At 41.3% G+C, this 72,089-nt stretch overlaps 2 protein-coding genes across 2 annotated transcripts; both read right to left on the bottom strand.

Moving 5' to 3' along the window:
- Positions 1 to 8,835: 8,835 nt before the first annotated feature.
- Positions 8,836 to 59,235, bottom strand: LOC132406770 (V-type proton ATPase subunit d 1). Its single transcript, XM_059992732.1, has 8 exons — positions 59,018 to 59,235; positions 30,189 to 30,360; positions 18,291 to 18,469; positions 16,102 to 16,181; positions 15,587 to 15,664; positions 12,213 to 12,389; positions 11,731 to 11,808; positions 8,836 to 10,056 (listed from the first exon to the last, which is right to left on the bottom strand). Exons 1-8 carry the CDS (start codon positions 59,145 to 59,147, stop codon positions 9,895 to 9,897), a joined length of 1,056 nt encoding a protein of 351 aa, XP_059848715.1. The 5' UTR covers positions 59,148 to 59,235; the 3' UTR covers positions 8,836 to 9,894.
- Positions 24,452 to 29,130, bottom strand: LOC132406771 (uncharacterized). The gene is made up of 2 exons (XM_059992733.1): positions 25,407 to 29,130; positions 24,452 to 24,774 (listed from the first exon to the last, which is right to left on the bottom strand). The coding sequence occupies exons 1-2, from the start codon at positions 25,999 to 26,001 to the stop codon at positions 24,767 to 24,769; spliced, it is 603 nt and encodes a 200-aa protein (XP_059848716.1). The 5' UTR covers positions 26,002 to 29,130; the 3' UTR covers positions 24,452 to 24,766.
- Positions 59,236 to 72,089: the final 12,854 nt, after the last annotated feature.

Below are 72,089 nucleotides of genomic sequence, written 5' to 3' on the forward strand. Positions count from 1 at the left end.
TTATGGGCTGAGTGAAGGTCAGTGGGACTAGGTGAGAGTAAGCGTTCAGCATGGAGTAGAAGGGCCGAGATGGTCTGTTTCCGTGCTGTCATTGTTATATGGTTATTGTATGGTTATCATGGTTGATCCATTTTCCTCTCAACTCCATTCTCCTGCCTTCTCCCCGTAACCTTTCATGCCTTCACTAATCAAGAACCTATCAACTGCCACCTCAAATGCATCCAATGACCTGCCCTCCAGAGCCACCTGTAGCAATGAATTCCACAGATTCCCCACCTTCTGGCTAAAGAAATTCCTCCTAATCTCTGTTCTAAATTGATGTCCCTCTATTCTGAGGTTGTGCCCTCTGGTCCAATACTCTCCCAACAATAGGAAACATCCTTTCAACATCCATTCTATTGAGGCCTTTCAATGGGTTTCAATGAGATCGTCTCTCATTCTTCTAAATCCAGTCAGTACAGGCCCAGAGCCATCGATTCTCCTCATACAATAACCCTTTTATTCATGCAATTATTCTTGTGGACCTTCTCAGAACACTGTCCAATGTCAGCACATTCTTTCTTAGATAAGGGGTCCAAAACTGCTCTGTGAGGCCTTACCAGTGCCTTATAAAGCCTCAGCATCACATCCCTCCTCTTACATTCTAGTCCTCTCAAAATGAATGCCAACATTGCATTTGCTTTCCTCACCACCAATTCAATCTGCAAGTTAACTTTTAGGGAATCCTGCATGAGGAGTCCCAAGTCCCTTTGCACCTCAGATTTTTAAAAATTTTTCTCCCCGTTTAGAAAACAGTCTATGCTTTAATTCTTTCTACCAAGGTGCATGACCATACACTTCCTGACAGTGCATTCCTTCTGCCACCTCTTTGCCCATTTTCCTAATGTGCCCAATTCCTTCTGTGGCCTCTCTGCTTCCTCAACACCACCTGCCTCTCCACATATCTCCATATCGTCTACAAACTTGGCCACAGAGCCATCAATTCCATCAGGCGACCCATTCACATACAACATAAAAAGAAGTGGTCCCAACACCAACCCCTGCAGAACAACATTCGTCATCAGCAACCAATCAAGTTGCCCCTTTGACATCTCTTGTATCTCCCTTTAGAAGAGAGATGAGGAGGAATTTCTTTAGCCCGAGGATGGTGAATCTGAGGAACTCATAGCCACAGTCAGCTGCGGAGGTGAAATCATTCACTATATTTAAAGCAGAGGTGGCTAAGTTCTTGGCTAGTAAGGTTGTCAAAGCTTATGGGGAAAAGGCAGAGAATAGGGTCGAGAGGGATAAATCAGCCATGGTCAAATGGCAAAGTGGAATCAATGGGCTGAATGGCCTAATTCTGCTCGTATGGTTTTTGGTCATATATAATTCAATGCCACATGGCAAGAGACAATTTAAAAGCTGAATGGAATTAAGAAGGCAAGAAGTTGAAATCTGAAGGAATGAAAGGATGTTAAGGTGAAAATAGTTATTACTTTTTCCATATCAGTCATTTTACAAGCCCAATATAAATGAATTGGAAGATTAGGCTTGTGCTTTACAGAAGTATTATTTTTACAGAAACCCTATAGGCAGCAGGTGATCAAGGGTTTAATAGCAGAAATGCTGAGAAACTTGCCTAACTGGAGAATTTTATCCAGAATTGCAAAACTCCACTGTGGACATCAGACACCAATAGAACGGAATATCTTGGTATATTCTGAAATGCACATATTGGAGGGGTTGCTGAGACACAATCACTATTAGTATTGCGATTACTATTACTAATATCTTCTGGAAGTTAGAAACATAGAAACATAGAAAATAGATGCAGGAGTAGGCCATTTGGCCCTTCGAGCCTACACCGCCATTCAGTATGATCATGGCTGATCATCCAACTCAGAACCCTGTACCTGCTTTCTCTCCATACCCCTTGATCCCTTTAGCCATAAGAGCCATATCTAACTTCTTCTTAAATATAGTCAATGAACTGGCCTCAGCTGTTTCCTGTGGCAGGGAATTCCACAGATTCACCACTCTCTGTTAGGGCAGCAATGAAGATCCTCCATCTCTGGCGGCGTTCAGGGATTCCTTCATCGAGTCAGTAGCTTCCTCTCAGGTTTCACCGCCGTCAGTCGTGCAAGTCCCGAGTGGAGACTCAGGAACACTGTCACACTCAGGTGTAGCAGGATTCTTCATTGCTGTTTCTATAGCAATTTTGTTTTACCAATCAAGGTTGTTTGCCCTGAGCTGAACTTCTGAACCTGGAGGATTGGTGGACCTCTTTTAGTCTGGCCTTTACCCTTTGACCTGTTTGGTATGGGTGACTCTACCAAGATCGAAAGTATAAAGCCCTGACTCCAGCCAACGTAGCTCTGAGTCATTGAGGCACGCAAGCCTCCAAACCTACAGCGAGGTTGTGGTCCTCCAGGAGGAATGTGGATGTGTGGTTGGCTACAATTAGTCCTGATGTAAGATGATCAAAACAAAAATCATATTTAAAAAATCTGAAATTAATACAAAATGCTAGAATTAATCAGCAGCTAATTGTGGAGAAAGAAACAAAGGTTCTGCAGGCAGATGTTTGGATTCCAAGTACGCACTTTGCACACCGCGGTTCCCAAGCGGACATTGGACAGCGGAGAAGAACAGTGAGTGGGAGCAGTCGCCACAGTTCCCAAGAAGACTTTGGATTGCTCAGAGGAAGAGTGATGGACTCGGCCTCACGCAGGCCGGGGAGAGAAAGATTCAGCATCCATGGGATTTTGGCTTTCTTCAGCAGTGCTGTTGCAATTCATTAACCAGGGCAAATAACAATAAGGCAAGGACAAGCAGAGCAGCCGTTTCTGGAGTGGCCATTGTGGGAGCGGATCAGGATTAGAGTGCGGAGGCTTCGCTCATCAGGCTTCACTGAGAACAGGCTTGGGTGAGTTAAGCGTCTGGTGATCTTTATCTTCTTCATTCTTTTTTTTAGTACATAGTGCTGTAAGGATGGCTCCAGGGGCTGTGCAGTGTTCTTTGTGTGAGATGTGGGAATTCTGAAAGACCTCCGGCCTCCTGGATAACCACATCTGCACCAGTTGTGGCTCCTCAGAGAGCACGTGAAGGAACGGGAGCAGCAACTCTGTCCTTCAGCTCATGCAGGAAACTGATAGGAGCTACAGGGAGATAGTCAGCCCTAAGTTGCAGGAGGCAGGTAAATGGGCGGCTGACAGGAGAGGGAAAGGAAGTGGGTAGTCAGTAGTTACCTCTGTGGCCGTTCCCCACAATAATAAGTGTACGTTTTGGACACCGTTGAGGGGGAGTGACCTATTGGGAGGGGCGGGGTCACTGGCACTGAGTCTGCTGCTGTGGCTCAGACGGGAAAAGGGGAGAAGAGGACTGCAGAAGAGAAGATTCTGTGGACGTGATAGAGACACCCAGATGGTATACGCCAGGGTGAGGGATATCTTGGATGGTGTCTACAATATTCTAAGGGGGATGATGAGAGCCAGAAGTCTTTGGTACATATTGGAACCAATGACATAAGTTGGAAAAGCAAAGAGTTCCTGAAGAGAGAATTTAGGGAGCGAGGTAGAAAGCTGAAAAGCAGGACCTCCAGGGTAGTAATCTCTGGATTGCTGCCTGTGCCACACACCAGTGGGGGTAAGAATGGGATTATCTGGCTGAGTAACTGATATAGGGTGCAGGGTTTCATGTTTCTGTATTGAGATCTCTTTTGTGGAAGGTATAATCTGTACAAGGGATGGATTACGTCTAACCCTAAGGGGGTCTTTGGAAGGACAAACTCCAAGTCAGAGTACAAAGTAAATGGCAGGATACTAGGGAGTGTGGAGGAGCAGAGGGATCTGGGGGTACATGTCCACAGATCCCTGAAAGTTGCCTCACAGGGAAATAGGGTAGTTAAGAAAGCTTGTGGGGTGTTAGCTTTCTTAAGTCGAGGGATAGAGTTTAAGAGTCACTAGGTAATGATGCAGGTCTATAAAACTCTGGTTAGCCACACCTGGAGTACTGTGCCCAGTTCTGGTCACCTCACTATAGGAAGGATGTGGAAGCATTGGAAAGGGTACAGAGGTGATTTACCAGGATGCTGCCTGGTTTGGAGAGTATGCATTATAATCAGAGATTAAGGGAGCTAGGGCTTTACTCTTTGGAGAGAAGGATGAGAGGAGACATGATAGAGGTATACAAGATATTAAGAGGAATAGATAGAGTGGACAGCCAGTGCCTCGTCCCCAGGGCACCACTGCTCAATACAAGAGGACGTGGCTTTAAGGTAAGTTCAAGGGGGATATTAGAGGAAGGTTTTTCACTCAGAGAGTGGTTGGTGCGTGGAATGCACTGCCTGAGTCAGTGGTGGAGGCAGATACACTAGTGAAATTTAAGAGACCACTGGACAGGTATATGGAGGAATTTAAAGTGGGGGGATATATGGGAGGCAGGGAAGAAGGGTCAGCACAACATTGTGGGCCAAAGGGCCTGTACTATGCTGTACTATATGTTCTATGTTCAGTTTCAATGGGCTGCTTGGCCTAATTCTGCTCCTATGTCTTATGGTCTAGAATTAAAGTGGGGGGGGGGGGGAAGGGAATTGGCAGTTTGTGTGTTACAGTTCCCAAGGGGACATTGAATTGTGCATAATTAGACATTTGGCAAGACCCAATAAGAAGATAGGTTTAAGATTAAACTGAGAAGGCCATTGTGGGAGTGGGCCTGTGCTAGACTGGAGTTGAGGCTTCGACCCATCAAGGCTTCAGTGAAAAGAGTAGGCCATGGGGTTTTTTTTTTGTTATTTAATTATTTATTACACATTTAGCATAGGTGGGGGAGGGGGGGAATACCAGGCAGGAGAGTGGAATTCTCCTCAAGAGATGTGGGAAGGCAGAGAGACCTCCGGTGTCCCTGATGACTGCACCTGCAAGAACATCCAGCTGCAGTTTCTACAAACCCTGTTGGAGCCAAACTGAATGAACTCTGGATCATTTGGAGGCTGGGGTGAGGGGGGGGGTGGTGGTTGATAGAAAGACATACAGGGTAGTTACACCCAAGGTGCAGGACACGGGTAGCTAGGTGACTGTCAGGAGGAAGAAAGGAGACAGGCAACCAGTGCAGTATACCCTCAACAATAAGAATACCACTTTGGATATTGTTAGGTGGGAATGACATAGCGAAGAAAGCCACAGCAGTGGGGTCTCTGGCAACTAGCATGTCCCTGCAGCTCACAAGAGGGAGAAAAATTAAGCTGAAGTGATAGGGAATTTGTTGGTTGGGGAATAGAAAGGAGGCTCTATGGTCGAGAACGAGATTCCCAGATATATGTTGCCTCCCAGATGCCAGGGTCAGGGACATCTCAGATCTAGTCCTCAGCATTCTTAAATAGGAGGGTGAGGAGCAAGAGGTTGTGGTCCACGTCGGTACCAGTGACATAGGTAGGAGGGGTGACAAGATCCTGCAAAATCGGTTCAGCGAGTTAGGTGCCAAGTTAAAGGACAGGACCTCCAGGGTCATGATCTCAGGATTGCTAACCGTACAAGGCCAGAAAGAAGAAGATCGTACAGTTTAACATCTGGCTATGGAGATGGTGCAGGAAGAAAGGCTTCAAATTTTTGGATTATTGGGCTCTCTTCCAGGGAAAGTAAGACCTGTACAGAAGGGACCAGTTGCACCTGAACTGGAGGGGGAGTAATACCCTAGCAGGAAGATTTGCTATTCCTGGACAGGGGTGGTGGGGGGGGGGGGGGTCTTGATTTAAACTAGAGTTGCAGGGGGATGGAAGCAAGAATGCCAGAACAGATGGTGGAACAGTTGTGGAGAAAGAAAGCCTACAGGCAAAACCAGCAAAAGGGTGAGCACATTTGGACTTGTGTTCTGAGCTGCGTATATCGAGTAATGTAGGAAAGGTAGATGTGCTTAGTGAGAATTGGTTACAGGAGGGGCAGGACTGGTAGCTCAATTTGCTGGGGTTCCATCATCTTAGATGTGATAGAGTGGGATGGGTGACATTACTAGTCAGGTAAAATGTCACAGCAGTGTTCAGGCAAGACAGACTGGAGAGCACAAATAGTGAGGCTTTATGGGTAGAACTGAGGAATAAACAAATGTACAACGACACTAATGAGACTGTATTACAGTTCACCAAACTGCCAGCAGGATTTAGAGGAGCAAATTTGTAAAGAAATAACATACTCTTGCAAAAAACATAACGTTGTGATAGGAGATGATTTTTAACTTTCCACATATTGACGTTAAACTGCTGGATGGGAAAGAATTTGTCAAATGTGTTCAGGAAAGTTTCCTTCATCAGTATATAGAAGTCCCAGCCAAAGTGCAATACTAGATTAGTCTCATTGGGAAAGAAAGAGAGCAGATGACGGAAGTTTGTGCAGGGGAACACTTCGCATCCAGTGATCTTAATACTATCAGTTTCAAAGTAATTATGGAAAAGGGTAGGTCTGATACTTGAGTTGAGATTCTAAGTTGAGGAAGGCCAATTATGATGGTATCAGAAAGAATCTGACAAATGTGGAATTGAGACAGTTTGTTTTCTGGCAAAGGCGTACTTAGTAAGTGGAAAATTTGAGAGCAGAGCTTGTATGTTCCTAACAGAATAAAAGGCAAGGACAGCAAGTTTAGGGAACCTTAATTTTCAAGAGATATTGAGGCTCTGGTTAAGAAAAAGGAGGCGCACAACAGGTACGGGCAGGCAGGAGCAAATGAGGTACTTGAGGAATAAACAAACTGCAAGAGAACACCTAACGAGGAAATCAGGAGGGCTGAAGGAAGTCATGAGGTTGCTGCTCTAGCAGACAAGGTGAAGAAGGATCCCAAGGGCTTCGACAGATATATTAAAAGCAAAAGGATGGCATAGGACAAAATCGATCCTTTGGAAAATCAGAGTGGAAATCTGTGTGGAGCCAAAAGAGATAGGGAGAGATCTTAAATGGATCTTTTTGCATCTGTATTTACTTGGGAGATGAACACAAAGTCTTATAGAAGTGAGGCAATGCAGCAGAGGTCATGGACCCTATACAGATTACAGAGGAGGTGGTGCTTACTGTCTTGAGGCAAATTAGGGTGGATAAATCCCCATACCTAACAAGGCGTTTCCTCAGACCCTGCGAGAGCCTGATGCAGAACTTGCAGGAGCCGTAGCAGAGATATTTAAAATATTATTAGCCACAAGTGATGTGCCAGAGGATTGCAGGATAATGTTGTTCCATTGCTTAAGAAAGGCTAAGAATAAGTCAGGAAATAACAGGCTGGCGAACCTGTCATCAGAAGTGGGAAAGTTATTGGAAGGTATTTTAAAGGACCAGATGTACAAATATTTAGATAGTCACTGGGGATAATTAACATGGCTTTGTGTGGTAGCTCATGTTTAACCAATCTTTAAGAGTTTTTTGATGTTACCAGAAGAGTTGATCAAGGCAAGGCAGTGGATGTTCTCTACATGAAAAGCCTTTGAAAAGATCCCACATGAGATTTTGGTCCAGAAGGTTCAGTCACTTGGTATTCAAGATAAGGCAGTAAATTGGATTAGACATTGGATCATTGAAGCCAGAGAGTGGTAGTAGATGGTTGCCTCACTGACTGGAGGCCTGTGACTAGTGGTGCGCCACAGGGATCGGTGCTGAGTCCACTACTGTTTTCATCTAGATCAATTATCTGGATGTGGTAAACTGGATAAGCAAATTTGCAGATGTCTCCAAGATTGGGGATGTAGTGGACAGTGAGAAAGATTATCAAAGTTTGCAGCAGGATTATCAAAGATTATCAAAGTTTGCAGGACGAGCTGGGAAAATGGGCTGAAAACTGTCAAATGGAATTTAATGCAGAATTTAATGAGGTGTTGCACTTTGGGAGGACCAACCAGGGTAGGTCTTATAAGTTGAGTGGCAGGGCACTGAGCAGTGTGGTAGAAAAGAGGCTTCAGGGTATACCGATCCATAATTCCTTGGTGTCACAGTAGATAGGGTCATAAAGAAAACTTCTGGACATTGGCCTTCATAAATCAATGTACTGAATACAGGAGTTGGGATGTTATGTTGAAATTGTACAAGATGATGGTGATAACTAATTTGGAAATTTGTGTGCAGTTTGGGTCACCTACCTACAGGAAACATGTAAATAAGATTGAAAGATAGAGAAAAATTACAAAGATGTTGCCAGGACTTGAGGATCTGAGTTATAGGGAAAGGTTGAGTAGGTTAGTACTTTATTTTCTAGGAAACTGAGAGAAGATTTGATAGGGGTATACAAAATTGAGTGCTATAGATGGGGGAAATGCAGGCTTTTCCCTTTGAAATTGTGTAAGACTGCAACTAGAGGTCATGGGTTAAGGGTGAAAGAAGAAATGTTGAAGGTGAATATGAGGGGGAGTTTTTTCAGAGAGTGGTGATAGTGTGGAGTAAGCTGCCAGCACTAGCATTGAATGAAGGTTTGATTAACATTTAAAAGAAATGTGGGTAGGTACATGGTAGGGTGAGGCATGCAAGGCTATGGGCTGGGCGTAGGCCAATGGAGGCAAGGTTTGGCATGAACTAGATGGGCTGAAGAGCCTGTTTCTGTGCTGCAGTTTTCTATGACTCTGTGAATAAAGATATAAGCCAACTGGCAGGAAAATAGAGGTCAAGGACCAGCCAGACACAGCAGCCGTGACAATGAGTTTAGCCTACCCCTATTTGTTTTGATATACACATGCAATGAAAATCCTTCACAATATTCTTGCAGTGGTTTACCAAAGGCAAAGAAACAAATTAGAACTTTAATTCCTAAATGAATGTAGTAGATGAACAAATTGTAGACAAACCTAATGTTTAACTGAAGGGCTCAGAAATTCAAATTCAAAACATCTACGGTAATTAGGAAAGATTTATTGACCTGTCTTCAAAGAAGCACATTTAGAATAAACAAAAAGAAATGAAAAACTAAATCTGGAACTGTTCAATGCATTTTTGAACATCTGGACCAAAATCGGTTTCACAATAAAATATTTAACTAAATACATCTGTTGTTAAAGAACCTCATCAGATATACAATATACAGTTGTCAACAAATCACAGGATTAGCTTTTAGTCTCAGGTTAATCAGAATATATCCTAATTATTACACAAAACAGTTAGCATGAATTACCTAACAGCACAGAAATTACAGGTGCATATTCATGAATCTACCATTCTGAAAATTCCCATTTTATACTTCAAGATTTCAAGCAAAACTGCTACAGTGAACATGGGTTAAGCAAGCAATCTTTTTCTCAATGTAAACAGTTTAGCATGAATGCTGGAGTAATGCCAAAATGCCACATGCAGAAATAAATGCTCCAAAATCAATTCTGAAAGAAAAAGATCTGACAATTGGCTTCAACACAAAAGCCAACTTTCACTTCCCCAATGCTATTTGGTGTATTTGCTGGAAATATAGCACATTGAAATATCTGAAAAGGTAACACTGACCTCCTGATCCAGCTATTCACCTTGACTGTGCAGCAATCAGGACACAAACATGACTTCAATAAAGATTTTTTTTATGCACTCAGAGAATAGTAACGTTGCCATAAGCTAGTGTGCCACACAATTGAAACATCAGGTTTAAAAAACAATCACTACAATTAAATAGAGAAAATAGCAATGGTTTTGAACATAGCAAAACCACTTGCAAATCCCACTGAGATTACCATAATTAAAATTCTTCTGAAGTATTCACAAGGATTTGGAGTTTCAATGTCTTAATGTAATTTCAAGAAAGATTACACATTAGATTGTCAATAATGCCTTTTAAATAAAACTGAAATATGTGGAATACATCCAGGAAACTCAATACACGTTTTACACATGAAAACATTCTTAATTAGAAACAGTGCAGGGCGATCAATGCAATTAACATATCATGTATCAGTAGTCAATCAGGACTTCAGAAGATCGGAATGTAATTATCAATCTTGGCCCTGTGCCTCTGTGCGATACATTCTGCAATCCACACAATATTCCTGCATTCCTGTTCTTTAAGTTTCACGTATGCATAGAAGACGCCAAAGTGGAATTGGTTTAGGAATGCCAACTTGTTCAGTTTAACCTGAAACATACATGCCAAAAGTTGATGTCAGAATTGCACAGGGGTTAGATTCCCTAAATTTTGATTCTAAATATTTACAATACTTTTGCAGAACTTAAGGTAGGTAAATTCTTTATCCTTTTCTGACACCCACTTCAATAAGCTCCTTTATAAGTAGTGTGAGCTTAAGGTTTCATAGACCTTGAGACATTTTATAACTGCTCTATACTTAAACAGGAATTTCCTGTTCCTAAACTCACAATCACAAATCACACATTTTAATTGTTGCTAATAATGTCAATGTAAACTTGCTAAAAACAGCAGGTTGCCTCTAAAAGCATCCGAGCAGTCACCTGTAGGTTACTCACACTATCTTGTGGAAAATCCCATTGCAAGGTTACTGGATTTACTGAAGTTGAATAGAAAATTATTTTAAGAGGCTGTACACTAATTCAACAAGATTACACTGAAGTTATTAGCAAGAACAAACTGCAATTTTAATAACACCAACATAGAAAAGCAACAGCATTTTCAAATATTGAAAACAGCAGAAATTACAGCAATAACATTAAGAGCAATACTAGTGGCTACAAATAGTTGTTTTTTTTAAAATATACAGCCATAAACTTGTAAATATCTACATTGTTTTCTCCCTTCCAAATTCCCTTAATGCCTGTAACATTAACAGGAAGCCCTGTCGCAACCTTCAGCTCTGGCTGCAAGAGGCTCCCGTACACAATGTTGATGTCAAATCCAAGGTTACAAACCACATGCAGGAAGATACAGCTGGCATCATTTTTGAGTTTCAGGTAGAGCCATTCAGCATGGAACCATGTCCTTTGATCTCAGTATCCATGCCTGTTTCTATTCTCTTGATGCGCAGTTCAATGTGGATCAAAGGAAGAATTCCCAGAATCACACATCCCAAGAGCACTATAGTGCTGAATATTTTATACAGCTAGAAGCACCCAACAGCATGGATCTGAGGCACAAGGAGGGTGTGAAGGGCGTTGCAGAATTGCCCTCTACACGTAGCTGTGTGCTTTCCCAAACAGGTGAGAGCAGATTCAACAGTCATTCAATTCCCGTCCCCTACATTTCTTTGCCAGTGACACCACACAGTATCTGCCAAATATTCAAAATGCTTCATGCACATCTTGCAAAGTGAAAACAGCAGCTGCTACAACACAAGGAGACGTTGAGCCTGGGCCATTGTACATTCCCCCACCTATATTCATGCTCTGTATACCCAACAACATTTTCTTGATACTAATGAAAATTTTCTTTACAGCCCCTCAAAGACACCAACATACAAGGTATAAACAACCCAACAACCTCCAAGAACTTCTCATTCCTACAGTGACATCTACCATAGCCATTTTTAAAAATCTCATGCAATGAAAACTCTTTAGGACTTTTTATACAAAATTGATGAATTTATCAAATTGTTGCCAATCTACTCACCAATTAAAAATAGATAGTTCATCTCAATGCATCAGCAACATTTTACTTAATAGGCACTAACTAATCTCATTGCTCCAACCTTTGTTTGAGATTATATCAACATTGAAAACAAATGTGCATGAAACTAAATTTTGGGCTCCATGTCAATGTCCACACTCTGGGTGAAGAACACGAGGGCACATTTCATGCAGTCCTCCACTTCTGTCCCTAGCACTTATTAAAATAAAGTACCTCATGTTCAAAAAATCTATCCTCGAGGGTTTTGTCTCCAGGATTGCTGCCAGCTCCTTCAAAAAGTAGTTTGTATTCCTGAGGAAGAGATAGCAGTGCAGTCAGGATCAGATAGTTGTCTCCAAATACAGCCAAATAATTTGTTAACACAATTGTTTTTAAATCGTGCACCAACAGCATTTGCTAAATAGTAATTTATATCCAATACTTTATTCTACACACAATGAAAACCACTGACTTACACTTAAGTTTGTAATATCAGAAGAAAATTTAAAGATGAGCAACTCCAATATATTGTGTTTTGAAACTGAAGCACACACACTTTAAGACTTAACAAGCATGAATTTCATTGTACTAGAGAATGCAGAAATCAAAATTACTTTAAATAAGGTTCACAAATTGTAGATAAGTTAGTTGCAATTTGGCAATTTTCGTGTGCATTATTCTAGAATTCTTCACAGCAGAACCTCCCCAATACTTACTGGGTAATAGTCTGCCACTGTCTTCACCTGCTCATAGTCATCAGCTCTAGCTAACTGAGCAAGTCCTTCAGGATAAAGTTTTCCACAATGAGGGAACAGTTTAGCTCGATCTTCTTTAGACAGCTCCGTCCCAAAAGAGTTTATGGTGATGATGAAAGCCCGCCTGTCTGCTTCAAACTACACAATACAAAAAAAATTAATTTACCTATCAAGTTTTATCTCACAAAGTGACCTGCAAAATACTGCACATTTTTGTAAAGCATATAACCCAATTAATACAGTTATACTAATATGGAACTGACCAAGCTGCAAATGTGATTAATCAACGTTTTAAATTACAATAAAACACTTGTGCTTTCAGGGTACTTGGAGGTACACAATAGGTCAAAGTCATCATAGTATCCTTAACAGGAAATCCATCCTGACAAATCTGTTGAAATGGTTTGAGAAAATAACAGGCAGGATAGACAAAGGAGAGGCAGCAAATGTTTTTTTTTTACCCACATAGAAACATAGAAAACCTACCACACGATACAGGTCCTTCAGCCCACAATGTTGTACCAAACATGTACTTACTTTAGAAATTACCTAGAGTTAAGCGTAGCCCTGTATTTTTCTAAGCTCCAGGTATCTATCCAAGAGTCTCTTAAAAGACCCTATCGTATCTGCCTCCACCACCGTCGCTGGCAGCCCATTCCATGCACTCACCACTCTCTGCATAAAAAAAACTTACCCCCAACATCTCCTCTGTACCTACTCCCTGGGTCCTCTTGTGGCAACCATTTCAGCCCTGGGAAAAAGCTTCTGACTATCCACACGATCAATGACTCTCATCATCTTATACATCCGTATCAGGTCACCTCTCATCCTCCATCGCTTCAAGGAGAAGTGGCCAAGTTCACTCAACCTGTTTTCAGAAGGCACACTCCCCAATCCAGGCAACATCCTTGTCAATCTCCTCTGCACCCTTCCTATAGTTTCCACATCCTTCCTGTAGTGAGGTGACCAGAACAGCACAGTTCTCCAAGTGGGGTCTGACCAGGGTCCTATATAGCTGTAACATTACCTCTCGGCTCTTAAATTCAGTCCCACAGTTGATGAAAGCCAATGCACCCTATGCTTTCTTAACCACACAGTTAACCTGCTCAGCAGCTTTGAGTGTCCTACGGACTTGGACCTCAAGATCCCTCTGATCCTTCACACTGCTAAGAGCTTTACCATTAATACTATATTCTGCCATCATATTTGACCTATCAAAATGAACCACCTCACCCTTATCTGGGTTGAACTCCATCTGTCACTTCTCAGCCCAGTTTTGCATCCTATCAATGTCAGCTGTAGCTTTTGACAGCCCTCCACACTATCCACAACTCCCCCAACCTTTGTGTCTTCAGCAAATTTACAAACCTATCCCTCCACTTCTTCATCCAGGTTATTTATTAAAAAAATCACGAAGAGAAGGTGTCCCAGAACAGATCCCTGAGGCACACCACTAGTCACCAACCTCTATGCAGAATATGACCCATTTACAACCATTCTTTGCCTTCTGTGGGCAAGCCAGTTCTGGATCCACAAAGCAATGTCCCCTTGGATCCTATGTCTCCTTACTTTCTCAATAAGTCTTGCATGAGGTACCTTATCAAATGCCTTGACTTGCAAATTTCTGTATGGCACTTACTTGGATTTTCAGAAGGCCTTTGGCAAGAGGTCACACAAGGCTACTAAACAAGAGCCCATAGTATTACAGAAAATACACTAGCATGGACAGAAGGTTGACTGAGTGGGTGAAGGCTAAGAGTGGGAATAAAGGGTAGCTTTTCTGGTTAGCTGCTGGTGACTAGTGGTGTGCTCCATGGACTGTGTTGGGTTCACAACTTTTCATGCTATGTTAATGATCGGGATAATGGAATTGATGGCCTTGTGGCCAGGTTTTACACCTGATAAAAACAGGTGGAGGGGCATGTAGTGATGAGGAAGCAGGAAGTCTGCAGAAGGACTTGAACAAATTGGAAGAATGGGCAAAGTGACAGACAGTGCAAAGAAGTGTGTGGTCATGCACTTTGATAGCAGGAATAAAGACTAAACGAGATGCAAATTTAGAAATGTAGGTACAAAGGAACTTGGAAGTCCCAGTGCAAAATTCCCTAAAGGTTAGCTTGCAGGTTGAGTCAGTGGTAAGGAAGGTAAATGCAAGATTAGCATTCATTTCAAGAGGTCTAAAATACAAAAACAAGGATGTAGTAAGGTTTTACAAGGCATTGATTTTGGGCCCCATATCTAAGAAAGGATATGCTGGTATTAGAGAGGATCCAGAGGAAGCTTATAAGAATGATCCCAGGAATGAAAGGGTTAACGTGTGAAAAGCATCCGAATGGCTCCGTGCCTGTACTCACTGCAGTTTAGGAGAATGAAAGAGGATCATTCAGATTAGGGGAACTGGCAAAGTGGCAAATGGAATACAGTGTAGGGAAATGTACGGTTGTGCACTTCGGTAGAAGGAATGTAGGCATAGACCATTTTCTAAATGGGGCACAGAATTCAGAAATTAGAGGTGCAAAGTGACTTGAGAGTCCTCATACAGGATTCCCTAAAGGCAAACTGGCAGGTTGAGTCAGTGGTAAGGAAGGCAAATGCAAGGTTAGCATTCATCGAGAAGACTAGAATATAAAGGTAAGGATGTAATGCCGGGGTTTTATAAAACATTGGTTAGACACACACTTATGAGGAGTTTTGGGTCCCTTATCTAAGCAAGGATGTGCTGTCATCAAACAGGGTCCATGTATGAGGAGCATTTGATGGCTCTGGCCTGCACTCACTGGAGCTCAGAAGAATGTGGGGGTGATTTCTCTGAAACCTATTGAATATTGATAGGCCTAGATAGAATGGATACATCCTATAGTGCGGGAGTCTAGGGCCAGGAGCAGCAGCTGCAAAAGACAATTTCCTTTAGAACAGAGATGAAGAATTTCTTTAGCCAGATTGTGGTGAATCTGTGGAATTCATTGTCACAGATGGCTGTGGAAGCCAAGTCATTGGGTATATTTAAAGTGGAGGTTAATAGGTTCTTGATTAACAAAGATGTAAAAGATTACAGGGAGAAGGCAAAAGAATGGGGTTGAGAGAGATAATAAATCAGGCAGAGAAGACTTGATGAGCCGAGCGGTCTAACTCTACTCCTAGGTCTTATGGCCTAAAATTACCCAATATTACATAATTTAAGCAGATCTCTAAGTAAGGTAATATGTTGATTTTTATTAACCAGAAAAAGACACTTTATTTAGGGGACAAATTTATTGAAAAAGCTAGATGCACAAGTGCACAAAGAACCTAAAGCAATATTTCAGAATCTTGTGCAATGTATTCAAAATTCTCACCTCCAAAATAGGACACATTGCATCAGCAGTTGTACCTCCCAAAGTCTTGCAGAACTTATAAAATGATTCAAGATATGCCTGAAGGCAAGAAAACCAATTAAGTCAATTACGCATCAAGATGCATCTAAAATTATATGAAACAACTCAACAAAGTTCACCATTAAATTATAACAAGGCTAGTTAATAATGTCATTATAATCAAATGACATTCCAACAAAATACAAGTCTCACATCAGAGTCTACACCAGCAATTTTATTGCCAATAATATTAAATCGTGGGTGGTTTAGTGTACAACTGAATGCCAACTGAGCCTTGGTTTGATATTTATAGAATATTGTTAGTGGTTTTGGGACTTCTTGAACAATACACATTGAGAGGGATTTTACTGGTTTTATTACAACCATGCTACCACTGGCTGCCCAAGAGGAGAATGTCTGCCATTTCTTGGCACAGACATTATTTACTGTTGTGCATAGAGATTTAAAATTTTCAGATAGGGTTAGTTTGTAGTTACCTTGTATAGTGTGTTACGAATAATTTCAATATTCATTTCATCAAGGTCCTGTTCAGATATACAATCCTGGAAAAATGCAGCTGAAATAAAGATAAAGACCCCCTTATTGCACTTATCCTTGTACATTCTAAGCTACAAGTTCTCAAACAAATGCAATTACTTTAAAAATACTTAAGAACTATCAATAACTATAAACTGCATATGCTTCCAAACACAGAAGCATTTAAACCATTCAGCATGTTGCTTGCATCCTGTGTTCCTGTCTCTTTCCTGGCTGGAAGAATTATTTAGAAAAGACCAGAGGGTGGAAGTAACTGCAGAGCTGTCCCAAAAAGGGAGAACATCTTCAGAAACAGGTTAATGATTAATTACATTTCTGAAGTATTCAGGGAACAAAAAGCTTCTTAAAAAAATTCTAAGCAATCTAGCTTCTATTCTGGCTAAAGTCACCACTTTGAAAACAGAATGGAAATCAACTCAAAGTCCACAATTATGTGGACCCTCACAGCATTAGCACAGCATGCTCCGAAAGCTCTCAGCAATTTGCCAAGAAAAAACTGAAGTGCTTCATGTCGCGGTGCACAGATCAGGGGAAAGAAAACTCTAAAAGGTTACACATCTGGGCTGTCAGCATACGATCGTAAAGATTTAATGAATTAAAAAGAAGAACATGCTCAAGAACTTGGTAAAGATCTCATGCAGCACCACTTTAATATATTCCAATTCACACAAGGGAGATGCTTAAATACTCTCACTTTGTCATCAGTATTCAAAGGTTTCTAAGAATATTTTAATAAAACATAGATCAGAATTTCTTGTAGGAGCTATCCTTTTGTTTATTAAGCATTAAATTTTTGGACACCTAAACCTGGATCTCAGTTTTATTCTTGAGGGACAAAGGCTGAACCATTCCAGAGTACAATAGAACCTACATAATTTCTTCGTACAGCATTCTAGATACCCAACTTTTGTTTAAGAAGTTAACTTACTGACATAGTACAAGTAAACAACTGAAATACAATAATAAACTCATTTCCAGTCTGCACTGGCTACCTATATACCTTATTCTTCAAATTAAGGGTGTCATCAATTGAAATTTAACTGTTTCTGTCCAAAATGTTGTTTGACCTGGTAAATATTTCCAGCCCTTTTCCATCTTTTAAAATGTATACTTAAATTAATCAGAATCAGGTTTATATCACCGGCATATGTCGTGAAACTGGTCTTTGCAGCAGCAGTACAATACAAAATAATAATAATAATGCACATACGCATGTATACACATTCAGAAATCGGATGGCAGAGAGGAAGAAGCTGTTCCTGAATCGCTGAGTGTGTGCCTTCAGGCTCGCACTCACTAACAGCCAAGGAGTGGAGCCATCCAGCTTTTGCAGGGCTGAAAAGGAAAAACTGGAGAGAATAGCTGCCAATCTTTGTGTGGTCTTCTAATTAACGCAGTTTCTTTGAACAGGAAAGGCAAGCTTGCTTTCGTGTGAAGCTGCATTGAAGATTGCTTCTCAATTCATTACAGCAATATTTAATTCCAGCAAAGTTTATTAAATATTTGGGAAATACAAAAAAAAACACAGGCTCATCTTTCCTATTTAAAAGAAAGGGTATAACTTCACCCATCCCATTACTGAACTGTTCCCACTCTCAAGGACTCTGCATCTCATGTTCTTGATATTTATTGTTAATTTATTTTTTATTTTGTTTTCTTTCTTTTTGTATTTGCACAATTTGTTGTATTTTGTACATTGGGTGTTCATCCGGTGTATTAGGTGGGGTCTTTCATTGATTCTATTTTGTTTTTATATTTACTTTGAACGCCCACAAGAAAATGAATCTCAGGGTTGTATATGGTGACGTACATGTACTTTAATAATAAATTTACTTTGAACTTTGAAATTAGGTGGCTTGCAAACACAGTTCTATTATTATGAGCAATCATCCTATTCTGGTCTGTAATCATCAGCTCCTTCCCCAGTCTCTTAGAAGTGACTAAAAATCGTACGTAACAAACAAAATTTTGCTGTGTGATCAAGTCTAGAAGAATAATAATATCTTTATTGTGGTGGAATAAGGCAGAATCATGAGCAAAATCTCAATAACTAAAGATGTTTAGATTGATCATGTTAGAAATATCAAACATCTTTTCTGAGAATTCCAGTCACTGACATGTTTCTTACCCAAAGGAGTATCAACCAAGATGGCATTATAGAGTTCTGCTGGTGTCTGAGCAATGTTCACAGCTTCCATTTGTTCAAAGCTGCCCAAGGGATGGCACTTTGGAACCAGTTCAGAAATGGATCGCTGATGTAATGTTCCAGTTATCAGGAGAATTACGTTGTCGATCATGTAGCTGTACCTATACAAAATAAAATTGCACATTAGGTGTTAAAAGCTGCTGCTCAGCTCTGTATCTCAATCACATACATTAGAGCTGAAAATCTGAATGCATCATCTCACACTCAGAGCACCTTTGAACAGCAATATCCCAGCATAAACACAGAAAATGCTGGAAACAACAACAGGTTAGGCAGCAACCAGAGGGAGAAAAAGTGTGCATCCCTACTCAATGACCTTCATTCAGAACTGGGAAACTACTCGGAACCTTGAAGAAAAAAGGGAGAGGCTGTGAGAACAAAGGGAATGGTAGAAACAGAGTGGTCTCTACAAAATGCTGCAAATCAGTATTGACTGGCAGAGGGTACTGAATATTAGTTGATGGCTACTATTCTGTCCTGAGCTGTGTAAAGAGCAGAACACAGGCAACACAGTGCTGCAGCGAGAAGAGTTGTGGCCTCAGCACTGGTCAAGTACATTTAATCTACACCTTGGGTGTTATGTGAAGTTTGCACATTCTCCATTTGACTGAGTTGGTTTCTTCTAAGTGCATTGGTTTGGTAAGTAAATTGGGCAGTGTCAATTGTCTCTAGCGTAGGTGATGGATAGAATCTAGAAGTGTGCTGAAGAGAACGTGGAGAGTACAAACAGGATTAATGTGATATTCATGGAAATGGCTGGCTGATGATTGGTGTGGACTCAACCTGAAAGATTCCACTTCATGCTAACTGATTATGGCACAGGATTGATAAAATTACACAAGAACTAGCCACAGATCAAAAGACAAGCAGCAGATGATGAAAATCTGGAATAAAATCCAAAAATGTTGATAACACCCAGCAGGCCTGAGCGTAGAAATAGTACTCCAGACTGATTCAATTGACCTTATGTCAAGTGTCTCCTCAGACCTCTACTGTGAGGAGTCATTGACCTGAGACACCATTCCCCACATTCCCTGGTCTTGCTCCCAACCTAATCAAAAGAAAAACACAAAACTGGGAGATGTATGCCTCAATTCTTTCTAACTTAGCGAGGTGCGCACTCATGACGTGGTGACGTGATAATGTATGCCATTCACATACTTTTACATATAACCCCAAATGAATTATGTAAACAAATGCTAAACAACATATTTACAATATTACTCAAATATTACTGAAATATTAAGTCCACAACACAACACAGCCAATTCTGACAAAAACTAGAGGATTTATTCCTTGAAATTCCTGTTGGGACTTTTTCAGCATTCTCCTTTAGTTCAGTACCACCAGTTACACCATCAATATTTCTGTCTTCCAGCCAGATGAGCTATAGCTAAAAAGTCTTCAGTGCTCTTTCTTCATCAATACCAATCCATATCATCCAATTTCCCTCCATCTTCACGCCAAACACTTTGGTCTATCCATCCTTTTCCCTTTTCTGCAAGTTTAAATGCGCCCATTTTAGAAACATAGTCCCATTTTTTCTAACTTTTTTTAAAATTTCTATGTCTGATGTAGTTTTCATGATTTGTTTGTTAGTGATAGTCTCTCTTCATTTGAACAATTGTCAGTTAAGCAGTCTACCTAGAACTCACTTTCTTCGATAATTACAAATTAGAGACTTTTTGCATTCTCTTTCTTTCTTTTTCAATTTTTTTTATTGATTTTCATATATACATATAAAAAAACATAACATAATAATGAGTAAATTATGAATACAATAGACTTGAAGTCACGTTGATAATAAGATAACAATATCCTATTAAACATCAACAGAAAAAAATACATTAATCAATCAAGTCCATATAATTATATATGAAAAAAAAACAAAAATAATCATTAAAAGAAGAAAAAATTTGAAAATGTGAAAAAAGTATAAATTAACAAAAATAAAACACTAAACTAAACTAATATGGGCAATAATAATAGCTTATAAGTATATGATAGTGTCAAAAAACTCCAGAACTCCATACCTGAACATGAATAAGCAGAAAGAAGGTCCGGAAAAGGCCAAATTAATTCATATGAAAATGTCGAATAAACGGTCTCCAAGTTTCTTCAAATTTAATTGATGAGTCAAAAATAGTGCTTCTAATTTTTTCCAGGCTCAGATAAGAAATAGTTTGAGAAAACCACTGAAACGTGGTAGGAGGATTTACTTCTTTCCAATTTTGTAATATAGACCTTCTGGCCATTAATGTTACAAAAGCAATCATTCGTCTGATTGAAGGGGAAAACTGATTACCATCTTCATTTGGTATGCCAAAAATTGCAGCAATAAAATGAGGTTGTAAATCTATATTCCAAATTGAAGAAATGATAGTAAATATGTCCTTCCAATAGTTATGTAAAGTGGGACATGACCAAAACATATGGGTCAATGAGGCCACTTCTGAATGACATCTGTCACATTGAGGGTTAATATGAGAATAGAATCGAGCAAGTTTATCTTTAGACATATGAGCTCTATGTACAATTTTAAATTGTATTAAAGCATGTTTAGCACATATAGAAGAGGAATTAACCATTTGCAAAATTTTTTCCCATTTATCTGTTGATATATTATATCGAAGTTCTTTTTCCCATTCTTGTTTAATTCTAACTGATATTTCTGATTGTATCTTCATAATCATATTATAAATAAAAGCTACTAATCCCTTCTGACATGGGTTTAAGGTAAAAATCAAATCTGTAAAATCCACTAAAGTTGAATTAGGAAAAGATGGTAAAACTTTATGTAAGAAATTTCTAATTTGTAAATATCTGAAAAAATTAGATTTAGGTAATTCAAATTTGTTGGAAAGTTGATCAAATGACATCAAAGTGTCTTCAAAGAAAAGATCACGAAAACATTTTATACCTTTCCTTTTCCATATGTTAAAAGCTTGATCTGTCCAAGAGGGTTTGAAAAAGAAATTAAGTAAGATAGGGCTATCAAGACCAAAGTTTTTCAAAGTAAAAAACTTATGAAATTGAAACCAAATTCGTAATGTATGTTTAATAACAGGATTAGATATTTGTTTATTAAATTTAACTAAATCAGCATGAAGACAAGAACCAAGAACAGAGAATAGAGAATATTCCTTTACCTCATTACATTCCAAATTTACCCACTGTGGGCACAGTGGTGAATCCAAATCTAGTTTCCAATACATTAAGTTACGAATATTATTTGCCCAATAATAAAATCTAAAGTTAGGTAAAGCTAAACCACCATCTTTTTTAGATTTTTGTAATTGCCTTTTACTTAACCTAGGGTTTTTATTTTGCCACACAAATGAGGAAATTTTTTAATCAATGTTATCAAAAAAAGATTTAGAAATAAAAATTGGTAAGGCTTGAAATAAGTATAAAAATTTCTGTAAAATCATCATTTTAATAGCATTAATCCGACCAATTAATGATAAAAATAAAGGAGACCATCTTGTAGTAAGTTGATGAATTTGATGAAGCATAGGTAAAAAATTCAGTCTAAATAAATCTTTATATTTCTTGGTAATTTTTATACCTAAATAGGTAAAGTTATCAGTAACAATTTTAAATGGTATCCTATCACTCAATAAAGTTTGTGCATTTAAAGGAAATAATTCACTCTTATCTAAGTTTAGTTTATAACCAGAAAAAATACCAAATTGAACCAACAAGGATAAAATAGCGGGAATAGACCTATCAGGGTCAGAAATATATAACAGCAAGTCATCAGCATAAAGTGATAATTTGTATAACTTCTCATTACGGGTAATACCAAAAATATTAGGAGATTCACGAATACCAATAGCTAAAGGTTCTAATGCAATATTAAATAATAAAGGACTTAAGGGACAGCCTTGTCTCGTACCACGAGATAATTGAAAAAAAGAGGATCTATAGTTATTTGTAAGAACAGAAGCAACAGGTTTATGATATATTAATTTAATCCATGATATAAAGTTAGGACTAAAATTAAAATTTCTCAATGTATTAAATAAATATAACCATTCAACTCTATCAAAAGCTTTTTCAGCATCTAATGAGATAACACATTCTGGGATTGTGGGTGGTGAAGTATGAATTATATTAATCAATTTTCTAACATTAAAAAAGGAATACCGATTCCTCATAAAACCAGTTTGATCTTCTGAAATAATCTGTGATAGTACTTTTTCTAATCTAATGGCTAAAATTTTTGTAAGAATCTTAGAATCTACATTTAATAGTGATATAGGGCAATAAGATGTACATAAAGTAGGATCTTTATCTTTTTTAAGAATTAGAGAGATATTAGCTTCATAAAAAGATTGAGGTAATCTCTTCTTAGCAAACGCATCATTAAAAATTTCACATAACCAAGGAGAGAGCAAAGAAGAAAAAGTTTTAAAAAATTCTACTATATAACCATCAGGACCAGGAGCTTTCCCTGAATTCATTGATGAGATAGCCTCTCCTATTTCCACCATAGAGATAGGAGCATCTAACAGGCTATGGTCTTCATCAATCAGTTTAGGAATATTCAAATTGTTAAAAAAATTATCTATCATGGACTGGTCACCATCAAATTCTGATTGATATAAAGATTTATAAAAATCTTGAAAAGTATTATTAATTTCTTTATGATCAGTAGTTAAATTACCGTCTTGTTTGTGAATTTTAATAATTTGTCGCTTAGTCGAAATAGCTTTTAATTGATTAGCTAACAGTTTGCCAGTTCGATCACTGTGAATATAGAATTGAGCCCTGGTCCTAATTAATTGATTTTCAATTGAAGAAGATAATAGTAAACTATGTTCCATTTGAAGCTCAACTCTCTTCTTATAAAGTTCTTTGGTAGGAGTCACGGAATAAATCTTATCAATTTCCTTGATTTTATCCACTAATAAAGCAATATCTAAATATCTTTGTTTTCTTTTACCAGCAGAATATGACATAATTTGTCCACGAATAAAAGCCTTAAAAGAGTCCCAAAGTATTCCTCTGTCGATTTCTTCAGTACAGTTTGTTGAGAAGAACAAGTCAATTTGCTGTTTTATATAGGTGATAAATTCTGGGTCTTGAAGCAAAGTAGCGTTAAGCCTCCAAGATCTGATATTATTGGAATAGTCCGAAATCTTAATAGATAACTTCAAAGGTGCATGATCCGAAATAGTAATAGAATCATATTTACAATCAATAACATCCGTTAATAACCGATGATCAATAAGAAAATAGTCAATTCTAGAATAGCTATGATATACATGTGAAAAAAATGAAAATTCTTTATCTTTAGGGTTCAAAAACTGCCATATTTCTGTAATTCCCGAATCAACCATAAACGAATTAATAAGTAGGGCTGATCTGTTCGGAAGAGTACGAATAGGTTTAGATCTATCCATCTAAGGATTCAAACAACAATTAAAATCTCCACCCATTATCAACATATATTCATTTAGATTAGGAAGGGAAGTAAATAAATGTTTAAAAAATTCAGGGCAGTCAAAGTTTAGAGCATAAATATTAACTAGAACAACTTTCCGATTAAAAAGTGAACCAGTTATCAACAAAAATCTACCCTGTGGGTCAGAAATAATTTCATGACGTGTAAACGATATTGAGGGGTCTATAAAAATAGACACACCCCTAATTTTAGCGGTACAATTCGAGTGAAATTGTTGACCCTTTCAGAACCTAAAAAAACGTTGATTATCCTCCCTCCTGATATGGGTCTCCTGTGCAAAGATAATATTAGCGTTCAGTCTATGGAATACTTTAAATATTTTTTTACGTTTAATAGGATGATTTAAACCATTAGTATTCCAGGAGATAAAGTTAACAGATTTATCCATCATGCTAATATTAGTTGTGTATATCATAAAAGGTTAAAAAGACACATAACCCACAATTCAGGAAGGAGGAGAATTGATTCAGGAGCAACCGGAGAACATGACACCTCAACAATATTAATAATTTAAAGTCCGCCCATAAACTAAAAGCAAAAAAATAAAGAGCAAAAGCGTGAAAAAAGATCCCTACCCCCTCCCCCACCCTTCAAAAAAAAGCCAAGCGGCAGGTGCATAATCTAATACTAATATTACCCCCATTTCAAGATGGCAGCTCTATAAAAAGATTAAAAGAAAACTATATAACACCCAGATTAAGATATAGAGTTGCAAAAAGAAAATATATATCAATCAGAATAAAAAAACTAATATAATAAAACAAACAATCATTAATAAAAAAAGTATAAACATCAAAATTTGAAAGTGTAATATACCTTTAAAAAAAAATCCCGTGTTCAAATACAAGATGACGTTTCAAAAGCAAAGACTTATGGGAAGAAGAAACGCCATTTTGAAAAAGCCATATTACTAAATACAAATGTGAGTTCAGCAATCTGTTAAAAGACAAAATAGGATTAAAAAAAAGGGATGTAATAAACAGTACAATATATATATAAAAAAAAGACCAAAAATCCAAAACATTCGTCCCATTTCTTAGTACAGGCAAACAAATAAATGCTTACAAAAAACAGAATCTTACGGGAAAAAGAAACGACATCTTAAAAAAAAGTAAATCATTATTGCAAAATATAAACGTATATAACCAAAACAGAAAGAAAAAAAAAGATATTATAAAACTTAAAAGGAACATCTATAAACAATGATGATAGTAAAAAAAGCCAGACCCGTAGATCAAAATAAAAAGTTATAACCCAGCTTCATAGGTTAAAACTTAAAGTAAAAAGATATCCTCTCTCCGAAAAATCTTCCACATAACACATAGTTCAAGTTGCACTAGAAGATCGAAATTCTTCAGCAAATTTCTTCGCTTCTTCCGGAGTGTTAAAAATTTGCTGACTGTTGTCGTTCAGCGTAATTCTAAGCTTCGCTGGATACATTAAAGCTTGTTTAAGTCCAATCAAGTAAATCTCTGCCATCACTGGTTTAAAAGCGATTCTGGCTCTCATCACCTCGTAAGAATAATCCTCAACAATTCGAAATTTGAAGGTATTGTAAGAAATCATACCTTTTTTACGAGCTAATCGAATTAAAAGCTCTTTCTCACGAGGATAATGCAGACGAACAATCACCGCTCGTGGTTTATCAGTCGTAGACGAAAACCTCGCAACTCTGTGAGCATGGTCAATAACAGGTTTAGTTTGCAAACCTTCATCACCGAAAATTTCCCACAGTAATTTAGAGAAAAATTCAGTTAAATCACCGGACTCAACTCTTACGGGAAACCCGATAATTCGCAAATTCTGTCTGCGAGATCGATTTTCGAGAGCAGTAATTTTAAACTTATACTGATCTACAGTTTTAAGAGTCGATTGTACCTTCTTATCCAACACTTCAATTGTACGTACTTTTTCAACAATTAATTTTTCAAGAGTCGCCAACTTATCTTCATGCCGCTGAATATCCGATGCCTGCGACTGAAGCTTAGTATCAAGCGACCTAACAGCTCCTTCAAGTTCAGACATTTTCGTGGTAAGCTTGCTTTCCAAACTTGCCATTTTACTTTCCAGCTTGCTTTCCAAACTTGCAAGTTTAGCGTCCAGAAGATTAGAAATTGCGTCGATAGATAAAGGCTCCTTAGACGATTTCTTACTTGTAGCCATTTTGAGTTCGTCAAAGTTAGGTCAAATATAGTTTTAGGGAAAAGAAAAGTCAATCGAAAATATCAACTCATTTGATTAAATTCAAAAAGATTTGATTAAAGGGTGATTATAGTTAAAAAAGTGAAGAGCGCCTAAAAGGCAGATGTTTACGTCGCCATCTTGAAACTCCACTGCATTCTCAAGTATACATTTCCTAAAAGTCCAGATAAAAACTGATTTGATATAATTTTTTAATTTGAAACCCTTCTATAATGCACCTATATCTAATATTTATGGTATGCTGTTGGGAATGAGAAATATTCCTTTAGATAAAATTAAAAATCTTTGGGAACAAGATTTATAAATTTCAATTTCTGAGGACACTTGGAATGAAATTTTTAAATTGGTTAATACCTCATCGTTATGTGCCCGTCATTCCCTTCTACAATTTAATGTGGTTCATAGCGCCCACTTGTCTAAAGATAAGCTGTCTCGTTTTTATTCTGATATATCTCCCTATTGTGACAGATGTAATAATGGAGAAGCTATGTTTTGGACTTGTCCGAGTCTTAAAAAATATAGGAAAGAAGTATTTCAAACTTTTTTCAGTGCTTTTTAAAGTAAATTTTAAACCCAATCCTTTGACTGCCTTATTTGGTATTGTTGGAGGAAATGATGTTATTTTCGAGACACGATTTGCATACTTTGGCCTTTATTTCTCTTATAGCCAGGAGGCATTGTTGCTTAAGTGGAAGGATGCCGCTCTACCTGCTCAATCTCATTGGGTACATAATGTTATGTCATGTTTAAATTTAGAAAAGATTCGCTGTTCAATTTCTGAACCTAGACAAGATTTTTTAACATTGTGGGGACCTTTTTTGAATTACTTTCAAAATCTTTGATCTGCTATTAAGCACAGATGTTGGCTAATAATATGTTAAGGATTTTTTTTCCTTTTGTTAAAACCAAACAGCTGTTTTTTTAAGGTAGTGGGTTTAGATTTTTTGTATAATTAAATTATTTCTTTTCAATTTTATGTTTAAATTTAATCTATATGGATATGAGGTAATTACACTTCATCTGTGATTTCAATACATTGTAATTGAGATATTATTTATCTTACTATACTGTGTATTCTTTTGTAAGAAATTAATAAAAATATTGAAAAAGAAAGAAAGAAACATAGAAAAGCTACAGCAGAATACAAGCCTTTCAGCTCAAGATGCTGTGCCAAACATGTACTTATTTTAGAAATTACCTAGGGTTACCCATACCCCTTTATTCTTCTAAGCTTCATGTAGCTATCCAGAAGTCTCTTAAAAGATCCTATCGTATACCCCTCCTCCACCACCGTCGCCAGCAGCCCATTCCATGTCCTCACCACCCTCTGCGTAAAAAACTTACTCCTGACATCTCCACTGTACCTGCTTCCAAGCACTTTAAAACTGTGCCCCCTCGTGTTAGCCATTTCAGCCCAGGGGGAGAGCTCTGATTATCCACGCTACAATTCTTCTCATCTTATATACCGCTATCAGGTTACCTCTCATCCTCTGTCGCTCCAAGGAGAAAAGGCCAAGTTCACTCAGGGCATGCTCCCCAATCCAAGCAACATCCTTGTAGATCTCCTCTGCACCCTTTTTATGGCTTCCATATCCTTCCTGTAGTGAGGTGACCAGAACTGGCCAGAGTACTCCCAAGTGGAGTCTGACCAGTGTCCTATAAGACTAATGCATCGTATGTCTTCTTAACCACAGATTCAACCTCCGCAGTAGCCTTGAGAGTCCTATGGACTCTGACTCCAAGATCCCTCACACCTCTCAGTTATCTGGGTTGAACTCCATCTGCCACTTCGCAGCCCAGTTTCCCACTGTAACCTCTGACAGCCCTCCACACTATCCACAACACCCTCAACCTTTGTGTCATCAGCAAATTTACTAACCCATCCCTCCACTTCCTCATCCAGGTCTTTTATAAAAATCACAAAGAATAGGGATCCTAGAACAAATCCTTGAGGCACACCATTGATTACCGACCTCCATGCAGAGTATGACCCATCTACAACCACTCTTTGCTTTCTATGGGCAAGCCATTTCTGGATCCACAAAGTAATGTTCCCTTGGATCCCATGCCTCCTTACTTTCTCAATAAGTCTTGCATGGGGTACCTCATCAAATGCCTTGCTACAGCTACTGCTCTACCTTCATCAATGCTTAGTCATATCCTCAAAAAATTCAATCAGGCTCGTAAGGCATGACCTGCCTTTGCAAAGCCATGCTGACTATTCCTAATCATTATGCCTCTGCAAATGTTCATAAATCCTGCCTTTCAGGATCTTCTCCATCAACTTACCAATAACTGAAGTAAGACTCACTGGTCTATAAGTTCCTGGGCTATCTCTACCTCTCTTTCTTGAATAAGGGAACAACATCCGCAACCCTCCAATCCTCCAGAACCTCTCCCGTAAAGATCATTGCCAGAGGATCAGCAATCTCCTCCCTCGCCTCCCACAGTAGCCTGGGGCATATCTCGTCTGGTCCCAGTGAGTTATCCAGCTGGATGCTTCCCAAAAGCTCCTGTACATCCTCTTTCTTAATGTCTATATGTTGAAGCTTTTCAGTCCGCTGTAAGTCATCCCTACAATCGCCAAGGTCCTTTTCCACAGTGAATGATCACTTTGCTTCAGTATTAAGTAACTCCACTGTCTCCTCTGGTTCCATACACTTTTCCACTGTCACACTTGATTGGTCCTATTCTCTCACATCTTACCCTCTTGCTCTTCACATACTTACAGGATGCCTTGGGGTTTTCCTTAATCCTGCTCACCAAGGCCTTCTCATGGCCCCTTCTGAATATTTTCTAAATATTTCTCAAGTTCGAGGATTACTAAACTAAAATGCAAATTTGACATTTCACTCTCCACAGATGCTGGGTATTTCCAATATTCCCTGTTCATATTTCACATTTCTAGCGTCTGCAGCTTTTTACTAAAACAACATTTATAAACAGTGCAATGTTCAAGACTTTAAAAACAGTTGACTGCAGCTTCCTCCAATTCAGTTAATCAGATTTGGTCCGGTTTCACCCATGAACACGATGCTTCTCGCACATTAGTTGTCTTTAAGAGCACATACTGAAAGAAACACAACGTTGTAGTAGAAATATTACTTGCCTTCAATTAAGAATGCTCTGACTTCAAAACTTCAGCGGCTTCAACAACTGCAAGAGCACATATTGCAAACAAGAGATGCTGGAAATCCAGAGTAACACACACTAAATGCTAGAGGAACTCAGCAGGTCAGGCAGCATCCATGGAGAGGAATAAACAGTGAACCTTATGAGCGAAGGCTCTGCAGCACAGCAGATGAAGGGTATCAGCCTGAAACATCAACTGTATATTCCTCTCCATAGATGCTGTCTGACCTGTTGAGTTCCTCCAACATTTGGTACAGCAAATAACATCCTTTCTGACACATTATTAATTAAATGCAATGTTACTCAAATGTAAACAGAGGCGTTGGAAATCTGAAATCTGGAGCTGCTCCCATCTGTGGTGGAAAAGCTTAACAGTTCAGGTCAACAACAATCCATCAGAACCAATAAAAGGACACTCACCAATTTATGTCAACCACTCTTCATTTTGAAGAAAGGTCACTGGCCTGAAACATTAACTGTCTCTCTCCAGGCATGCTGCCTGAACGGCTGAGTATTTCCAGCATTTCTGCCTCTTATATTTCAACAAAAATATTTTTGAATGGGTCTGTTCATAATTTACAACATGTGTTTTCAAATTCAGTTGGAATATCAGCAAAATAGGAAACTTGGATCAAAAAGTACATTTTTAATAAGAGAAACAGGTGCATTTCATGTTCATACTACTCCTGCCAAGATTGTATTGCAAAATATTGCCAAAGGACTTTCTGTACTCTGATGTACCATAAAAGATTTGAAATTTAAAGAACAACTGAGCATTTTACAGGATATCCCCAGAACATTTCAGAAATAATTGAATGTGTAAAATTCACTATTTATTATTAGCAGCGATGGCTAGCCCTGCAGGACTTCAGTAGCAAATGTGTATTTCTGGTGATGTTTAAAAGGAATGCTGGTCATATCTAAATATGGTACAGATACTATCCTGCAAAATCAAAAGTGCATTTAATACATTGTTCCCTAGTTCACTTGTTCCACACTTACAATTAGTTACTCACGTAATAAAGTCAAGAAAGCTGGCCAGTGGCTCATAGGCATGGTTCCTCATGTGCCTGAATTCAACCACCATCTTCTCCTTCAACTTGTCATCAATTACTGACACAGTGAGTGGAGAGGCTTCGTTTGCCAGGAAGTTGCCATAGTCGGTGCTCTGGAGATGGAGTTTCAGATCTGCAACATACAATTTGAGGTACAGAGATAATGGCGAGTATGAGACGAGTTTTTCTACCCTCAAAGCAGAGAGCTCTGGGCTGGAGGAACTCAACAATCAGGCAGCATCCATGGAGAAGAATGAATAGCTGACATCTCAGGCCAAGACCCTTCATTCTGATTTGGCCTGAAATTTGGACTGTATAATTCTCTCCATGAATGCTGCCAGCCTGCCGAGTCCCTCCGGTGTTCTGCGCGTTGCTCTGGATATCCAGCAGCTGCAGAAACTTGCTTTTTTTTATTTAAAACTTGAAACAACATACAGACAGTACTTTTCACATAGTACTTCTGCTCTTGAAGCCAGTGTTAAATTAGTGAAAGCAGTTGTAAATCAAGTCCCTGCAATGTACATTGTTCTCTAACCAATGAAAGGATTTGGAAGAGTAATTTTTAATGAATTATGTAGGGCACTGGATTTTAAAAAATAAACAGATTCCAAAGTAGTTTCAGAATGTAGGTGCAAAAGAATAGAGAAAACTTATCTTAAAACATTTATTATCCTCTAGTTCAGGGGTTCCCAACCTGGGGCCCACGGACCCCTTGCTGAATGTTATTGGTCTAAGGGAACCTGTGCTCTAGTTGAAGCGAATTTCTTCTCCATTGCCTTGACTGTGCTGATACATTATATCTGAGACTGGGACCCTAGAATCTGTATACCCTGCTACAGGGAAATACAAGTACTTACTGTGAACAATAAACACCTTTTTAAAAACTTTATATGTTTCAATGAGAATACTTCATTATTTTAAATCCAAGACAGTGCAGATCTACCCTATCTGATCTCACCTCATGTCAGAACTGGCAGCTCAGGAATTAATCAGGTGAAACTTTTTGCACTTCCTTTACATTATACAAACTGATGGTCTAAGCTTTCGCCATTGGATTGCAGAGTGCATCAAACTCAAAATTCCAAAAATGCATCCAAAACTACTTGCATGTCCTCAAGCTGTTCAGGAAATTTCGTACATGCATGGAGGGCACTAACCATCTCACTGGAATGGGCACACACTTTAGCATAAACACCTCCACTCATGAAATGTCAGAAACTCAGCAAAGATTTGTAACTCACAACAAGCCATTCAGCCATTGACCTACTCCAGCAGAGAGAACTTCATACAGCACCCTCATGAATAGAAGATGGCACTAGAGAGCAACTTCAAGATCATCTGCGTGTGTGGGGAAAGTGGGTGGTAGGCTTTGGGGGTCTAATGTTTTTCTGTTATTCATTTATTGGGGTTTTTTTCTGTTTTGTGGATGTCTGCAAAGCGTAAGAATTTCAGGTTGTATACTGTGTGCATTCTCTGATAATAAATGGAACCATTGAACATTTAGATTGGATACATGCATGCACCGAAAAAAAATTAACTACAGATACTGAGAATCTGAAATTAAAAATGGTGAAGATTTTCAGCAGCTCAGGCATCTATGGAAAAACAATAGTTTGAGTCAAAGGATCTGTCACAGCTGTGTACACATTTTATGGACCTTTATTATCATTCATTCAGTCTGAGCAATTTACTACTGTAACTAGGACACTCGTAAAACATTGTTTTTCCGTTAAGTTGGGAAGGTGGGAGTGTGTTGTGAAAAGGAAAATGCATTTAATGTTGTACAGGGCTAACAATTTATTCTTAATATTTTGCTAATATCCTGCCCTCAAATTTATTAGGACTATTAGTTCTTTTCCCTCTTCCATGGTTCAATATATTGAGTCATACACATGGAAACAGGTCACCACCTGGCCACCACTCCTGCTGACCAGCAAGCACCCATCTGCAGTAATCTGACTTATTCTCTGCACATTCTTATCCACTCCCCCCAGACATGCTAGGGCAGTTTAGTTGCCAGTTACCCTACAACCCACATCTTTGGGATATGGGAGGATACTGCAGCAAACCCACACAATTGCAAGGAGAACACACAAACTCCACAGGAAGCACTGCAGGCAGGGATTTAATCGGCTGCCCCGCTAAGAGCTGACCACTTCACTTATCCTCAAGCTTTTTCTCTGAGTATTCAGGCCCAAACTGTTTGCACCAATTGTCAAACACGCATTGCACGCCAATAGACATCACTGCTGCAAGCAGCTTCCATGCACAAGCTTTCTACAAGAACATGCACGCACACACATCTGAAACTCACATTTGCACTGGAAGATGCTGATTGCTTTAAGCAATTGATCTTGTACTACCGTTCAGTCACGTAGCACATCAAACTAAATTTCCAGGTCAAATCTCCACCTTCCTTACAACTGCATCCAGCTACAAACAATTCCCACAAGGCACCAATAGTACAAGTTGCCGTCTATACTGTTCAATATTTGGAAGGCCACTTTGCATTATGTGTGCAGAGGTAAAAAATATTTTTGGCAAAGATATGTTAAAATAGAGTATCAGACAAAATTGATATTTAAATTTGGCATTTTTTTTAGTTGAATTACAAATTCAGTTCAAGGGAAGATGGGTATATTATAAACACAAAAGATTCTACAGATGCAGAACGACACACACAAAATGCTGGAGGAGCTCAGCAGGTCAGGCAGCATCTATAAAGAAAATGAACAGTCCACAATTCAGACCGAGACCCAGGTATGTATCATCAGGCTAGTAGATTGTGAATCCAGACTTTCAATTAAAGTATACAACTAAAGAATTTCACAAGGCATTGATACTGGGGATTTCTCAAAAGCTGATTTTCCTAATCATGGAGTTGAATTTCCATATTTTCTTTGCTGCCTCTCTTTACCTGCTCATTCACTCCATAGTCACACATTTCGATTTCTAGATAGGTTTTATTACTGGCAGAAATTGTAGAAATTAAGTATTTATGATTTCAAAGGAGTAGCAGTGAACACAACGCCTTACAGCACAGGTGAGCTGGGTTCAATTCCCGGTGCTGGGAAGGAGCTTGCACGTTCTCTCCAGATGCTCCGGTTTTCTCCCACATTCCAATGACGTACTGATCGGTACATTAGTTATTATAAATTGTCCCATGCTCAGGCTAGGATTGAAATTGTGGGCCTTGCCAGAAGGGCCTATTCTACACTGTAACTCAATAAATAACCACCCTCATTACAAACTTCTAGGCTTATCAGAAAACAATTTGGTTTTTTTCCCCATTGTTTTGCTTTCCTACTGGAACCAGAGTTTGAGCAGCTTAACCAAGTAGCTGTAGCCACTGTGATCCAAGCTGCACAAATTGATAGCGTGTACTCTTCTGCACCACCAATCGTCCTTCTCTGTTACTAAAAATCACACTTGTATGGATATGGCAATTTTAATACATTACTATTGCAAATCAGGTAAGGAAAATGTTACACTAAATATCATCATTTAGTAAAAATATCATTCACCACTGCAGTGAACTTCATACACCAAGATCAATGCAGCAATAATTGTTGCTAAGGAGCTGGAAATTGCAAGAGTCTCATGTCCCCAGCCCCATGCTTTCCTCCTTTATTTTATACATTCATTGCTGATATAGAACAGCGGAGGCCCTTTGTCCCATGTTGTTGCGCCCACCTTTTAACCTATTCCATGATCAATCCCTCCCACATAGCCCCCTTTCCTTTTTTCATCCATGCACCCATCTACCATAAACCATACAATGAAAGAGAAACAAAGAAAGGCAGCTACTTTGTGCTTCTGCCAGCACATCTGGAGCTCTCACCCCAGTAACATATTTAAGATCAGATAAGGTGCATTGGTGCCTAACACAAAACAAATCACAACACCAGTTCCCATGAACTTTCCCTCAATCCTAATTTTAACATGGTCAAACCAAAAGGTTCAGATCGAGTTTAGCTTCAGCACATTTCCTAGGTTAGTTGCCGAGATGATATACTGCCTCACTTCCACAGATTTACAAGTTCAGGCATAAAATCAGTTTATTTAATATGTACGTTTGGAATCTTAAAAGTCTGTGCAACATTATCACAGGAGAGTCTGAATCAGTATAGGAGAAATAGAATTCTATTTACCAGTCTTAATCAATCCATCAAAATGGTGCCAACAGCCAACGCAACTAATAGCAACGTCCTGCAGCCAGTTCACAAAACTACTACTTCTGCTTTTAAATATAGTTCTAGTATTAACCTGTGTGTAATTAGAGCCTGGAATTTACAATTTGATCATGCATTTATGGGCCGACTGAGCGATCTGTCACTTTTACTCGGAATGGTTGAGAGTCAGGTTAAGAACGAACACACACACACAATTGTACTTCTCATCAATACAGAGTACACTATTTAACAAAAATCATAGACTAGTTCCAAAAAAAAGTAAGTGAACCTCTGGGGTAACGCCTTCTACAAAAGCTATTTGGAGTCGGGTGTTCCAATGAGATTGGAGGTGTGGGTTGTAGAGGTGCCCTGCCCTATTAAAAAAAACACACTAAGTCAGATTACCTGCTCTTCTCAAGAAAGATCTGTTTATGTGTACCATGCCTCAATCAAAACATCTTTCATAGGACCTTAGAAGAACTGCATGAAACTGGAAAAGGCTACCTAGCATTTTGAAACACCCGAGTGTTCATCAGTCCACAGGAGGAGAAACTGTCTACAAATGGAGGAAACTCAGTACTGTAGCTACTCTCCATAGGAGTGGGCGTCCTGCAAAGATCACACAACGAGCACAACATGCAATGCTGAAGGTGGTGAAAAAGGACCCAAAGATAACAACAAAAGACCTGCAGAAATCTCCAGAATTTGCTAAAGTTTTTGTGAACAAGAATGGTGTTCATCGCAGGACACCACAGAGGAAACCACTGTTCTCCAAAAAGAAAAAACATCGCTGCACATGTCAAGTTTGCAAAAGACCTGTATGATCCGCAACACTTCTGGGACAATGTTCTGTAGACAGATGAGACAAAAGTTGAACTTTTTGGCAGAAGTGTACACTATGTTTGGAGGGAAAAGGGCACTGCACACCAACACCAAATCCTCATCCCAACTGTGAAGCATTGCGGGAGGAGTTTGGGATGTTTTGCTGCCTCAGGGCCTGGACAGCTTGCAGTCATTGAGGGGAGAATGAATTCAAAACTGTCTCAAGATATTTTAGAGGATGTCAGGGTAGCAGTCCATCATCTGAAGCTTAATAGAAATTGAATGATGCAACAAGACAATGATCCAAAACACAAGGGCAAATCAACAATAGAATGGCTTAAAAGAAGAAAATACATGTTTCCGAATGGCCAAGAAAGAGTCTAGACCTTAACCCAATTGAGATGCTGTGGCATGACCTGAAGAGGGCTGTTCATGCAAGGTATCCCAGAAATATTGATGAACTCTCTAATCCAGCCAGCAGCTTGCTACATCTCCTCTGCATCCTCACTAATCCACATCTTTCCTATAAATGAGGCGGTCAAAACGGAACACAATACCCCAAATGTGGTCTAATCAGAGTTTCATAGCGTGCAACATTACGTTGTGGCTCTTTAACCACTCAATCAACTTGAGTGGCATCTTTAAGGGATCTATAGACAGGACCCAAAGATCCATCTGTTCCTCAACACTGCTAAAAATCCCATCATTAACCTTGTACTCTGCCTTCAAATTCGACTTTCTAGAGCAAGGGTAGGCAACCTACAGCCCGTGGGCCAGATCCAGCCTGCGAAGGTATTTTGACCAGCCCTTATTCTGAGTGTTTCACGCGACCACACTGATAGACGTACATGGCGACTTGTTACACTGGCCCCAGGTTCCATTTTGTTCCAAACCAAACACTGGTATACACAAATGGCGGGAAGGCAGACTACCTTATTAATATGTATTAGATACTCTCCGTGCACGCGCAGGTTTTTAGTTGGGATCGTTCAAATTTGTAAACAGAAACGTCACTGTGTTTGAACAAGAAATCCACACTAAGTATCCAGGTATTTACATGTGCTACGATACTTGTTGAATAACTCACGTTTCAAAATAAAATCGAAGAAAAAAATTCCAATGGCAACAAACGCAAACCGCAGGAAGGTAGACACTGAGTACCGAAATTTCCAAGACACTTTCAGTGAAAACGAAGGAAATACTCGTGCCAGCTACAAAGTCTCAAAACATATTGCAGAAAAGATGAAGCCTTTTACAGATGGAGAATTTGTGAAAGAATGTTTACTGGCAGTGATGAATATTGTCTGTCCTGAAAAGAAATCTTTATTTGCATCAGCACAAACGATCACACAGCGAGTTGAAGAAATGTCAGCAGATGTTACAAGTTGTTTAAGGGATGCCTGCAAAGAATTGCAATTTTTTTCAATTGTGCTCGATGAGAGCGCAGACTTGAGAGACACTGCTCAACTTGCAAAGCCTATGCGAGGAGTGACCTCAACTTTTCAAATTTCTGAAGAGTTTATTCAATTAATTCCCACGAAGGACATAGTTACTGGAGCAGACATTTTTGAAGCGTTGTTGAAAATGATGTCAGAAGTGAAACTTCATGTGTCGAAGATAATTGGCATCACAACTGATGGGGCACCAGCAGTGGTGGGACAGAAAAAAGGCATCATCGCATTGTTGCAGGGACAAACGGGAAAACCTTGGAATCGCACAGAAACTGGTTAAAATTCATTGCATTATCCATCAAGAGGCATTATGTGCTAAGTCTCTGAAATTAAAGGATGTTATGGACATTGTTGTGAAGGCAGTGAATCTGATCTTATCTCGTGGATTGAATCATCACCAGTTTCAGCAGTTTTTGTTGGATACGGAGGCAGAATATGGGGATTCTGCAATTATTTCTGCAATGTACACTGGTTTACTCGAGGGTCAATGCTGGAAAGAGTATTTGCATTGCATAAGGAGGTGGCAATATTCCTTGAAAGCAAAAATGAGGATACTTTACACTTTCGTGATCCTGACTGGCTTGCAACCTTGGCATTTCTTGTGGACCTTGTATCTCCTTTAAATAACTTGGAATTTATAAACTCAAGGGAAAAATATCAGCTGATAAATGAGATGCATGGTCATACTGTGGCCTTTGAAAGAAAACTGCAATTGTGGGAGTACCAGCTTCAAAAAGGAAATTGTGCACATTTTCCCTCTTTTCAAAAAAAGTAAAACTAAAGATCCAGGCATTTTTGTGAATACGGTCCAAGAATTGAAAAAGAGTTTTTAATCTGGTTTTGGGGATTTTCGCTTGCATGCAAATGAGTTCAAGCTGTTTGCTACTCCATTTGATGTGGAAGTGGAAACTGCATCAGTAATTTTTCAAATGGAATTGATTGAGATGCAGTGTGAGGACATATTGCGATCAAAATTTCATTCTGAAGATGTGTCAATGCTTGACTTCTATAGAGAATATATTCATTCAAGTGGGAAGTATCCTAACTTAGTGGACCATGCAAAAAAGATGGCATCATTGTTTGGCAGCACTCATCCGTGTGAGCAATTATTTTCAAAACTGAAGCACACCAAGAGCCATTTGAGAACAAGATTGACTGATGCCCATCTAGATAATGTCTTGCTCTTGGCATCAACAAGTCTGACACCCAAGATTGAGCAGCTTTCAAGCAACAAATAGCATCAATTTTCAACTGTTTGCATTAAAATTTTCTTTTTTATTATACTTAATTTACCACCATTCAAATGCATCATGTTCACACATTTTATGTTTAAAGATTCTTTGTGTCCTTTTAATAGATTCAAATCATGCCTTGATTGAAATAAATTGCAATTAACTGAGTTCTTTGATTTCTAATAGGCATCCTTGGTTAAGCACAGATGATTTTCTAGCATGCGTTATTCATTAATTTGAGGCAAAACATAACTAGTTGTATTTAAATGGATAATTCCCATATTTCAAGTTTTTTATGGCATTTATCTGGCTCACTGTCTGCTCATTAATACGCAATCCCTGTTAGAATGTATCATGGTACATATCTCCAGATGACATAACCCAGGTTACTACAGGAAAAAGGAAGGAATTGCTGAGCCACTGGCACCCTCACAGGCTACAAGTAGTACCAGAAGATTGGAGGTTGGCAAATGTTATTCCTCTGTTCAAGAAAGGGAGTAGGGATAACCTTGGGGAATTATAAATCTGCGAGTCTTCATTCAGTGGTAGGCAAACTATGAGAGGGGATTCTTAGAGCCAGGATTTACAGGTATTTGGCAAAGTATAGGCTGATTAGAGATACTCAGCATGGCCTTATGAAGGGCAGGTCACACCTCATGAGTCTGCCTTAGATTTTGCAGGAAATGAGGAAACAAATTGATTAAGGTACAGCAGAGGATGTAGTGTATAGAAAATTGATTAAGGCATTTGACAAAGTTCTACATGGCAAGTTTATTCAGAAAATCAAGAGGCACTGGATCCAGTGAAACTTGGCTGTGTGGATTTGAATGAGAAATTAATGTTGAAACTACTAAAATATTTTGTGATAATTCAGCACTGGAGGCAGGCTACAAGTGTCTCCATGCTCCTAATGCCAATATAGCATGTCCACAGTTTACTAACCCTTACTGACCCGTTAGTCTTTGGACTGTGGGAAGAAACCAGAGCACCTGGAGGAATCCCACATAGTCATGGGGAAAACATACAAACTCCTTACAGATAGTGGAGGGAACTGAACTCTGAACACTGGTGCTGTAAAGCATTGTGCTAGCCGTTACACTACTGTGTCATTGTGCTTTATGTTACCACGCCAGTGTGCTCTATGCTACTGTGCCACTGTGTTTAAGCAGTGGCATTGCCTGGCTTTTGGCAAACAAGGCAGAATTATAGAATACTAAGAGTCAGTACAAATGCCTGCAATTTAAAGCAGCTTTCTGGCCAAGAAATACACCCAGTGAGCCTATCATCTAAACATTCATAGACATGCCATTTGTTTATCCCTCCTTCCAGCCTTCCCCACCTATTAAAATTCATTTACTCCTTAAGCTTTTCCCAGTCTTGATGAAGTGTCACTGACTTGTTTTTTTCTCCAGTTTTGCTACAAAACTTATCTAGCTCCAGTATTTTCACTCTACACCTGATTTTCTTCAGATGTGGAGAAATGACGATTCAAATCATCCACATTTCAGGATTTAAGGTACAAAGGCATGAAGCAAAAAGATCTTCATTTTGTACAGCTGCTCATAGCATCACAAATTAGTTCTAAAATAACACATTGTTAAATAGCCACTATTACAATACAAAGCAGAAGTTTACAAGGTCCAAATAAGTTTGATAATGTGTGGGTACATGAGGAGGGACCTCTTTGCTTTTTGAATTGATGCTAGTGGATCCTATAAACATTCCATCTGCTTTAACTTTTCATTTGTAAAGCAGTGCTTTCAACATTGAAACAGTCCCTCAAAAATGTAGTCTCAATTTGGTGCTTACTTCAAAATGCAGAGATAAAAATGCTACCAAAGTCATACAGCTAACAAAGATCAAGCACTGTTGATAAAATGATATTCATTTATAAAGAAATACTAATCACTTACTGCATGACATAAAGCAATTATACTGCATAAAACCATCTATTACTGTCCAACTTTGTTACTGAGCTGCACTACTCCTGACCTCTAGAGGCAGGATAGTGTATCTGCAATTTACGTTGGAACTCACTGAATTTTAGCGCAGAATGCATACATCTTTGAATAACAAACTGCTTTCTCAAATTACCAAAATAATCTACTGCACATCCATTTCAATAAGAAAAACCTACTTTTCTGGCACCACAATTTTATCCAAATTGAGAGGTCTCAGCCTGAAACATCAACTGTTGATTTCCATCCACAGATGCCGCTGATGGAACCTGACTCCAGCATTCTGTGGGTGTTTTGCCCAGGAACAGACATGTGTACCTGAACTGTCTTGGATAAATGCATAATGTCCATCAAGTAAGATATCTAACTTGTCAACATTAACCTGGACCCACAGCACCTGCTCACTAGTCAAGGCGGCACAGCAGTTTCCACACTTTGAGGAGGTTGAGTCGTGCAAGGCTCCCCACTTTCTACAGAAGCACCATCGAGAGTGTCTTGTCTGGCTGCATCATTGTGTGATACAGAAGATGCAAGGCATCAGAAGGCAGTTAAAACCACTGAAAGGATCATAGCTCTCGCTCCCTCACCCACCCATTTGTGACATTTACTGGGAGCGTTGCAAAGGTCCCAAAGCATTGTTGAGAACTTCTACCACCCATCCCACAATCTCTTTGGCCCACTACTGTCAGGAAGGAGGTACAGAAGCATCAGGACTAGGACTCCCAGAATGGACAACAGCTTCTTCCCTCAGGTAGTGAGATGAATGAATACCCTGACACAACTGACGTCTCATCACTAGGACAGGAAGCTGTTAAATATACTCTTTACTTGTGCTGCACTTTACATGCATTTCAAACTATATTTTATGAACTTGTACATTATTTCAGTTTTGGTGCTGTGTGATACATGTCGTATGGGTGCACTGTGGTCCAGAAGAACATTGTTTTGTTTGGTTGTAAATAGGTACAATCAGATGACAATAAACGAACTTGAATTATGCAATTTTCCAGTATTTGAAACTATGTGAACTTAAGCGTCCACTTGTCATGCCCACAATAATAAACCTGGCTGATTCTGGGCATCGCATTTTCCTTCAAGTTTGCAAAGATTAATGATAACTGTACATCCAGGGTACATTTATCACTTCCACTTCAATTGATTTCCCTCTTACTTGGCAAATCACAAATCAAACACAGATTTGGGAGAATCTGAGAGATCATAAAAATGCTAATTTATTGATGCCTGCAGTCAGTCAGTGATTTCCAACATGTGCCTGCTACTTTATTTGTGCTGCACACTTCCTCCTCTTTAGGCTGCCTTAATGATTCTAAGAGTCTCACAGAGGATAGCTGAGGGCCACTCGAGAAGCAGGTCATTCCTTCCAAATGCTTCTTCACAAAGGCATGAAGTGTTCAGTGTCTTTCTGGATCTCAATTTTGATTGGAGGGCTTCTTTCAAGGAGACTATTGCAATGGACTTCGAAGTGTTTTTCCTTTGGTGGTATGTAGATGTGTCACGCCCAGACCGAGCTGAGCACAAGCAGTTCCTACCTGCAGAAGGTGTCATTCTGGAGCCAGTCACTCCTTTTCAATGGATATTGCAGAGCATAACAGTCAGCCCATTTCTTTCCCACCAGACTTAGTGCTGTTTTGTTAACACTGCCCACAGAGTTTTGGATCACTACTCCATTAAAGCATTTCTGTGCCAGTTCCCATTTACTAAAAGGAGCTTCATTATGCTCCATAAATCTTCAGAAAGGGACAGTCACTTTGCCTCTGCCCTCTGTGGAAAATGCAATGGGAAACCTGATCTATAAAGCAGGGCCCTGATGTGATCTTAAAATTTTATGAAGTCTTAAAATCTCAGCCCATATACAACATTAAAATAGTTATTGATAATGATTTGAGATTGAAGGTACTGAATCAGAATCAGTTTTAATATCATGGGTCATTGTTGTGAAATTGGTTTTGTGACAGTACAGCACAATAAATAAAAAAACTAGATTGCTATATAGAAAAATGAAAATAGGTGCAAAAAGAGGAAAGAAGTGAGGTACATGGGTTCATTGTCCATTCAGAAATCTGATGGTGGAGAGGAGGAAGCTGTCCTAAAACATTGAGTGTGTTTTCAGACTCCTGGACCTCCTCCTTGATAATAACAATGAGAATAGGTAGGTTCAATAGGTACATTTAATGTCAGAGAAATGTATACAATATACATCCTGAAATTCTTTTTCTTTGCAAACATCCACAAAAACAGGAGGGCTCCAAAGAAAGAATGACAGTTAAATGTTAGAACCCCAAAGACCCCCACAGTTCCCCCTCCATCCACAAAAAAGCATCAGCACCCCATACCAAGCACTCAAACGTGCAGCAAAGCCTCAATAAAGACACAGACTTACAGTACCCCAAAAACTACTTGTTCACTCGATAAGTTGACATACCACTGGCTCTCTCTAATAAGAGAAAATGAGGTGTCCCCGTTTCACAGTGAGAGGGAAGACATTACAAATAACTCACTGACTTACGATTTTAAAAGTTTTTCTGAGCTCTGCACCTGGAGAGTCTGCACCAAAAAGCCGCAGCTCTCCAGGTACGTAACCCCCAGCAGCTAACCCGCTGCTCCCGATGTTCTGTGTTCTCCCCTGAAGCATCACCTTTGGAAGGTGTCCTCATTGTGGGGGAGGCTAGTACCCATGATCGAGCTGGCTGAGTATGCAACTTTCTATAGCTTCTTCTGATCCTGTGCAGTGACCCCTCCATACCAGACAGTAATGCAACCAGTTAGAATGCTCTCCACGGTACAACTGTGGAAATTTGCAAGTGTTTTTGGTGACACACAAAATCTCCTCAAACTCCTAAGAAAATATAGCCATTGTTATGCCTTCTTTGTAATTGCATCAATATGTTAGGCCCAGAACAGATCCTCTGGGATCCAGGAACATGAAAATTCTACTGCTCTCTCAGTGAGGACTGGTATGTGTCCCCTCGAATTCCCCTGATGTTATAATAGAAGGCAGACCTAGCAGAGATTAGAATTTGAGTATCTCATCTTAGTCTGTTGTAATCATCATTCACAACTTGATGGGAGTAGATATTTATACACACTGAATTGAGTCTGTGCATAGGAATCTATTCTAGCACCAACCCTGCAAAGAATCAGAGAGGGAGAATTAACCAGAGTTACCCCTACAAGACAACTCAGATACCTTTCGACAAGATTACCAGGACCATAACTATTAGGCCATTCAGTCCATTTAGTCTGTTCCACCATTCAATCATGGCTGACTTATGATCAACCCCATTCTCCTGCCCTCTCCCCGTATACAATTTCTTGGCCTCCACAACCATCTGTGGCAATGAACTCCACAGATACACCACCAGTTGAAGATTCCACCTCATCTCTGCTCTAAAGCAATGTCCTTCTACTCTGAGGCTCCGGTCCTTGGCTCTCCCGCTATTAGAAACATCCTCTCTCCACATCCACTCTACCTAGGCCTTTCATTTGCTGGTTCCCTCTTGCTGAAAACTCCTCTACTTAAATCCAATGTTGAAATGTGAACTCTCTGCAATGCCCCTCAAAAGCTAGCTGATAAAGGGAGGGTGCGTTTATTGATTTGGATGTACAGTAATGTGAAGAATTATGGTAATCATAAGGTAATTTAGATTATTTTGGGAACAAATTTTAAATATTTAAAAATAGAAACAAAAATATTTAGAATGTAATAATCTCACAAATTTATTTCCTAGATTGTTGATGGTTTCTCAACATTTTTGAGCTACTCAGATGCATTCAAATCCATGACATGTTAAGACAGTGGCTGAGCCTGCTGCTAAGCTTTCTGCAGGTCCACTCGACGGGACTTGCTCCCTGAAGGTGTTCCAACCATTGTGTAGGAGAATGTCATCTTGTGTGTGGTTCAGAACCAGCCCTAGCCATGGTCGGCTTATAATTTATAACGCTCAGAGTGTGAAGTGAAAAGGAGAGCATGCTTCAGATGAAATCTTTAGTATTAGTTAAGTGTACCTTCCAGAACCGGGGTTCCTAACCCGGGATCCACAGACTCCTCAGTTAATGGTACAGGTCCATGACATAACAAAAGATCGGAAACCCTTGTTCTAGAAGGTTAATAAACCTTCTTAGTGCAGTCCTTCTTAGGTGGAGAGATGCTGCCCCACCTACTCATGCTCAACGGCTCAGAGATATTATGTCCTGCTTAGACCTTGAAAAGATTCATTATTCACTTCTTAATTCAGACATAAAGTTCCAAAAGGTCTGGGGACCTTTTCTTGAATATTTTCATAATTCCTATTTAGATTAAGGGTGCATCCCTCCCTTTTTTCTTTTGCATTTAAATCCCTTACTTCCAGCTTCTTATAGTTAAGATTTATGGGGTTTTTTTAATGTGTAAACTTATTATAGATTAGGTAGTAGACAATGTCCCTTTTTATAAATACGGCTCTGTGGTGATATAGTTCTGATTAACTTTTTTGTATATCGTAAGGTTGGCTTGGAGTTGGGTAGTGGGAGGGTGGGGTGGTAACTAACTTTACACGATTCTACTATGGGTGATTTTCTTAATTGTCATGAACTGTACTTTTGATATGTTTGTTTTGCACTGTATAAGCCTGTTTTTATTTGGGTTTTTTTTTGTTTTGTTGCATTGTAAAAACTCATTTAAAAATTAATAAAAAAATAAAATAAACCTGTTGAAGGGCAAAACAATATTGAAGCCCTCCAGTAGTCAGGGTGAAGCACAGACATTGCATCCTACGTGTCTATGTGATACTCAAGCCAGGGCAGTACAATATTACGAGCAAGCCGTTGCCCAAGCATTGGGCTTCCCTTCTCCATGCATCTGATTTACCCAATGGAACGGCAGAGAAAGGCAGCATCACAGGAGTTGCCAGTCAGGGTTGAAATCAAACTAGGACTGCCCTAGGGACTCCAAGCTCCAGATTTACTCCCGAAGCTTTCCCCATGCATGGGTGCACCTGCAAGGCAGCAGAGGTTTGAGAGCAGAGTTTTCCTTCTCCCAGGTGAGCTGCCAACCATGGCTGATGAGCCCCATCTGTCCGAAGCAACTGGTTTTTAAGGCTCCAGTAACCTGCCTTTGGTCCTTGTCCTGTCAGTAGAAACTGCTCCGCTGGGCTTAGTAGCTAAGCCACACATGAAGGCCAGGAGCTAGCTGAATGTGGTTGTCAGAGGCTATTCGAGACACAAGCTATTGGAGGCATTTAAATAGGTAATGGGAGCTTATTCCAACTACACCCGGCTAAAATAACCTTAAGAAACCAAAACTCAATGCCACACATAAATACATGCATTCACTCAATTCCTCTCCCTAAACGCACCGATTCATTATCTTGAAGCTGTCATAGACTCCTTTTCTACTTTGCTGGTATGTGCTTCCTTCTTTCCAGTTATCTACATTGGCAAACTTCAACAGTTCTGCAATTCAAGAATTCCCGCAGTTTCCCTTCACGTTCTTGGCTCCATTTTTCTTCCTGTTTGCAACAGAGCTCCCAGTTGGCCCATACAGGCTGTCAGCAGAAATATTCCACCAGTATTACTTCCTCTTATTTCACTGTAACATTTTGTCCCATATACCCACCAACTTCCCATTGATTCTTTTAGCGTTTAGCTACATTAAGGGGCAAATTACTGTAGCACAATTAACCTACCGGCACGTTTAGAACGTGGGAGGAAACAACAGCTTCCGGGTGAAACGCAGTCAAAGAAAACATGCAAACTTCACACAAATGGTAGCCAAGGCCAGGATCAAACCTGGATCACTACAGCTCAGGCGGCTCTACTCTACCACCCCGTTGAGATCATCCAGAAGTACACTTTTGCTACAGATCCCATCATCCAGTCTTCTCTCCTATTCACTATTCCTTCCGATTGTCACTCTGATCTCCAAAGAATGCACCTTCAGCACAGCATTCAGCTTTCATGATCACCCCCACACTTGACCCATATATCAATGAAATCTGAGCTCAGCACGCCACTGAATCCCTCATCTGGCACCTTTAACTTCTTGGCCATTTCTTCATACCCTTTACTTCATCTTCAGAATTCTGATTCACTCATGCCCCTCACCCTCTTGAACTGCCTGCTTGTATCTGCTGGAGCGATATGCAGCATCTAACAATTTCCACTGCCGCTACTGTTGTTGCCCACTTTATCTGCAACCACTAAGGATCAGCCTCAAACACATGAGGAACCTACTACCTCAAAAGCCTGAATATTAACATTCTGGACACTACTTCACATCTCCCTCATGATCCCACCACTAAGCATTGTCTTCATCTCCCGATCTGACCTCATTAAAGTCAGGAGATAGTCACTCCAGACTCAGAGTCTAACAATGGACCACCCAGTTCTAACTAGTGTGTGAAAACCATTAGCAAAATCATCCAGGTGGACACGTACATAATTCACAATCAGCAACACTGAGCAGGGTTTCGCTCCAGGAGGCTGGTCTGACATGATGCTTTAATTACGTAAAGTGTTTTTACCGCACTTTGTGTTCAGTGTTTGGAGTACAATACACGAGTTGTTACATGCTTTTCTTAAACAGAAAATGCCTCTGGGATTGTCCTAGAGCATTGAACTTGTTGACCAATGTAGTCACTTTGAAACCGTTGGAGTTTTGGGAGCAAAATGCTGTTGCTTGGTTCATACAAGCAGAGGCCCAATTCACACTGCGAGAGATCACCACCAACAACACCAAGTTGTACTACATTGTAGCATTACTCAGCAACTCTACGGCTGCAGAAAGGTGTGTCTACTAGAACACCCACGTAAACACGAATCCTGAAAACTCACCTTCTACAGACTCTTGGACTATCGGAGTCTGAGCTGGCCAAACAGTTGCTCTCCTTGCCCAGTAATGGCGATGCTAAGCCTTCAGAGCTATTGGACCACATGCTCCCTGTCCTGGGAAATCACCATCCTTGTGTTGTTGTTGTTTTTTTTTATAAAGAACACTTCATGCTATAAATACCTGATCGTGTTCGTATAGCCCTCACTAATCCACCTGTGAAGGACTATAGGGAGCTTGCTAAAGTGGCTGAGAGTCAGGCAGTAGAGTATCAGTCCTCCTCCTTTATCTACCTCAATAAACCCAGTCAGCAAGGCTCCCAACACAAAGACGTCTGTGGCTGCTAAACAGACGAGGAACGGTCTGCGGTTTTTTAACAGGCTCCCTTTGGTAAGAACGCTAGGAACTGCTGACTACCTTGCAGCTTCGACAGTGGCATCAGAGGTTTGAACATTGTGGGTTCCAGCTGCCAGGGTCATCTGCTGTTCATTGTGGGTGATACTTTCAGGGTGGTACCTCCTGTGTAACACGGGTGCTCAAATGACTCTGCTGCCAGCATCGCCTATTGATGAAAAGATACAGAGCAACATCCTTACAGCAGCAGGATCCAGACTTACGGGACACGACAGGTGACGCTCTGCTTCAGTTACACATGGGACTTTGTCCTGGCTAAGGTGGCTAGACATATGCTCAGTGCAGATTTCCTGTGTGCCCAAGGACGTTGGTCCATCTTAAGAACTGCTGGCTTGTGGCTGTCGAAGTCTTTGGGTTGTTACCCTGCTCCCCCAGTAAGTTCCCCACAACAACTGTCAAGCCATGCACCACCGTGAGTTTATTTAACTGCAGGGCCAATTCCCAAATCTCACCAAGCCCAAATTCTCCACTACAGAACAAAACATTTGGTCGAGAACCACATTTCCACAACTGGTCAGCTAATCCATGGCCATGTGCGTGGACTGGACCCAGAAAAGCTGGCAACTACGAAGGTTGAGTTTGCCAACGTGAAAAGACTCTGAATTGTATGCCAGTCAAATAGCACCTGGGCTTCACCCTGGCCTATGGTCCCCAAATTCGATGGTGGCTACCACCCATGTGGCAATTAATGACACTTAAACAAGGACAGCACCCCCTATTGTTACCCAGTCCCACATATACAAGACTTTTTGGCATGTTTAGCCAGAAAGTTTTTTTTCCCCCAAAGTCAATCTAGTTCGGGGCTACCATCAGATGCCTGTGCTTGGGGGACATTCCCAAAACAGCTGTGATAATTGTTTGGCCTTGCAGTTTTTGCACGTCATCTGGGCTGGAAAAAAAAAGGCAGCACAGACCTTGCAACACTGATGGATGCTGTATTAAAAGACTTAGTTTTCTTTTAGTTTACCTGGATGACATACATTTGCCCAGGGTCCAAATCTGAACACGCATCTCATCTCCACACACCTTGAGCACTTAAGCAAACGCCAATTGATTATTAACCCTGCTAAGTGCTAGTTTGGGTTGTCAACAACCGACTTTTTCAGCCATCGCATCTCTGTAGATAGTGCAAAACGTACAAAGGTAGCTGCTATTATGGATTTCCCACTGCCCCACACTACTAAAAAACTACAAGAGTTTTTAGGTATGGTGAATTTCAATCTGCAAGCTGAATTTATGGTCCCCCTGAATCGTGCACTTAAAGGCAATACCCCTAATCACATGCTTGACTGGTCAGTCAACATGAACAGGGCATTTGATGATACCACACAAGTTCTTTCCAACTCGACACTACTGGTGTACCCGCTCCCCAATGCACCCGTGGCCATTACTACTGACACTTCAGACTCTGCTGTGCACGAACAGTTGGTCGGAGCAAGTGGCAGCCGCTCACCATCTTCAGCCAACAGCTCTGTCTCGCTGAAAGAAAGTACAATGCGTTTGCCCATGAACTTCTCAGTCTATCTAGCTTTCTGCCATTTTCAATTTCTTCTAGCAGGTCACCATTTCACAGCGTTCATTGATCACAAAACCCTTGTGCACACAATGACCAAAATATCAGAGCCTCGGTGTACATGGCAGCAATGACACTTGGCCTACATATCCGAGTTCACAAGTGATATACAACATATCAAAGTGAAAAATAATGCTGTGGCCAAATGCTTCTCACGGCCAGCCACTGAGGCCGTACAGACTGGGGCCGATGATGCCAGCATAGCAGCTGACCAAGCTACTGACCCAGATCCAGGCTCACCAAACAACAATCACAGGCCTGCAGTTGGCTAATATTTGAGGAAGCTGGGGTTTCCCTCCTGTGTGATGTCTCAACCGGTTGCCCTCGCCCCATAGTGCCCGCAAAATGGAGTTGTTAACTCCATACATGGCCTCTTGCTTCCAGGCTGGAAGGCCTCACAGAAACTGGCTGCACTAAACTTTGTGTGACATGGCCTTAGCAAGGATGAGTGTGATTGGACTGCAGCCTGTGTGGAGTACCAGTGGGCAAAATTTAAACATGTTTGGGACCTTCTGAGAGATGGTTTAACCATATCAATGTAGACCTTATTGATCCTCTTCCCCCTTCCCTCAGTTCCACACACCTTCTTACCAGGTGGCCAGAGGTTGCCCCTCTCGCATTGACAATGGCTGCAGACCTGGGTCAGGCGCTCATCAGCATCTGGGTTGTGCAGTTTGGCACCCCATCTATTACTTCCTCTGACTGTGGTCCCCAATTTATATTGGACCTCTCGTCTGCAATGGCCCAGAACCTCAGTGTTAGGCTGCATCACCCAGTCCAATGGCCTGTATGAGCAATTCCACTGCTCCTTAAAGGCTGCTCTGAGGGCTTCCCTGATGGAGGAGTGTTGGCATGATCTGGGGCTCAGAACAGCTCCAGAAGAGGACATGCGGTCGTCCGCAGCTGAGTTGGTATACAGTCAGCTGTTACAAATGCCAGATGACTTCATTCTTGGTCATCCTCTCAACAGTGTTCTACCATCAGTAAACTGAATCCCTTTTCAGCTATTCCTACCTCGCATCATAGCATATAGCATTCCTGTTGACCTACATTCCGCCTTGTTTGTTTTCAGCCACCATGATGCACACTAATAACCCGTTATACATCCTTACGATAGTCCATTCCATGTTTTGGAATGGGGTGAAAACAGTTATAGGTAAGGGAGGCAAACCTGAACACATTTCAGTAGTTTGGCTTAAACCAGCCCACCAAGAGTTGGAGCATCCTGTCCCCAGCATCACGACGTGACTATGAGTGAGTCAACTCACCCCTTGACGAGCCAAGGGCATCTGCTGTTCCTCCAGCCGTGGAACATAGAACAAGAGCCGGCTGGCTCGTCCAGACTCGGACAGGCTCCCAATGGCAGATTTGATTCTCGCGGTGTGGGGGAGGGGGAAGAGAATGTAATTAGTGGAAGTGTACACAATTCACAACCACCGACATTGAGTTGGGTTTCACTTTGAGGTATTACACAAAATGTCTGGTTAACAGAGAGCAAATTTTAATTTGAACAAATAGGGCAGCACTCTACACCCACAGGAATATACTAAAATCACCTCTAAGGTACTAACTCACTTCAGGCTTTTTGATTTACAAAATGTCAACTAATAAAATGTTTCTAGAAAAGCATCCTTTTCATTAATCTAAGAATGGACTACATTAATGGCCACATTGACACTTCACCCCGCTCTCAAAGAACATGAAAGTTTCTTTACCTTTGCACACTGGACACACTCACACATGATCAGTTGTTATTCCTTACCCTTTTCAATTTCTCTGCCCCAACGTAGGGAAGAGCTAGTGGCCAAAATATCTGCTGGCACTCAGACTCCCAAACCTATCTTGATTACACTTGCACTTAATGCAGCTTCCTGCAAAGACCCCAATCCATTTGCACAGCTTGCCAACTATCCCATCTGTGCAGACAATTTAATTTTCCTTAAATCAGCTTCCCTTCCACCATTGCTGGCAGTGCTCTCAAATGCTTCTGGTCTATATTCTGCATTTCATCGTCAAAGCAAGGATGCGGCTCCCTTTGCTCGTCACTTTCCACAGGCCTCCACAAAATGGATTATCCTCCACAACCTCCATCACTTTCAGCAAGATGCCATTTCCAGCCATCTCTTTTTGGCATTACAAAAGGACATCAGCTCTGCAATTTCTTGGTTTACTCTCCAATTTCCAAGAACAATGACTCTCCCTCTCACAATAACTTTCCATGCAATTGGAGGGGCAAAACCTATCCTACTTACAGCAACAAACAGACAGTGTGCTGGAGGAACTGAATGGATCAAACAGCACCTGCAGTCTCTTGTGGCTCCACCTATCCTATTAACCTTTCTTTTCCCATCATCTGAGGACCCAAACACTGCTTCCAGGTACAGAAACTATTCACTTGCAGAAATATAGGAAATGGAATGGACTTTAGTTGATGATACATTAGACATCGGAAAAGATCATCAGAAATTATGCCATTTCCAAGTTTCTGATTCAAGAGATTATAGTTAGGTCAAGATACTCAGTTACTTCCTTTGAAACTCAGGTGAAATCTAGTTTGTCTTGTGGATTTGAAATTCTTTAGTACAACTTTTGTCCCCATTAACAGACACAGACATTTATTTTTCAAGTGTCTGCTCTTAACATTGGTGTCACTGGGTGCACTGACATTCAATTCTCTTGCTTTAGGGCAAAGACATATTCAACATGAATGTCACATGCTTATTTTCATTTAGATTACCAATATCAGTTTTCAGGGGCTTTCAGTGCTCTCAGCTTGAACTTGATGTAATTGTAAGTGCCACTGCAGCTCTCACTGTTTCTCAACATTGCTATTATCTACACCTCTTCCTGTGCGGTGAATAGGAGCACAAGAACATTAAGAAATAGGAGCAGGAGTAGGCCATCTGGCCCATTGAGCCTGCTCCGCCATTCAGTAAGATATTAGCTGATCTGACCATGGACTCATCTCCACCTACCTGCCTTTTCCCTATAACCCTCAATTCCCCTACTATGCAAAAATCTATCCAATCTTATCTTAAGTATATTTACTGAGGTAGCCTTTCCTGCTTCATTGGGCAGAGAATTCCACAGATTCTCCACTCTCTGGGAAAAAGCAGTTCCTCCTCATCTTCATTCTAAACCTGCTCTCCCAAGTCTTGAGGCTATGTCCCCTAGTTCTAGTCTCACCTACCAGTGGACACAACTCAATACTACTACAGTACAATGAAACTTTATTAGTTCTTAATAGTTATTGGAGGAATTCAGTGTTCTTTTGACGGACTAAATAAACAAAATCAGCAGACACCTAGTGCAGATAATGGACTGCCTTCATTTAATGCTTTTGATGATTGCATCCTCCAAATCTTCATTTTCATTGACAATCATCTTGAATATTACAATACCTTCAAATTCTTCACAGTTCCTCACTTGCAATGAAATCGTCTCATTACCACTCTGGGCCGTTTTTGGCATCTCCCAGCCAAAATGCTTGAAACCACAGGGAGTAAAACAGGTCAGAATTGGCTTACTGCTTATTTGTTGCCAACTACCAGTGACAACAAAATCACTTGTGTTTGACCACAAGCACATGCAACTGATTCTATTTAAAACTGTTTGATCCAAAAACAGTGTAATGTCTGATGGCCACATGATGTAAACATGTCTCATGCTAGTAAGGAACTGTTCAGCAACAGCCTCCTGCTCAGTTAACAGGCAACATGTCCCACATAAATGAAGGGAATATCAGCTACTTTCTGGATTAGTAAGATTTGGCCCAAATAAGTAACTGATCCAACTAACTGGAATCCACTGTACCAGCATTCAAATAGAGCTTCTGGTACAGGTTTCCCCCACTGTCTGAAGGTAGAGTGTTCCTATGAAACCGTTTGAAAGCCGAAATGTCATAAAGCAAAGAAGCAATTACCATTAATATATATGGGAAAAATTTTTGAGCTTTCCCAGACCCAAAAAAAAACCTACCAAATCATACCAAATAACATATAAAACCTAAAATAACACTAATATATAGTAAAAGCAGGAATGATATGATAAATATACATCCTATATAAAGTAGAAATGTTGTAGGTACGGTGTAGTTTCACTTATCAATATCGGGAAGACAGCAAGCCAAAATCGATTTGGAGAGAAAAAAAATCGGCACATACACACACACGCTTACGCATGCACATGCATACACGTACACGCATGTGCAAACAACTGCCTGCACAAGGCTTCACAGTCATTGTGGTCTGTCTTGGGGTAAACACACGTATAAACCAGACATCTTTTTTTCGTAAAAGTAAAAATCATCTTTGGTTAGCAAAAACAGATACTAATGTAGGTCTTTTGTAACAGCGAGTTGTCGTAAAGCGAACGCCTGAAAAACAGGGGACACCTGTATTTTAATTAAGTCAGTATAACCTCTCTGTACAATTTCACTTACAAAATGAAAACACTGCATCACAATGTTTGAAGTAACACATTGTTTTAACTTGGGTTTGTATGGAATTCGTGACCTTTCAAGAATGGCATTTTCAGTTAAATATCTTAACTGATGTCTGTCAATGTAACTAACAAAACAAAATAAATAATTCAAGATCGCTGCAAAAGTTGCTCCTTGGGATGCCAAACACTGATAAATACATTAAAGACTGGTTTCATTGCCAGATTCTGTCTACAGACATCATTGTACTCACTACATTTTGCTCCCATCTTGTGATGGACATTCCTTCCATTTATTGAAAAGATGTGTTTTTTTAAAGAACAAGTACATCCATTTTACAAACAGTGCTATATACCCCTCACTCCCAATAACCATTTATGCTATATAAAAAAAACACTGCAACTAAACACACAGATCCCCGTAAGTTCTGTATTAAGCTGAAGAATTTAAGAATTAATGCACTGTTTAAAAAAATCAAATTGAAACATACAAGATATTAGTTTTATTTTTAGGACATTTGAAAGTTTCCCAGAGAGATGCCCTTAATGCTCTGGGGGGGGGGGGGGTCAATTCTGGCATCCTCTGTAAGGAGTCTTCTACATCCTCCCCGTGGAGTGTGCAGACTTTCTCCCGATTCTCCTGTTTCCTCCCACACTCCAAATACATACCAGGTAGGCAAAATTGTCCCGGGGTTTCCGTTAACAGTAAAGGTCCATGGCATAAAAAAGGATGGGAAGCCCTAGATTAGGGTTAAAACAGGTTTATTGGGAGTCGTTGGACAGTGCGGCTCAAAGGGCAGGAAGGGCTTATTTCACGCTGCATCTCTAGTAAAAAAAACTATCAAAATCAAATATTGAATGCCTTCCCAAACACTTAAAGCCAAAAGTTAAAGCCCATTAAAATTGACTTATTTATTCTACATTTCGATGGTCTCAAGTGTGAGTTACTTACTCACAATTCAGCAATTTCACATGCTCTATGGCTTAAGTGTGGCTTTGTAGCAACCTCAAACCGCTTACCTGTGTTCAGAAAAGCATTGGGCCAGCAGCGACATCTGTCCTACATCTCTGAATACACGACGGATGTCCGGCACATCTTGGGTAAGGACAATGTCGTGGCGGACGCCCTCTCCCACCCTAACATCCAAGCCCTGTCCCGGGGGTAGACTATGAAGCACTGGCGGAGGCGCAGCAGGCAGACGAGGAGATCCCTAGTTACAGGACTGCAGTCTCCGGTTTGCAGCTCCAGGACCTCCCCGTAGGCCCGGGTGAGAGGACCATACTCTGTGACATCACCACTGGCCAACCCCGTCCAGTCGTCCCAACAGTCTGGCGACGGCACGTTTTCGACTCCATTTACAACTCAGCACACCCCTCCATCAGGACAACCGTCCGGATGGTCTCCAGCAGGTTTGTTTGGCACGGACTCCGCAAGAAGGTCAGTGAATGGGCCAGAACATGCATGCACTGCCAGACGGCCAAGGTGCAGTGGCACACCAAAGCTCTGCCGCAGCAGTTCCACCCCACCCACCGGCATTTCGACCACATTCATGTGGATATCGTGGGCCCCCTGCCAGTGTCACGTGGAGCGTGGCACCTCCTCACTATCGTGGACCGGTTCACCAGATAGCCAGAGGCGATCCCGCTCACCGACACCACCTCCGAATCTTGCGCCCGGGCACTGATCACCACCTGGGTATCTCACTTTGGTGTACCTGCCCACATGACCTCCGACAGAGGCACCCAGTTCACCTCCAGCCTGTGGTCAGCTATGGCCAGCCTTTTGGGGACACAACTGCACCACACAACTGCCTACCACCCACAGTCGAACGGACTAGTGGAGCGTTTCCACCGTCACCTGAAGTCAGCTCTCATGGCCCACCTCAGAGGGCCTAACTGGGTGGACGAGCTTCCCTGGGTCCTGCTCGGAATCTGCACGGCGCCCAAAGACGATCTGCACACCTCGTTGGCCAAGTTGGTGTACGGCGCACCCCTGGTCGTCCCAGGAGAGTTCATACCAGCCCCAAGGGGGCAAGAGGAAGAACCCGCAGCGGTCCTGGGCAGACTACGGCGAGAGGCTCGGTAACCTGGCCCCTATACCCACTTCGCAGCATGGGCAGAACCCGACCTGCGTACCCAAAGACCTGCAAAACTGTAAGTTCATTTTTGTACGACGGGGCGGACATCGGGCACCGCTACAGCGGCCCTACGAGGGGCCGTTTACGGTGATCAGAAACAACGGGTCCACATTCGTGCTGGACGGTGGGGGGAAAGAGGAAGTTTTCACTGTGGACCGACTCAAACCGGCCCACGTGGACTTGGCGCAGCCGGTCGAGATTTTGGCACCGCGGCGCAGAGGCCGACCTCCCAAACAGATTCCGACCCAGGCTGAGGACATTGGGGGGTGTATCGCCGGTTCTGGGGCGGGGGGGGGGGGGGGTTATGTGGCGACCCACTTCCTAGCGCACTCGTACCGGCTCACAATGCGGCGCGCGTCGGCATTGAAGCAGGTCCCAAAGAGGGCTCCAAGCCTGCATCACCAGCAAGGGGAAAAGCCTGCGCACAGGACAGGACTGTGAATACGCACCCCCTGCAGCATTCCCACCCGGGGAGGGCCGGATTAGGAAGGCTTTAAAGCGAGGCCGCGAAGTTTATTCAAACCTCTTTTGCAACTGTAGTTCACCAACTCCGTGTCGTTATTTCAGCGCTGCGTGTAGCACACTGCTACAGCTTATAATAATTAACTGGAAGCACTTGCACTTCAACTTCAGTTTTCTTTTAACACAATCTCCTAACACTGGATTAATCAGCAACTCCTTTATATCACGTTCAAGACAAAATGTTCAACATTCTAAACTGTCAAAATCAATGTTTAACCTGCCAAACAAAACAATAAATTCACCACAAAAATTTGGCAGTTGCTGGAAATCTTGAACAATGCTGGAAGAACTCAGTAGGTCAGGCAGCATCCATGGAGGGAATAAATAGGTGACATTTTGGGCTGAGATCCGTCATCAGGACAGAAGCCAGAATAAGGCAGGGAGAGGGGAAGAAGTAGGAAGCTGGGAGGTAATGGGTGGAAGAGGTAAAGGGCGAAAGAAGAAATCTAATAACCATGGAAGAAAGGGAAAGCCGAGGGAAACCAGGGGTGGTGATTGGCAGGCGAGACGGGGTCAGAAGGTGAACAAAGTGGAGAATAAAAATGGGGGGGGAGGGGGAGGGAGGAGTAATTGCCAAATTCGGGAAAAAAATCAATTCTTTTTCCAAATATCATAAATTGAGTGTCAAACTTTCATTGATTTGCCAACTGATAACTTCTAAACATGGAAATCTTTAGACAAATCAAATGTCCTGTTTAAGCAATAAAAAGGATTTACTGCACTCCTGAAGTTAAATATTGAGGTGATATTGGATAATGATAATACCACAGGCTACAGCTTCAGCACAATGTTTTGAAACCGTTTTAATCCTGCCATATGAAAACACCAAGTCATTGCACACTGAACCACATATCATTCCTTGATCATCCATGAACTGTAGAAAATCCAGAAAGGATTTCCTCCTCACTGAATCAACGCAGGCACACAAGGATGCATGCTTCGCCCACTGCTCTACACACGAGTGAGTGGCTCAAATATCATCTATAAATTTGCAAATGACATCTCTGCTGCAGGTGAAAATTGCAGATGGTAAGGCAGATCAGCTGGTTGAGCGGTGTTGCAATAGTAACCTCGCACTCAACATCAGCAAGACTAAGGAATTGATTAGAGACTTCAGAAGGAGAAGTTGGAAGAGCAGGCACCCATCCTCACTGAGGGGTGGACAGTACAAAGAGTGTTTCAAGTTCCCAGGTGTCAATATTGCAGAGGATCTATCCTAATCCCAACACAATGATACAATCTCAAAGAAGGCAGGTCACTGGCACTACATCATTTGAAGTGATGAGCTCTGGCATGTTAAAGACTCTTGCAGATTTCTATGGACAGACAGTGCAGAGCATTCTGAATGGTTGCATCACATCTGGTATGAAGGCTCCAGTACAGGGAACTCAAGAGCCATCATGGTCACAACCGTCCCCACCATGGACGACATCTTCCAGAAGCAGTGCCTCAAGGCAACGGTATTCATCAGTAAGGACCCTCAATATCCAGAACATGCCTTCTTCATATTAGCACCACCAGGGAGAAGGACAGGAGCCTGAGTAAACACGCTCAATGATTCATCCCCTCCACCATTAGATTCCTGAACAGCCCACAAACACGACCTCATTATTCCTTTTTTGCATTATTTATTTTGCAATTTATAGTAAATTTGTCTTTTCACTGTACTGCTTGCACAGAACAAATTCCACACATAGGACAGTGATGTTAAACCCAATTCTGATCCACTACAATATAGTCTGCTTTCAATTTCTAAACTTTACTCCACATTCATAACAATATAGGAGATTCAATCTGACTCAAGTTTCTGCTGAGGTTGGTAAAGGCCCAAACACACACAATCTCACTTCCTCCCATCTCAAGTCCTGACTATTTACTATTTATATGGCAAATGAAAAGAGGTCAACAAAGTGACAAAACAGTTAGTTTCTCATCATTCACAAAGGAACCCCATATAGTCTAATCTATATGACTAACAACAGTGGCCATAGATTTCCTTTCAAACTCCATTAGTTAACATTTCAGATTCAAAACTAATGAGAATTCGTATTGATAAAATCCTTTAAATAAAATTAATTGTGCCTAAGCATAATAAAATGCACTTAAGCACAACATACAATTTACAAATTCAGTTGCTATTTTCAGAAAAGGAAGTGAGAGCAAGTTTCACATTCAGAGACAAGTTATACTTTAAAGATGCAACTATTTGGTAAAAGACAAAGATTTTATGATTTCAAGTAACTAAAGATTTTAACATCACCTCGTGGGGAAAAAAATCCAATTAACACATCAATTCCAGAACAAATCACGTTCTTAAAACAGACACTATTCCTTTAAACCTGGGCATTTTTTTTTAACTATAAAGAGGGGGAAAAATATTATTGCCATTGAAGATCAGGATTTAACATTCAAATTACACAGGCAGAAAAAGGTTTGCCTGTTTCAGTTTCAATAAGCAGTACAATTAACATTTTATGGGGCAGAGGGATTTAGGAATAGAATGTTACACCACCTTCTCATTCCCCACCGGAATGCCAAGCTCAAAAGCAGAAATAACTGTCTCACTTTCCCTGGTCACAATCTGAACCAGGTTCAGTTAGTCATGCCATCTTAAATATTTTTTCCATCTCTTCTCTCACCTCATTACAAATCGTTAATAAATCCTGAAGCAGCGACTACTCGTGTCATTCTGCTTTTATTATTGTGAATCATTTTTAAGAACAAACCTTTATTATATAAGCAAAATAGATGGCCATTTTCACTTTTATGTCTCCTGCATTTCTAATCGTTGAATCAACTTCGTACCTCATTTCTCTCTGCCTATCGCTTCCTAAATCTGTACTATTTGAAAATTAACATTTTTCTTCAAGCCACTCTCGGGTACTATACACCATAAGCAATCCAACGTTGCCCTACCACTGAGAATACCATTAAAATGAAAATGTTAACAACAGAATAGACTCTAAATGACCGTATTTTCAGCTTTAACACAGTCATATGCCAAACTGGAAACTACGCGTAAATTACATTCCCGGTTCCTGTAGTAGACAGATAGCCAGGCCTTCTCAGAGGCCGAGGAACGAGGTACAGTCCAACACATAACCGACGCACATAGGGAAAATATGTAGCGCTTTACGCGAACTGGACAGAGAAAAGGAGAGCTGTGGCAATCGTTCTCGCCGCAATATCAGCCCCCATTCTCCAACACAGTGACAGGCCCTGAAGACAGTCTACTCTCTCACCTTCCAAGGTCTCACACTGCACCAGGTTCAGGTAGTCGCCCTGCGACAATATGCCGGCCTTGAAACCTCTCACCAACCCCTCCAGGTAACCGTCATCCACGTTAAAGTAGAGTTCGTTGAAAGAGCCCATGTCTCCAGACCAAACGGTACCGTGCCGGGAATCGGTGACACAATCACTCCAAACACCACCTGATCAGTCAGCTGATCCCCACCACAGCAGGCATGCGCCGTAGCGCTCCGCCGCTCGGAGACAGCTGGCAGGGGCAGAGCATGCGCAATGGTAAGATTCGGGTTTGTTCGGACCAGCAAGCACTGAGCATGCGCGACGCGGCGCTCTTTTGCCCTTCCCCAACCCTCATCCAACAATGTGCACCCCGTTATCCTTCCCCATCCCTCATCCAACTCTGCGGCCCCCATTATCCTTCCCCACCCCTCATCCAACAATGTGCACCCCGTTATCCTTCCCCATCCCTCATCCAACTCTGCGGCCCCCATTATCCTTCCCCACCCCTCATCCAACAATGTGCACCCCGTTATCCTTCCCCATCCCTCATCCAACTCTCTGCGCCCCTATTATCCTTCCCCACCCCTCATCCAACTCTGCGGCCCCCATTATCCTTCCCCACCCCTCATCCAACAGTGCACCCCGTTATCCTTCCCCAACCCTCATCCAACAATGTGCACCCCGTTATCCTTCCCCATCCCTCATCCAACTCTCTGCGCCCCCATTATCCTTCCCCACCCCTCATCCAACAATGTGCACCCCGTTATCCTTCCCCAACCCTCATCCAACAATGTGCACCCCGTTATCCTTCCCCATCCCTCATCCAACTCTGCGGCCCCTATTATCCTTCTCCACCCTTCATCCAATTCTCTGCGCCCCCGTTATCCTTCCCCACCCCTCATCCAACTCTCTGCGCCCCCATTATCCTTCCCCACCCCTCATCCAATTCTCTGCACCCCCGTTATCCTTCCCCACCCCTCATCCAATTCTCTGCACCCCCGTTATCCTTCCCCACCCCCATCCAATTATCTGCGCCTCCATTATCCTTCCCCACCCCTCATCCAACTCTGCGCCCCCATTATCCTTCCCCACCCCTCATCCAATTCTCTGTGCCCCCCATTATCCTTCCCCACCCCTCATCCAACTCTGTGCCCCCTATTATCCTTCCCCACCCCTCGTCCAACTCTCTGCGCCCCCGTTATCCTTCCCCACCCCTCATCCAACTCTGCACCCCTATTAACCTTCCCCACCCCTCATCCAACTCTGCGCCCCCGTTATCCTTCCCTACTCCTCATCCAACTCTGTGTGCCCCCATTATCATTCCCCACCCCTCATCCAACTCTGCACCCCCTATTAACCTTCCCCACCCCTCATCCAACTCTCTGCGCCCCATGTTGTCCTGAATCAGATGCTCCTTCATTTCCTACGGCGGTTTATGCCCATGGTGATTGGTCTGCTGTTGCAACAAGTATTTATTTAATTTGTGTGTGACCGTTTTGTGATTGGAAACAGTTACCTAAAATTAATGAATTGATTTATTGAAATGCTGCTTTATATTTATCCATGTAGATCATTCCAACACATTGAGGTAGCACTGAGAAAGTGCAGTGCAGTGATGGCTGTAAGGAGATAGGTTGTGAGGTAAAGTGTCCCGTTATCATGCAAGAGGTTAGTTCATTAGTCTAATAACAACAGGATAGAAGCTGGCCTTGATTTCAAGCCTTTTATGTCTTCATCCTGACGGAAAGGCCGAGAAAAAAGTAAGCAACACACATAAAATGCTGGAGGAGCTCAGCAGGCCAGGCAGTGCCTGAGGTGGGTGTGGCTCTGATCAGCTGCTTTACCGAGGCAGCGACAAGTGCGGAGTGAGTCAATGGAGGATGGTTTCAGTGATGCACTGAACTGTGTCCACAACTGCACCTTCTAACAATCTCTGGGAAAGTGGTTGACAGGCCAGGCCGTGACACACCCTAACAGGATTCTTTCACTAACAAGAGAAAATCTACAGATACTGGAAACCCAAGCAACACACACAAAATGCCGTAGGAACTCAGCGGGCCAGGCAGCATCTATAGAAAAAGGTAGAGCTAACGCTTCTATGCTTTTTAGCCTCCTGAGCAAATAGAGGCGCAAGTCCTTTTTCTGCACTGAGGCATGTAAGTGGTTGGACCAGAACAGGCTGTCGGTGATGTTCGCTCCTGAAAGGTTGAAATTTTCAACCCTTTGAACCGCAGCACCATTGATGTAAACAGACCAATGTGCACCACCTCTTGCTGAAGTCAACGACCAACATTGAGGTTGCTGTTATACAACTATGTCATCTGGTTCTCTATCTCCTTCCTATATTACAGCTCATCATTATTTGAGATTTGGCCACTGTGATAGTGTAATCCACAAATTTGTGGATGGAGTTAGAGCACCATCTGGCCTGCGGTCCTGAGTGTATGCGGAATGGAGTAGCGGGCTGAGGATGCAGCACTAGTGTTGAGCATAGCAGTGGCAGAGGTGTTGCCGATTGTTGGTCTGTTGGTTGGGAAGTCTAGGATCCAGTTGCAAAGGAAAGTTCCACTTCTAAGAGTTTGGAGATGTGTTTGCTTGGAATGATATTATGGAAAGCAGAGATGCAGTTTATAAACAATAGTCTAATGTGGGTGTTTTTATTTATGTCCAGATGCTCCAGAGATGAGTTGGGACAGAATCTGGCCACAGAGTGATCCTTGGAAATATCACTAGCTTGTAATGTTAGAAAGGAAAGTTTTGTTTCAGTAAAAAAATCAAAGTTCAAAGTAAATTATTTATCAAAGTATATATGTCCCCATATACAACCCTGAGATACATGGGCATATTCAATAAATGCAATAACCATAATGGAATCAATGAAAGACCACATGGACAGGGTGGACAACCAGTGTCCAAACTACAAATGCAAAACGAAAGAAAAAAAAGAAATAATGATAAGAAATAAATATCGAGAACATGAGATTAAGAATCCTTGAAAGTGAGGCCATTGGCTGTGGGAACAATTCAGTTTCTGGGGCAAGTGTAGTTGAGTGAATTTATTCTCTTTGGTTCAAGAGCCTGATGGTTGAAAGGTAATAACTTCCTGAACCTGGTGGTGTGAGTCCTGAGGCTCCTGGACCACCTTCCTGATGGAGTCACACCATCAGGTTCAGGAACAGTTATTACCCCTCAACCATCAGGCTCTTGAACAAGGGAGGTAACGTCACTCAACTCGGCTTGCCCATCATCAGTTAAAATGAAATCTTTTTTTTCTGAAAAGCAAGTGTTGAAAATCTGGAATAATTGTACTTAATGGACCAGATAGGCTCTGGTGACAGTAGCAGATGGAGCATATTTTGGATGGAGGTCCGTGACAGAGATCTGTTCTGGGAGCCCTGCGCTTTGTAATTTTTTTTTAAATAAATTAATTGGATGAGGAAGTGGAAGGGTGGGTTAGTAAGTGTGCAGTTGACACAAAGTTTGGTGGTATTGTGGATAGTGTGAGTCATCATAGATTACAACAGGACACTAATAGGGTGCAGAGCAGGACTGCGAAACATAGAAAACCTACAGCACAGTACAGGCCCTTTGGCCCACAAACTTGTGCCAAACATGTCCCTAGCTGAGAAATTGCTAGGCTTACCCATAGCACTCTATTTTTCTAACGTCCATGTACCCATCCAAAAGTCTCTTAAAAGACCCTATCTTATCCGCCTCCACCACTGCTGCCGGCAGCCCATTCCACGCACTCACGACTCTCTGCGTAAAAAGCCCTCATGTGGCAACCATTTCAGCCCTGGGAAAAAGCCTCTGACTATCCACATGATCAATGCCTCTCATCATTTTATACACATCTATCAGGTCACCTCTCATCCTCCGTCACTCCAAAGAGAGAAGGCTGTTCACTCAACCAGTTTTCATAAGGCATGCTCCCCAATCCAGGCACCATACTTGTAAATCTCCTCTGCACCCTTTCTATGGTTTCCACATCCTTCCTGTGGTGAGGTGACGAGAACTGAGCACAGTATTCCAAGTGGGGTATGACCAGGGTCCTATATAGCTGCAACATTACCTCTCGGCTCCTAAATTCAATTCCACGATTAATGAAGGCCAATACACTGTATGCCTTCTTAACCACAGAGTCAACCTGCACAGCTGCTTTGAATGTCCTATAGACTTAGACCCCAAGATCCCTCTGATCCTCCACACTGCCAAGAGTCTTACCATTAATACTATATTCTGCCATCATATTTGACCTACCAAAATGAACCACTTCACATTTATCTGGGTTGAAATCCATCTGCCACTTCTCAGCCCAGTTTTGCATCCTATCAATCCCACTGTAACCTCTGACAGCCCTCCACTCTATCCACAACACATCCAACCTTTGTATCATCAGCAAACTTACTAACCCATCCATCCACTTCCTCATCCAGGTCACTTATAAAAATCACAAAGAGTAAGGGTCCCAGAACAGATCCTTGAGACACACCACTGGTCACCGACCTCCATGCAGAATATGACCCGTCTACAGCCACTCTTTGCCTTCTGTGGGCAAGCCCTTTCTGGATCCACAAAGCAATGTCCCCTTGGATCCCATTGCTCCTTACTTTCTCATTAAGCCTGGCACGGGGTACCTTATCAAATGCCTTGCTGAAATCCATATACACTACATCTACTGCTCTTCCTTCATCAATGTGTTTAGTTACTTCCTCAAAAAGTTCAATCAGGCTCATAAGGCACGACCTGCCTTTGACAAATCCATGCTGACTATTCCTAATCATATTATACCTTTCCAAATGTTCATAAATCCTGCCTCTTAGGATCTTCTCCATCAACTTACCAATCACTGAAGTAAGACTCATTGATCTATAATTTTCTGGGCTATCTCTACTCCCTTTCTTGAATAAAGGAGCAACATCCGCAACCCTCCAATCCTCTGGAACCTCTCCCATCCCCATTGATGATTCAAAGATCATTGCTAGAGGCTCAGCACTCTCCTCCCTCACCTTCCACAGTAGCCTAGGGTACATCTCATCTGGTCCTGGTGACTTATCCAACTTGATGCTTTCCAAAAGCTCCTGTATATCCTCTTTCTTAATATCTGCATGCTCAAGCTTTTCAGTCTGCTGCAAGTCATCACTACAATCACGAAGATCATCTTCCATAGTGAATACTAAAGTAAAGTATTCATTAATTACCTCTGCTATTTCCTCTAGTTCTATACACACTTTCCCACTGTCATATTTGATAGGTCATATTCTTTCACATCATATCCTTTTGCTCGTCACATACTTGTAGAATGCCTTGGGGTTTTCCTTAATCCTGCCTGCCAAGGCCTTCTCATGGCCCCTTTTGGCTCTCCTAATTTCTTTTTTAAGCTCTTTCCTGTTAGCCTTATAATCTTCTCGATCTCTAAAATTAGCTAGCTCTCTCAACTTTTTGTAAGCTTTTCTTTTCTTCCTGACTAGATTTATTACAGCCTTTGTACACCACAGTTCCTGTACCCTACCATAACTTCCCTGTCTCATTGGAACGTACCTATGCAGAACTCCACACAAGTATCCCTTAAACATTTTCCACATTTCTTCAGTACTTTTCCCTGGGAACATCTGTTTCCAATTTAAGCTTCCAATTTCCTGCCTGATAGCCTTTACTCCAATTAAACGCTTTTCTAACTTGTCTGTTCTCCAATGTCTCTCTCCAATGCTATTGTAAAGGAGATAGAATTATGATCTCTATCTCAAAAATGCTCTCCCACTGAGAGATCTGACACCTGACCAGGTTAATTTCCCATTGCCAGATCAAGTACAGTCTCTCCTCTTGTAGGCTTATCTCCATACTGTGTCAAGAAACCTTCCTGAACACACATAACAAACTCCACCCCATCTAAACCCCTTGCTCTAGGGAGATGCCAATCAATATTAAATGTGTGGAACATCTTCTAAACAGAGAGAAAATCCAAAACCCTGAGATGCAGAGGGACTTGGGAATCCTTGTACAGAACACCCTAAATGCTAACTTGCAGGTTGAGTTGGGGGTGAGGAAGGCAAATGCCATGCTAGTATTTCTTTCAAGAGGTCCAGAATACAAGAACAAAGATGTGATGCTGAGGCTTTATAAGGCACTAGTGAGGCCTCACCTTGAGTATTGTGAACAATTCTGGACCTCTCATCTTAGAAAAGATGTGCTGACATTGGAGAGGGTCCAGAGGAGGTTCACAAGGATGATCCTAGGAATGAAAGGGTTATCATATGAGGAACGTTTGGTGGCTCTGGGTCTGTACTCGCTGGAATTCAGAAGGATGAGGGGGGGATCTCATTGAAACCTTTCAAACGATGAAAGGCCTAGACAGAATGGATGTGGAAAGGATGTTTCCCATGGTGGAAGAGTCTATGACTAGAGGGCACAGCCTCAGGATAGAGGGCACCCTTTCAAAACAGAGATGTGGTGAAATTTATTTAGCCAAAGGATGGTGAATTTGTGCAATTTGTTGCCACATGCAGCTGTGGAGGCTAGGTCTTTGGGTTAATTTAAGGCAGAGATTGATAGGTTCTTGATTGGACACAGCATCAAAGGTTACGGGGAGAAGGCTGGGAACTGGGGTTGAGGAGAAAAAGAAAGGATCAGCCAGATAGCCTAATTCTGCACCTATGTCTTATTATACAGACAAGATTTACTAGGATGCTGCCTGGATTGAGCAAGCTTTTCTCTTTGAAGTGAAGAAGAATGAGAGGCACTTTGATATAAGTACTTAACATGATAAGAGGCATAGATGGAGTGGGCAGCCAGTGCCATTTGTCCAGGGAAGCAATGGGTAATAGGAGTACATTTGGAGTAAATGGGTACATTTATGGCGAATGGAGGAACGTCAGTGGCTGGCTTTGTATATACAGAGAGGAAACACTGTCAGGGATGGAGGAAGAGGCAGATACATTAAGGGCTTATTTATCTTATTTTGGGATTTAAGAGACTCCAATATATGGATAAAAGAAAAATGGAGGGCTACATGGGAGTGAAAGGTTGGAATAGGTTTAAAGGTTGACACAACATTGTGGACCACTGTGCTGTACCATTCTGTGTTCTAAAGCGGGTATTTACCATAACACAGGGGAGAACTTGATCCATAAAGTACTGAAATATTTAGCAAGTTACACAGCCTATGTAAAGAGGGAAATATTTATAATACATATCAATGACTTTTCACAAAAGCTCTGTTTCTTTCTCCACAGCTGCTGCCTGACATGCTGGATATCTTCAGCATTTCGGATTAAATACAGGATTTTGCTTCAATTACTGTTAACCAAAAAAGTCTCTCCCAAAAAAAAGGCCAAGCTTTCAGGTCTGGTGACCAAGTTAAATACAAGAGGGCCAGGTACAATCTTCGCAAAGCCATCTCTCATGGCGATTCTGGACTCCAAACACTATTCACTGCAGGATACTCAACAGCTGTGGCAGGGCTTGATGCTATCACCTCCTACAGCATGAAACCAAGTGATATCGATGACAACAAGGCTTCACTGGCAGGTGAGCTCAATGCCTTAATGCTTGCTTTGATCATCATAACATGGAGGCACTTTTACAAACTCCCAGAACCACCAATGATCCTGTGATTTCAATCTCTGAGGCCGATGTGAGAGCATCCTTCAGGAGGGTAAATCCACGGAAAGGATCTGACCCTGATGGAGTACCTGGCTGAGTACCGAAGTCCGTTCTAAAGCGGACTTCAATTATACTGCTGCCTACGAAGAAGGTGGTAACCTTCCTCATTGACTATCATCCAGTAGCACTTACTTCCACTGTGCTGAAGTGCTTTGAGAGGTTGGTGATAAAGCATATCAACTCCTGCCTGAGAAATGACTTGGATCCACTCCAATTTGCCTCCTGGCAAAAAGGTCCACAGCAGTGGCCATTTCATTGGCTCGTCGCTCAGTCCTGGAACAGCTGGACAGTGAAGTGTTACATACCTTGTAACTGGGTGTCAGACCAGCAGAGAAAGAAGAATCCGTTGGAGTCTGGTGGTACCAAACTAAAGGTGTTTATTAATAAAAATAAGCAAAACCATATCAATAATGCAAATATACATATAAAACAAGTTAGCAGTAATAAACCTAAAAGTGTAGGAATAATAATAATCAATAATAAACAAGCTCTATCGATGTCTAGGGGTAAATGAATTGTCATAGAATATAAAGTTCAGTTCAGTTCATGAGTGCTGAGGTAGTTATGCTTGTTGAGTTGTAATCATTGGAGAGAGAGAGAGATTAAGCAGTTGCAGTCAGCAAACCTTCCTGTTGTCTTTTGATTCCTTTGCACCATTGTTATGGTGGTCATTCAGCTATGAACCTTCCGTCCTTCTGCTAGACCTATCTTCTGTGGTGGACTCGTCACTCTGGCATGAGTGGACACACACACAAGTCCCCACTGGCCCTGCTGTAACACTGATAGCCTTAATGACTGACCTCCTGGTTCGGTCTTCAAAGCCTCCACCTTTCTTGTGGGTTCCAACACTCAATCAGTGTCCACTGGCGTGTCTGGAGGGTGTCTGTCCAGACCTGTCTTTTTATCTCTACTAACGGGGTCTCAGCTGTCCATCAATTCTGAATGACTGTGTCCATCAAATCAGGCCACTCCTTCAGTCCACTGAGGAATGTTTATGAGCAAACTATTGTCCTTGCAGTGAAACAGTAAATAATTCAAAAAGGAGTCACAATACAGTTAATCAGCAATCCCCCCCCCCTCTTATCTGTTGCCGATGTTCTTGCCTGTTTTTCATCCCTCTTTCTCATGGTCAGCATAACAACAGTAATAGTTTGTGGTTCTCGGGGGGGGGGGAGGTTGGGAATGGTTAACCCTTCACCCCATTGTCCATCAGGTCTGTTCATCACTCATAACACCCCCATCCTCCTGGGAATTTTCACCGGGGGAAAATTAACTAATGAAGCACATAACTGAATTACAGAGTTTAACAAAATACAGAAGTTGTCTTAACTACAAGAATAATACAGATACACATTCAAATTAACATCTGGATAAACAATCAGCAATAACATTATCACTCCCCTTTACATGTTGTATTTTAATATAGAATTCCTGTAACAACAGATTCCTACTTAATAACCGCCTTTTTTTTAATGTTAGCAAAAAAATATTAAAAGTGTTGCGTTCTTAGCTTAGGTGTATATTACAAAGTGTGAACCAATACATGTGTGATTATACTGTAGTACATTACAAAAGTTTGTGCAAATACTAATCTCTATTTTACTTTTAAACTTAACATTCAAACAGTCAATCTTTCATGGTGTTTTTTATCTTTCACATGCTTTGTCAAATTCCCTCAAAACCAGATCCTGTTATTCAAAGTGGCATTTGGTCAACTTTTGTCCCTTTTCCACTTAACTCTCACGTGGTTAGCTTGCTCACCAGTGTGGAATAGGCCATCACAGACTCCTTTCACAGGAGCTATCTTATCACCATTGTTTTCCAAACTAAGCCCATTTGCTGAACTTCCACACCACTCGTTAATTTTAAGCAAGTCATTAATTTTATCTTCAGGATCTTTCATTCTATTTGTTTTCAGTTTAACAGCTGCAGATGATCTCTCTTGGTCAAAACAACAGTTCAAGTTCTGCCTCTCCAAATCACATACTTGAATAACATCAGCAAGTTGTTTATCTTTAAATTTCCGAACAAACTGTAATTGATTCACAGGCACCTTGTTCACAAACCATTGTTCAGTTAACGGTCCCTTCCCTTTTGTCAATCCTTCTAAAACCAATTCAGACTTTAAATTTTCTTTATTCAATTTAGGAACAACACCTTTCCCTTCTCCTTCAATAATATTCACATCACCAGCTTTCATCTCATCATTAACTTTTAACACATCTTCTAACACAAACAACTGAGAATTCTCACTTTCCACTGGTACCAAGGTTAACCCTTTCTTCACTGAATCAAGTCCATCTGACCCAAAAGGTCTGCATTCCTTTTCAACTAAATCAGATACCTCAGACTTTTCCTGAGTTTCAATACTAGGTTCAGTACCCTGTGCATCCACACCCTTCACACTCTGAACACACGCAAACGGGACATCTACCTCCTCCAGGCTTTCAATACCAGTCCCCTTTTCAAATTCTAAATTCCCCTGATCCTCCCAGTTACTCTCTGGGCAACTCCCCTTCGGAGTAAACTCAACCTTGCGGGTTAAAACAACCTCGTCTGCTAACAAGGTAACAGCATCCTTTTCATCTAGGACAGCTCTTACATCATTATCGGGAACACATTTTAATTCTTCTACTGCAAGCTGCTCTGTCATGTCCAACCCTGGACCTTCTAACCGCCGTATCTGTTTCTTTATAAATTCCCTCCTGGCTAAGGGTAGATCTACCTCCTCTCCTTTACTCTCTTTCACCCCACTATCCTCCGTTTTACCACCCTCTAACCCCTCTTGGTACAGGGTCGGTAAAAACGTCTCTGCCAAATCAACACTGGACTCATTTAAACTGGCTCCTTTCTCAGCCACCTTTCCAGACATGCTGCGAGTGATTGCGCATGCGGGATCAATCTTGGACTCTACGGGCGGGTCCTCAACACTCACAGGCTTGTTGGTCAGCTTCACTGCCGAACACATGTCACCACCGGCCAGATCATTATCAAGTAGGATGTCCACGCCGTCCATCGGTAGTTTCAACCGCACCCCTATTTCGACTGGTCCAGATACCAGGTCACATTTCAGAAACATCCTGTGCAAAGGTACAGCCTCAGTCCCTTTTCCAATACCTCTTAACACAACCTCCCCAGTCTCAGTCTCAGGACTGAAGTCTAACACCTTCCTTAAAATCATGACTGACCAGCCCCAGTATCTCTCCAGATCCGCACGGGAACTGGGGTTTCTCCTTCCTTCACAGACACCATCCCTTCCGAGATAAACTTCTCACGCCCCTCTTGTGCTCTGTCTTGTTCTCACGCCCCTCTTTGCCTTCCTCATCGATCTACTGACCGACTCAATGCAACCTGTCGGGACTGCCGTTTTCCCTTTTCCTGTCTCCTTCTTCGGAGCAAAACACTTAGATGCTGTATGACCAGCTTTCCCACAATTATAACAGGTAAAGCTAGGAACCTTCCTGCCAGCCTGCTTTTCCTCCTCCTCACCTTTTCCACTAGCTCCCGGCTTATTTTCTACCTTAGCCGGTGGGCTTTCTCTACCGTCCCTACTGCCTCTCTGGTAGTTCTTGTTTGAGGAAAACTTTGACTTGTGGGTTAAAGCATAGTCGTCTGCTAACTTGGCAGTCGCAGACAGAGTCTCTGTCTCCTTCTCATCCAAGTATGTCTTCATACTCTCAGGGATACAACCTTTGAACTGCTCCATCAGTATTAACTGTAACAGTTTATCATAATCTTCATCAACCCCTTTTGAGGCGCACCAATGCTCACAATACATTTGCATCTCAGGGCAAACTCTAAATACATGTGGTTCCACGGCTTTCTCAAGTTCCGGAACTTCTGCCGGTATGCCTCTGACACCAACTCGTAACTCCATAATACAGCCCTTTTTACTTCCTCATAGTCCCTAGACTCATCCATAGACAACGCCGAATACGCTGGCTGAGCCTTCCCCCTAAGTACGCTCTGTACCGGAACAGCCCATTTTCTCTCAGGCCAGTTCTGATTCACAGCCACTTTCTCAAAATGGAGGAAGAACTTATCGACGTCCATCTCCTCGAATGGAGGTACCAACTGGATCTCCTGACCAATCTTGAACCCCTCATTTGGATCTGCCGCCCGGTCTCTTCCCTGCTGTACCTTTAACCGCTCTATTTCCAGCGCATGCTCCCTCTCTTTCTCCCTTTCCTCCTTCTGCCTTTCAGCCTCCCTTTCAGCCTTCCTTTCTTCCTCCTCTCTCCTCCTTTCAGCTTTCTCCCTTCGCCCCTCAGCATCCTCTCTTCGCCCTGCAGCTTCTCTCTCTGCTTCCAGTTGCTTTATCCGAAGTTCATGCTGCCTCTTCTTCTCCTTCTCAACCAACCTTAATTTTTCTATCTCTAACCGAACCTCCCCCTTGGCTGGTTTCCTCTCAGGTATTACGTACCCCATAACTGGGTGTCTAACCAGCAAAGATTGAAGAATCCGTTGGAGTCTGGTGGTACTATATTCAAAAGTGTTTATTAATAAAATAAGCAAATCAATATCAATAATGCAAATATATAGATAATACACGTTAGCAATAATAAACCTGAAAGTGTGGAAATAATATTAAGCAATAATAAACAAGCTCTATCAATGTCTAGGGGAAAATGAATCATCATAGAAAAGTATAAAGTTCAGTTCAGTTCATACGTGCTGAGGTAGATATTGGTTGTTGTGTTGTAATGGTTGGAGAGAGACAGACAGAGAGAGAGAGCGACAAAAGGCAGACAAACCTTCCTTTGCGTTCTTGATCCGTCGTTTTGTTGTGGCCATTCAGGTATGACTTCTCCGTCCTTCAGCTAGACCGTTCTTCTGTGGTGGACTCGTCACTCTGGCATGAGTGGACACACACACAAGTCCCCACTGGCCCTGCTATAACACTGTGAGTTTAACTGACCGACATCTTTGTTCGGTCCCCGATGCCCCACACCTTCCCACGGGTTCCAACACTCAATCAGTGCTCAATAGTGTGTCCCCTGGTGTGTCTGAAGGGTGTCTCTCCAGACCTCACTTTTATCCCTACTCACGGGGTCTCAGTTGTCAATCAATTTTGAATGGCTTAGTCCATCAAACCAGCCCACTCCGGCTGTCCACTGAGGAATTTTAATGAACAGAATGGTACAAGATAAATAACCCTCTCAGAAGTCATAACATGGTGAATCAACAAGTCTCTCTCCCCTCCCTTATCTCTCTCTTATCTGTAGCAGATGTTCCAGCATGTTTTCATTTCATCTCTCTCTCATTAGCAGCATAGCAACAGTAACGGTTTGTGATTCTCCCGGGGGTGGGGGACATCTGGGCAACTCTGCACCCTTCTGCCCATCAGAGCTGTTCATCTTTCACAACACAGGGAACAGGTCCAATACATATGGTGTGAACACACCC

Source organism: Hypanus sabinus, chromosome 17, assembly GCF_030144855.1.
Source record: "Hypanus sabinus isolate sHypSab1 chromosome 17, sHypSab1.hap1, whole genome shotgun sequence".
Lineage (NCBI taxonomy): Eukaryota > Metazoa > Chordata > Chondrichthyes > Myliobatiformes > Dasyatidae > Hypanus > Hypanus sabinus.

Excerpts from the sequence above, each read along its gene's own strand:
- LOC132406771 (XM_059992733.1), bottom strand. The coding sequence starts at position 26,001 with ATGGCTACAAGTAAGAAATCGTCTAAGGAGCCTTTATCTATCGACGCA.
- LOC132406770 (XM_059992732.1), bottom strand. The coding sequence starts at position 59,147 with ATGGGCTCTTTCAACGAACTCTACTTTAACGTGGATGACGGTTACCTG. Across the intron at positions 11,809-12,212 it reads CAGTGGCAGACTATTACCCA|GAATACAAACTACTTTTTGA; the intron begins GTAAGTATTGGG and ends TCTCTTCCTCAG. Across the intron at positions 10,057-11,730 it reads ATAGATTTTTTGAACATGAG|GTTAAACTGAACAAGTTGGC; the intron begins GTACTTTATTTT and ends TGTATGTTTCAG.